Raw genomic sequence first — 71,542 nt, 5'->3', positions numbered from 1 at the left:
TAGATCTATACTAGTCTCCCTTTATTTATTTATCAGCATAAATATAACAAATGTAACAAAAAAGGCAACAGTAAAAAATATTGGGTTTCTGTCTGGATGGTCTCTTGTGACGAGCCTAATGACAGAGAGTGGAAGTGTGACCTTCCTCCCATACTTGGGCATACCAGGGGTTGTGACTTTAAGTATATACCTCCCACCCTGGCTGGCTGATAAAGGGGTCGTTCTCTGTAGCTCAAATGGTTAACTCCCTGCCTGGGAGGCAATAGAGCACAGGTTCGATTCCCAAAACTTGGGTATGGCTAGCTGATGAGAGCTAAATAGCTTGAAATAGATCTATACTAGTCTCCCTTTATTTATTTATCAGCATAAATATAACAAATGTAACAAAAAAGGCAACAGTAAAAAATATTGGGTTTCTGTCTGGATGGTCTCTTGTGACGAGCCTAATGACAGAGAGTGGAAGTGTGACCTTCCTCCCATACTTGGGCATACCAGGGGTTGTGACTTTAAGTATATACCTCCCACCCTGGCTGGCTGATAAAGGAGTCGTTCTCTGTAGCTCAAATGGTTAACTCCCTGCCTGGGAGGCAATAGAGCACAGGTTCGATTCCCAAAACTTGGGTATGGCTAGCTGATGAGAGCTAAATAGCTTGAAATAGATCTATACTAGTCTCCCTTTATTTATTTATCAGCATAAATATAACAAATGTAACAAAAAAGGCAACAGTAAAAAATATTGGGTTTCTGTCTGGATGGTCTCTTGTGACGAGCCTAATGACAGAGAGTGGAAGTGTGACCTTCCTCCCATACTTGGGCATACCAGGGGTTGTGACTTTAAGTATATACCTCCCACCCTGGCTGGCTGATAAAGGAGTCGTTCTCTGTAGCTCAAATGGTTAACTCCCTGCCTGGGAGGCAATAGAGCACAGGTTCGATTCCCAAAACTTGGGTATGGCTAGCTGATGAGAGCTAAATAGCTTGAAATAGATCTATACTAGTCTCCCTTTATTTATTTATCAGCATAAATATAACATATATATATATATATATATATATATATATATATATATGTATATGTATATGTATATGTATATGTATATGTATATGTATATGTATATGTATATGTATATGTATATGTATATGTATATGTATATGTATATGTATATGTATATGTATATGTATATGTATATGTATATGTATATGTATATATATATATATATATTACAGTTAGTTGAGTTAATTAGTAGTTTTCATCTTCTGTTTTACCTTATACTATTTTATTATATTTTATTTGCAGTTATTTTATCCCACTACACTGGATTTTATCTCATTTTATTGTATTTTATTGTGCCTGATAGTCTTGTTTCATATGGTCAATTGACTAATCAATCAGGTATATCCTATCCTATCCTATATCCTATCCTATCCTATCCTATCCTATCCTAGCCTAGCCTAGCCTAGCCTACGCATAGCATAGCATAGCATAGCATAGCATAGCATAGCATAGCATGGCTTACTTGAGGGAACGGCCTCTATGAGGCCATTCCATGTGGATGGCAGGTAAATATGGGGGCCCCTTTCCCCCCAGGAAACGGTTGGGGAACGGTTGGGGAACGGTTGTGCATGTGTTTAAATATTTTAGGAGAGGGCTTATTATCCGGGGAGGTCTTATTTTCAGGGAAATGTGGTATCTGTGTGCACACAATCAATCTGTACAACTTTAACCTAAACCTTAATGGGGTTTAGTCCTTCATGTCTATTACCTCACTAAACTGCAAAACCCATATTTGTTTGCATATCAGACACAATAGGATTCTCTTTATTTCCATTCAACAGTAGTTCTGCTACATCTATTCTGAAGGTTCCCTTGAAGATTGCAAAATGCTCGTTTTTCTTTCCTTTCCTATCCTATCCTATCCTATCCTAGCCTAGCCTAGCCTAGCCTAGCCTAGCCTAGCCTAGCCTAGCCTAGCCTAGCCTAGCCTAGCCTAGCCTAGCATAGCATAGCATAGCATAGCATAGCATAGCATAGCATGGCTTACTTGATGCATATTGTAATAAGGCTTACTACCTACTTGGCTGAACCGGTCTGAACTGGTAGGCACCCACCTCTGGACCATTTCCCCAAACTGGTTCCCTGGTGTTTTTTAGTAATTTTTTCATGCTCAGCGCATGCGCAGAACAATTTATAGTCAACTGCAAATGCGCATGTGGCAGCAACCCAGCCTTGGACATAATATATAGGTATCATGAGTAGGAGCTACTGATATTTTTACAGTATGCTATACTGCACAACCCTGTTACTAGTTAGATCACCCTTTGAAAAAAACCTGGTGTAGTCTGATATGGGTCGCATGGCGGCTCAGCAGTTAAGACACTGAGCTTGCCAACCGCCCAGGTTTGAGATCCAAGCACCACACAACAGGATGAAATCCTGTCCTCACTCCAGCTCATGCTCCAGTGGCTTGAAAGCATGCAAATCAGTGGTGGGTTCCAGATCCCATTGCAACCAGTATGGTGCAACGGGGCCAGACGTCCACCACATGCACACACGCAGCACATGTGTGGCACACGCACAGTGTATGCATGTGTACTTACCGCCTGTGACACTCCACAATTGCTCCATGACGCTCCAGCTGCATGGCGGAGCATTGCATAGGCGCCATACGCACCGTACACGTAAGCCCCGATCGGCTCAAATATAGGCAAGGATGGCGGGCGGGCAGGTGGCCCGTCTGGAACACCATACCAGAATGGTACCTGATGCTCCCAGCAAGCACCGGTAGGCTCGTACCGGGGCATACCGGTCGTATCCCACCACTGAGGCAAATGCAAGTAGATAAATAGGTACCACTATATTTAGTCTGATATGACCAAAATGAGCATTAAATTTTAAGCTGACCATATTCCTTAGTTGTCATACAGAGGGAGGAGGGGGAAGGAGGATGAAATATGTTGCTAGACAAAATACAGAACTTTCTCATGGGAACCAAATTCATCTCGGTTGCTCGGTTTCGGTCGGATTTGGACTCCACCTTTGCAGATCCAGCCGAGGCACAGGGGGATAAATTGGCAGACCATCTCTGGGTTGAGTTTCAGGATGTTGCCCCTGGGGATGTGGACAAGGCCATAAGAGCTGTGAGTGCCTCCACTTGTGTACTGGACCCGTGTCCCTCCTGGCTGGTTGCCAACAGCAGTGAGGTGACACGAGGCTGGATCCAGGCGGTCGTTACCGCCTCCCTTCGGGAGGGGCACTTCCCCGCCGCACTGAAAGCGGCGGTGGTGAGACTCCTCCTGAAGAAACCATCTTTGGATCCAGCCGTTCTTAACAATTACTGTCCAGTCTCCAACCTCCCCTTTGTTGGGAAGGTTGTTGAGAAGGTGGTGGCCTTCCAGCTTCAACGGTCCTTGGAGGAAGCTAGTTACCTTGACCCTTTCCAGTCCGGCTTCAGACCTGGTTGCAGCAAGGAAACCGCTTTGGTCGCATTGACCGATGATCTCTGGAGAGCCAGGGATGGAGGCCATGCATCCATCCTGGTTCTCCTTGACCTCTCGGCGGCTTTCGATACCATCGACCATGGTATCCTTCTGCGACGACTGCGGGAGGTGGGGGTGGGAGGCACTGTTTTGCAGTAGTTCTCCTCCTACCTCTCGGACAGGTCGCAGTCAGTGTTGGTTGGGGGGCAGAGATCGACCCCTAGGCCCCTAACATATGGGGTGCCGCAGAGTTCGGTCTTATCCCCCCTACTATTTAACATCTACATGAAACCGCTGGGCGAGATCATTCGGAGGCACGGGATAAGATACCACCAATACGCGGACGATACTCAGCTGTATCTGTCTGCCCCGTGCCAACTCAATGAAGCGGTGGACGTGATGAACCGGGGTCTCGAAGCCGTTAGGGACTGGATGAGAGCTAACAAACTGGTACTCAACCCGGACAAGACCGAGTGGCTGTTGTGTTTCCCTCCCAATAATTTGGCTAGTGTTCCATCACTCAGGCTGGGGGGCCAAACTTTATACCCCTCAGACAGGGTTCGCAACTTGGGAGTCCTCCTGGACCCACAGCTGACCTTTGACCACCACCTGTCGGCTGTGACCAGGGGGGCATTTGCCCAGGTTCGCCTGGTGCACCAGTTGCGACCCTACCTGAACCGGGAGGCTCTCACAGCGGTCACTCGGGCCCTTGTGACCTCTAGGCTGGAATACTGCAACGTGCTCTACATGGGGCTGCCCTTGAAGAGCATCCGGCGACTTCAGCTAGTCCAGAATGCGGCCGCGCGAGTGATTGTGGGCGCACCGCGGTTCGCCCACATAACACCTATCCTCCGCGAGCTGCGCTGGCTACCTGTTGATCTCCGGGTGCGCTTCAAGGTGCTACTTACCACCCATAAAGCCCTCCATGGTAGTGGATCTGAGTACTTGAGAGACCGCCTCCTGCAAATTACCTCCCTACGACCTATTAGATCACACAGATTAGGCCTCCTCCGAGTTCCATCCGCCAGTCAGTGTCGACTGGCAACTACGCGGAGGAGAGCCTTTTCAGTAGTAGCTCCGACCCTTTGGAACGAACTCCCCGTGGAGATTCGCACCCTCACCACCGTCCAGACCTTCCGCACAGCCCTCAAGACCTGGCTATCCCGTCAGGCCTGGGGATAAAGATTCTAATCCGTCCCCACCCGAATGATGAATGAATGTTGTGTTTTATTTTTACTTATGTATTGTCTCATGTCTTGTCTTGTATTCCCCTCCCCACAAATTGTAAGCCGCCCTGAGTCCCCTCAGGGAAAAGGGCGGCCTATAAATAATAAACAAACAATAAACAAACAAACAATCTCTATAGAGACGGGGGATGAGTGCCTGAAGAGCCCTTAAATTAACCTAATTGGTCAACATGACTTGTGACTTTAGGGGAAGGTGTTATTTCCTATTTTAATTATTCTGAAACCACAGGAAACATTTAGAGCTGTTTTTCCATTTGATTGTGCCGGTATGATGTAACCCATAAATAAGTTCTTAAAGGAAGACCTGAGCCTCAGAGTTCTGATTTGCTTGGGTTCGTTAGTCGGGATCATGACATGTAGTGGCAAACGAACTTCAATAATAAATCTATATTTACCTACCTAAACAAATAAACACAATGAACATGAGCAGGCAAAAGAAAAAAAACAACAACAGGGAGAATGGGAGAAAAGTCCAATTTCCTGCTGGGTTGCCCAATGACTTTACTTGTAGAAAGGTATGTAATGGAAGATATGACTGACCTTGGAGAAAAGGGGAAAGAGATGCTGTCTAGGAAACAATCAGGCAGGAGAAGGGAAGAGCCTGCAGTTACTTAACCATCAGAGAAAGAAACTTTAACTCAAGCAGTTAAAAATGGAGGTGGGACGTTTTTGCTTTCAGACTTGCAAAATTATTTTAACATAGCTTGACAATAAAGTAGAATTAGTTCATCTTGTTGTGTTGGTTGTCTGGGATACTGGGTGGGTGAAGAAACTGGTAGGGAATTACTATTAATTCCCTACTATTGATTGGCTGACAGATTAAGTTTTTATTCCGTGTAAATAACACCTACCGGTAGTTCTATCTACCCCAGTCGTCATAATATAAAAGCACAGTTAGAAATCATAATAATAATAATTAATTATTATTATTTATTGTCAGTGCACAACATATGTACAATGAGATTGGTTGAGCTCCTTCAGTGCACACCCCAACACAATAAATTCACAGTGAAGACCAAAAAAAATATCGCTAACCCAATAAATCATATTAACAAACATCCAGTCCCATTACACCAGTGTGAACCTGTTACACATTGCACCAGCCCTGCAAGTCCATCGTACTACTTAGTTATGATGTTATTTCGCATTCTGGACTCTGACAGCCCACGGATAAAAACTATTCTCCAGCCTGTTTGTGTGGCTGGTTATGCTTCTATATCTCCTTCCTGAAGTTAGGAGGGTAAAGAAGTGCTAACCAGGGTGTGAATCGTCCCTGAGGATTTTCCTCCCTGTTCTAAGATCATGCAAAAAACTAGCCTCAGTTTCAGGCAATCCAACTGGATGCAGGAGTTCTATAGTTAGACAAGAGAGCCAACACCAAGTTCTAACAAAACAAAAAAATGATTTAGAAATTATTCCAGTATAAACCTTTGGATTCTAGCAATAGGCAATTCTGGTCATTTGTGTGACTAGAACTATCAACTCTTCAAAAGTCCTATTCTTCTGCTGGGGGTGCCCCCAAAGTGTTTTGTCAAACTCTGGTTTCATCATGCATGCATCCTATGGTCAAGTGGACATTGGAATCATGAAATATGATTTTGGAGAATGCATTTCTAGCGATGGCTCAGTAGTTAAAGATGCTGAGCTTGTCAGCTGGACATCTGACAGTCCAGGTTTGAGATCTGGGTGCCGCACAATGGAGTGAGTTCCCTTTCCTTGCCCCAGCTCCTGCCCATCTAGCAGTTTGAAAGTATACAAATGCAAGTAGATAAATAGTACCACTTTGGTGGGAAGGTAACAGTGTTCTGTGTGCCTTTGGCCTATAGCCATACCTGCCACATCACCACAGATAAAGTCTTTGGACAATGCTGGCTCCTTCACTTAAGAAATGAAGAAGGGCACCATGCCCTGGAGTTAGACATGACTGGACTGGGAAACCTTTACCTCCAGTTTAAGACTTGATGAAGCCAACTGCTCTCCTAAAACATTTAAGTCAACATACAGTAGGATGGTGAGATTTAAGTTATCTTCTGAGGACAACCTCCACCATAAAAACCTATCCGCTTAGAAGCATCTATATCATCCATTTAGAATAGCAATAGCAATAGCAGTTAGACTTATATAGCGCTTCATAGGGCTTTCAGCCCTCTCTAAGGGGTTTACAGAGTCAGCATATCGCCCCCACAGTCTGGGTCCTCATTTCACCCACCTCGGAAGGATGGAAGACTGAGTCAACCTTGAGCCGGTGAGATTAGAACCGCTGAACTGCAGATAACAGTCAGCTGAAGTGGCCTGCACCCTAACCCTAACCACTGCGCCACTTCGGAAACATCCATACCAAGCAAAACAAAATAAAACCCTCTATCAGCCTTTTCCTAATCATTCAAAAGTATAAATAGTTAGATCCTGTGCCCCGTTCGGGTCTGAATTTTATCATTATTATGTTTTTAGTTCTTCATTGGTTCTTCAATAATATTTTAGATTTCTCCAAAATAGCCTTATAATGTTTACAGTGCAAGCCTATAAATAAGTATAGGAATGTTACAGGGGAATTTTAACCTCTGCGGATTTATTCATAAACCACTCTAATTATGTCCAACAAAACTTATTGAAAGCTTAAGTTCCCTTAAACTGCTGTCATATAGACATGCTTCTCTAGAATTAAGTCCTAGTGATCTCTATGATTTTTTAAATATTTGTAAAAGACTAGAACATACCTCTTTTAACTCACATTTCAAAGGTTTCTGCAATCAAACTCCCCCTGAATTTACCTTTGCAAGTGTGCCGAATCCAAAGTTTCTATCCATAGTTGTAAGAGATACCACTTCCTGAATCATCATCAGTCATCAAAGCAGGACAGCTGAGTTTTGCAAGAAGTTTGAGGTCAGAAGTGTTTTGAGAAAAAGGATCTGAAATCATATCCCTCTAAAGGCGTCCTGGTTGGGGGAATTTCTATCTCTTTCAGCTAAGTTGAATATCATCAATGCATAACGATCAGAACAGAGGCGGGAGTCTAATTTTAAAATGACTTGAATTCTCATGACTGATTGCAGCTTTACTTCAAATAACCACACACAGGAAAAAAAACTTTTTTTTTTTGCTTTGCTTCATCTTCCTGTAGTTCCTATTTTAGACAAGTAGGAAGGACCGTAAGGCTTGCTAGCTGTAAACATATTGCAAGAAGCGGTTTGCTTGCTTTAATAGTGGGAATGTTTACCACCGGGATGAAATGTCATTGATAGTTCCAATCGGCTCTGAAATTATCCAAAGAAGCATTAAAACTCAAAAGTTGGAGTGTAAAATTTCATGCTCTGGATTTAAAGAGGGTTGTTAAAGGCAGAGGATTAGGGTGTGTGTACAATGTAACACCACCATCATGATTATGTCTACGCACAAGGAAATCCTAGTGCAATTTAGTGAGATGGCTAGTCTAGTGAAGAGAAGGACCAGGGGAGACATGATAGCAGTGTTCCAATATTTGAGGGGCTGCCACAGAGAGAAGGGGGTCAAGCTATTTTCCAAAGCATCTGAAGGCCAGACAAGAAATAATGGATTGAAAGTGGTCAAGGAGAGATTCAACCTAGAAATAAGGAGAAATTTTCTGACAGTGAGAACAATCAACCAATGGAAGAGCTTTACCTTCGGAAGTGGTGGGAGATTCATCACTTGAGACTTTCAAGAAGAAACTGGACTGCCATTTGCCAGAAATAGTGTATGAATCTCCTGCTTGAGTGGGGGGATTTGGATTAGATGACCTATAAGGTCCCTTCCAACTCTGTTAATCTGTTAAATCTGAATTGATTTTCTAGGGGAAAAGGCATCTGTCTTACCAAACTTTTCATTTCAAAAATGCCTACGTACCCTTCAAAACAAAACATTCACTGAGGGCATAAAATAAAGTAAAAAATTAAAAACATAACAGATAAATATATACACCGATAAAAGAAAAGCTTCCCCCCCCCAAAAAAATACCATGCATGTAAAATATTAACAGAATGGTGGAAAGAACCATTTTGTTCTGGAAAGACAATAAAGTCTGTGCCAGACATACCCCGCTTCAGATGTAGGGATAACCATTCAGGAAACCTCAGCAGTGGAAGCTGCTTAGAGCATGTCTCTGAGATCTTCAGGAAATATGTAAGAATGCACCGTATTGAAAGAGACATTCCTTCAGATCCTTTAGACCAGAGTTTTTCCACACTTGTCAACTTGAAGATGTGTGGGCTTCAATTTCCCCATGCTGGGTGGGGAATTCAGAGGTGAAGTCCACAGGTATTGAAAGTTGCCATGTTTGGCAAAAGCTTTCGATAGTAAGACTGAAATTGTACACGTAAAAAGTTCACCGAAGACCTAATTCCAGTTAAAGAGCCTGTGTGGTGCAATGCTTAAGGAGTTGGGCAAGGATGGAAGAGGCACAGGTTCAAGTCCGTGCTCAGCCATGATAACTCATTGGGTGACTTTGGCTCAGTCCAAACTACTCTGCAGGTTTGTTATAGGGATGAAGTGAAGGTCCCATGCAGTGGTGGGATTCAAATAATTTAACAACCGGTTCTCTGCCCCAATGACCAGCAGGGTAGGTGGGGCTTGGTGGTCATGTTACTGGGTGGGCATGGCCAACTCAACGCTCACGTTGATGGGCGCTTCACCTTAGCTGTTACAATGTAATAAGGGTTAACCAGAGAGGCAGTTTCTGTAAGCAGGGCAATAAAGATTAGGCTAGAAACAACACCAGAAAGTTTCCTTCCTGCCTTCCTTATAAGATTAGCCCTGCAAAGTGGAAAAAAAACAAAATGAGATTTCTTCCAACAACCGGTTCTCTGAATTGCTTAGAAAGTTACCAACCGGTTCTCCTGAATAGGTGCGAACTGGCTGAATCCCACCACTGGTCCCATGTAATTAGCTTCAATAAACAGAGTTTCTCGAACTCAGCAGCTTGAAGATGTTTGCATCTCAACTTCCAAAATTGAATGAGGAACTGGTTGTAAAATTCTGGAAGCTGAAGTTGACACATCTTAATGCTGTTGAATGAAAATGTAGTGCAGTGGTAGTCAACCTGGTCCCTACCGCCCACTAGTGGGCGTTCCAGCTTTCATGGTGGGCAGTGGGGGTTTGCTATAACTCTGCTTTATAAATTTTATAAAGTAAAGTTATATCCCTACTTTATAAATCACCATTTCTGTGGAACTGGTGGGTGGTCAGAAAATTTTACTACTAACAGAGATACAAAAGTGGGTGGTAGGTATAAAAAGGTTGACTACCCCTGATGTAGTGTGTAAAGAAAATGACCTTCATGGAGATATGTAAGATTGAGGAGAAGGGAGTAAAGCTTACTTTAAGTACATAATGACAGATAATATTTGGAAAGGGATTAGACAAACAGTTCACTAATTTACTGAACCAGAAGATGTACAATACTATAAGAAGGTAATTTATGAAACTATGTATAAGTAGGACACAGACTTAAAAGATTCTGTTACTATAGCCTAGGGGTGTCAAACATAAGGCCCACGGGCCACATCCAGCCTGTGATGTGGTAAGATCCAGTCCGTGGGGCTGTCCTGGAAAATGTAAGAGGCTGGCCCACATCACTTCAGGCTAGTCTACCCAGTGCAAAGAGGAAATATGCCAGCAGTTTGGGGAGTGGCATCAAGCTGGCCATGCCCACCCAGTCAGCCATACCCACCCAGTCAGCCATGCCCAGTGAGTGGCATCAAGATGGCCACACCCACCCAGTTAGCCATGCCTCCCCAGCCCCCTGAAGTCAACCATAGCCCTGATGCGGCCCTCAATGAAATTGAGTTTGACACCCCTGCAATAGCCCATCTCAATAAAAGTAGTTTTAGTCTTCCTGTGGAGTTGATTTCTTGCGTTACTCTACCTGGACAGAAATGCAGGTATAAATCTAGCAAATAAAAATATATGTTTCCTTTTGTATTTTATAATAACTGAAGCTGTTGAATTGTCATTAAAGGCAACCCCATGCAGAATGCATTGCAGTAATTTAAGTGGTACATTACCAGATCCTGTGAAGGTATTTTTTTAAGTAGGACTGCTTGTAAAAAAACTTAATTGTATCAGAAAACACATGTGTTTTAATGACAGAGATAAAATTACAGAGTAACGAAGATGGAAGAGAACTTGAAAGTCTTATAGTCCAAGTCACTGCTGTGAAGTTCCCACAAGATGACCTAATTAATTTATGAGACTTGAGACAAAGTTCAAAAGAAATCCATTCATTTATTAGGATCAACATTCTGGCATGTACTCCTATGGAGCCAAAACTGGCTTCTGCTTAATTGCGTTTCAATTTTACCCCTCCATCTCCTCCCTTCTATCATGCGTCATAAATTATATTCACAAAATAGGTTGTAGAAATGCATGGGATCTTCCCTCGAATGCCAACCTGATAATAGTCAAGGCAACACTTTAAAAGTTGACATCCGGCTCCCCTCACTTTCCGAAAGCGACCTGTGTGACACAAAGACAATTTGATTGCAGGTATATTATGTAGGGATCCGTTCCTCCCCCAGGCTTGCCTGGATTTTCTGCATAGAATTTTGCTATAAGGTGATCAGCCTGGATGTTCCTACTTTTTACCCAAGATGCCTCTGATAAGGGGTAGCCCTTGATTAAGTATTGGAGTTGTCTTCTGTGCCACCTCGAATCAAGGACTCATTGAACTTCATAATGGGTTTGGCCCCCTATGACCACAGGGCCCGGGGGCTCCTGGGGTAGTGGTCTCAGAGTGGATATGATCGTGGGTTTTGAGGGCCTGCTGTGGTGCTGTGGTTCCCCACCGGCTGGGTGGTTTCTGGTCAGGTTGACCTCTCTCTTTTGTGTCTGGTTGCTTTCTCATGTCGTTGGGTAGAGGTGCCCATAGCATTCTAAGTGGATATCAGCTGAATCAAGGAATAGAGTCTCTGTCAAACTTTCCCCTGAATTCTGGGTGGGTTTACAGCCCTACTCCTCCAACCTCCTGTCGGCCGCTGTATGCTTGTGCCTGATATGGCTGGTCATCTTCTTCACCCCTAGTTCGGAGAGAGGGAGGGGATTGCCTGCTCTTGGCGGCTTGCCTGCTGTGTGGGAGAGGCACTGGTTGCTGTTTTGGGTTCCTTCTCCTTGTATCGAGTGGGGGAGGGGGGCTGCGCTCCAGTCTGCATCTCCTCCCTTTAACAGGATCAGATGTCCCTCCCCTCTCTTTTGGGCAGCATGATGGCTCCTCATCATGAAGGATGGCCCGGTCAAAATCCTCCCTCAGTTGCTCTATTGCACTCCCCAGAGATTCCATCTGGGGCTTTGGGAGCCTTGTTTCCAGTCCCACCTCTAGTCCATCCTTGCCAGCTTGCTTGAGACCCTCCCCTGTATCTGGGAATTGGGGTAAGGGAACTCTACTTCAGCTGCTTTAGGGTCTAATTTCCACCAGTACTCATCCTTTCTTGCTTCTGCTGCTGGGAAAGATATCGCTGCGTGGAAGTTCCTCCAAGCATAATGTGACCAGATTTTCAGATTGGTAAAGAGGGACTCCTTTGACCGGTGTGTGTGTGTGTGTGTGATTAAAAATTTTATATGGAGCAACAAAAATTTTCATACAATGCAAAAATAGTATTGTAATATTTTTTTAATTTCAACATAACTACAATTTACAAATATAAATTGTAACTATTGGCAAACATCAAAAATTTTGGTCACGTGACCATGAGGATGCTGCAACGGTCGCTAAGTGTGAAAATGGCCGCTAAGTGTGAAAAATGGTTATCAGTCACTTTTTTCAATGCCATTGTAACTTTGGTCACTATACCACCTTTCTTGCCACAGTTCTTAAGTGAGTAACTGCAGCTGATAAGTTAGTAACATAAGTGAATCTGGTTTCCCCATTTGACTTTGTCAAAAGGTCAGAAAAAGCAATTACATGACCCCAGGACACTGAAACCATCATAAATACAAATCTGTTGCCAAATATCAAAATTTTGATCGCGTGGCCATGAGGATGCTGCAACAGTCGCTAAGTGTGAAAAATGGTCATCAGTCACTTTTTTCAATGCCATTGTAACTTTGGTCACTAAATGAACTGTTTGAAAGCTAAGGCTAGCTTGCATTATAATGCCTTATGCTAGCTTACATTTTCAAGAGAGAGAAGCTAAACTCCTTATTAGAATTGAAATAGAAATGAGCAGAGCAGAGCAGAGCAGAATAGAATGGAATAGAATAGAATAGTTTATTAGCCAAGTGTGATTGGACACACAAGGAATTTGTCTTTGGTGCATAGGCTCTCAGTGTACATAAAAGAAAAAAAATACATTCATCAAGAATCATAAGCTACAACACTTAGTGATAGTCATAGGTTACTAATAAGCAATCAAATTATACTAGGAAACAAATTATTGGATTTTTAAATTATTGGATTTTTTTTCAAAGAAACTCAGTATGTGCTTCCTGATTATTAAAAGTGCAAATTCAGTGTCAATGACTCCTGACTATTTAAAATATAATCTAAGACAATTTAAAAAAGAATCCACACAGAATAAAACTATTTAAAAAAATCCTATGCACAATAAATAAAATATTATTTTAAAATACATTAAAAAAATAAAAGAAAAAAACCCGGCTCACTCCAAGTCAATCCAGAATGATATAGATGTTATTATCTGCGGACCATCAAAATTTTCTCACAGACCGCCAGTGGTCCACCACGGACCACTGGTTGGGGACCACTGCTTTAAAGCAGAATCTGCAGAGTGGAAGCAGGGAGACGGTTCCTAAATAAAACGCCCCTTTTTAAAAAAGTAAGTTTTTTTTAAAATGACTCAATGCAGCCAAGTTCATTATATGGCATCATGCAAGCCTTGTCACATCTTATTATGCTATCATCGCTAAATCTCTTTAGAAAGTCTACATGAATATAGTTTGTAAATCCCCCTATATTGCTCCTTTCCCATGACTCCTGGCAGGTAGACTGCCCTTGCCCACAGAAGCTCAAGAGGAGAAAATTGGATAAAGCACACCTTAGTCATGCTGGATGAAAATTTAAATTTCTAACTTTCCTCTTTTTTGGGGGGGAGGGGGGGCGTCGGCTGCCCAGGAAGACCAGCAGAATAATAATTTTTTTTTTTAAAGGTAGACTTAATACAATAAATAGAGAAATGTGTAGAGAAATGTAAAGAATGAAGAGGGATGGATGAGTTTTTAAGAGTCTGGGGCTGCAAAATGGGGTTTATTAATCTCTCTCTGTGTGTGTGTGTGTGTGTATTTTTGTGTGTGTGTGTGTGCAGCCTTCATTCCTGCTCACTTCACACTGGATGCACAAAAAGAGCAGTCAAAATGTGTGTGTGTGTGTGTGTGTGTGTGTACGATTTTTACCAGCAACAAAAGGGGAATTGCTAGTAGAGTCTTTTATTTGCAGCTGTTAAGTGAGAGATCACAAGGTAGGAAAGGGATAGATTAAAAAAAATAAGAGGGGATCGTACGCCCCCACCCACGCACTCCCAACCCCATCCGACAGAAGGAGACAAGAGAAGAGCAGCGGAGAGAAGGAAATCTCCTCCATTCCCCCCGCCTCTTCCAAATTATACACATAGATACTGCCCTCCCCATCCCGCAGCCGCAATTCCAGCCGCACCAATTCAAGCTCCCAGATCTCTCTTTTTTTCTCCACTCATCCCGCCCCCTCAACCAAACAAACGAGCAAAGGAAATACAAGAAAAGCAACTTTTTAAATAAATAAATAAATGAATGAAATCCAAGGCATGGGAGGAAAACCCCCCTTTCCCCTAATTCCCACTCCCCTCCCCCATCCCACCTCCCGATCCATTTGGGGTGGATTTCTTTATTTGCAATAAATCCTGGTTTTTTTCCCCCCTTTTTTTTAAAGGAAGGAAAATGACAGATCTTCTCCCCCCCCCCACCAAAAGGAGACTGGAGAAAAACAACCAGATCGAAAGGAAGGGAGATTGATCGTGTTTGGAGCTGGAGGGGAGGGAGGGCTGCGAGCAAGCCGAGCGGAGGGAGGGAAACCACTGCCCTCTAAAGGCCACATCGAGAACGGCACTTCAGAGAAATAAAAATATTTTTTTTAACGGCGTCCTTTTTAAATCGGGACTTTTTGAACATGCAGCGGGATATGGGACAAATTTTGAAAAATCGCGACTGTCCTGCCAAAAGCGGGACGTCTGGTCACCTTATCCAAGCACCTCAAATATTGGGAAGTGACTGGAGAGCTTGGGATTCAGGAAGCCTGGAAATCTTGATAGATTTTAAAAGTAAGTTTTGGCTCTCTGTGAAGTTCCCAGAAGTTCCCAGAAGAGCCGAGGTGGCACAGTGGTTAGGGTGCAGTACTGCAGGCCACTTCAGCTGACTGTGATCTGCAGTTCAGCGGTTCAAATCTCACCGGCTCAAGGTCAACTCAGCCTTCCATCCTTCCGAGGTGGGTGAAATGAGGACCCAGACTGTGGGGGCAAGTTGCTGACTCAATTTGCTAAAAAATCTGTAAACTGCTTAGAGAGGGCTGAAAGCCCTATGAAGCGGTATATAAGTCTAATAAATAAATAAATAAATAAAGATGACCTGATTAATTTACGAGCCTCAAGACAAAGTTCAAAAGAAATCCATCCATTTATTAGGATCAATATTCTGGCGTGTACTCCTAGGGAGCCAAAACTGGCTTCCGCTTAATTGTGTTTGAACTTTACCTTTCTATCTCCTCCCTTCTGTCATGCGTCATAAATCATATTCATGAACTAGGTTGTAGAAATATGAGATCCAACTCTGGCCAAAGGAACACATGTAATCCTCCCTCGAATGCCAACCTGATAATAGTCATGGCAACGCTTTACAAGCTGACAACTGCTTTAGCAGGAGACTCTATACCAGGGGTGTCAAACTCGATTTCATTGAGGGTCGCATCAGGGTTTTGTTTCACCTTAAGTGGTTGGGGTGGGCATGGCCAGCTTGATGTCACTAGTGTGGCGGCCCAAGCACTCTGCTAGGAAACAGGGGTTCCCCAGCTCTGTTTTCGGCTGCGATGGCTTCCTGCAACTCTCTGCCAGTAAAAACAACTCGGGAGGGCTGCACATAGCCCTCCTGAACTCTGTTTTTGCTGGCAGAGACACCGTGGGCCAGTCCTTTGCTGTTTCCAGGGCAGCCCCATGGGCCAGATCTAAGCACCCCATGGGCCGGATCTGGCCCCTGGGCCTTGAGTTTGACATCCCTGCCCTATACCAACCTAAACAAATGGTTGTCCAATCTCTTTTTGAAAACCTCCAATAATAAAGCACCCACAACTTGCAGAGGCAAGCTGTTCCACTGGCAAGAAATTTCTCCTTAATTCTAGGTTGGATCCCTCTGTAATAATTTTCCACCCATTACGTCTTGTCCTGCTCTCAAATGCTTTGGAGAATAGATCGACCCCCCTCTTCTCTATGACAGTCCCTCAAGAATTTGAAGACTGCTATCATGTGTGTCCCCCCCCAGTCCTTCTCTTCACTCTACTAGATATACCTAGTCCAGTCCCTGAACATCTTTGTTGTTCTTCTCTGTACTCTTTCTAGAGTCTCGACATCTTTTTTGCATCGTGATGACCGGAACTGGACACAGTATTGTAAGTGTGGTCTTATTAGTGTATTATAAAAGCAGTACTAGTCTTAACCTTTTAGAACAGGGGTGTCAAACTTGCGGCTCATAGGCTAGATGCGTCACACTAGTGGTGGGATTGAAACATTTTTACTACTGGTTCTGTGGGCATGGCTTTGTGAGTGTGGTGTGGCTTTGTGGGTGTGGCTTTATGGGTGTGGCAGGGGAAGGATACTGCAAAATCTCTATTCCCCCCCACTCCTGGGGGGAAGGATACTACAAAATCTTCATTCCCTCCCCTCCCCTCCCCTGGGGGGAAGGATACTACAAAATCTCCATTCTCTCCCCTTTCCTGGGGGGCGGGGGGGGAAAGGATACTGCAAAATCTCCATTCCCTCCCATCTCCTGGGGGGAAGGATACTACAAAATCCCCATTCCCTCCCCTCTCTTGGGATGGGGGGAAGGAGACTGCAAAATCTCCATTCCCTCCCCTCTCCTGGGGGAAAGGATACTACAAAATCATTCCCTCCCCACTCCTGGGGGGAAGGATACTACAAAATCTCCATTCCCTCCCCTCTCCTGGGGGGCAGGGGGAAAGGATACTGCAAAATCTCCATTCCTTCCCATCTCCTGGGGGGAAGGATACTACAAAATCCCCATTCCCTCCCCTCTCCTGGGGGGGGGGGGGAAAGGAGACTGCAAAATCTCCATTCCCTCCCCTCTCCTGGGGGGAGGGATACTACAAAACCATTCCCTCCCCACTCCTGGGGGGAAGGATACTACAAAATCTCCATTCCCTCCCCTCTCCTGGGGGACAGGGGGAAAGGATACTGCAAAATCTCCATTCCTTCCCATCTCCTGGGAGGAGGGATACTACAAAATCCCCATTCCCTCCCCTCTCCTGGGGGGGGGAAAGGAGACTGCAAAATCTCCATTCCCTCCCCTCTCCTGGGGGGAGGGATACTACAAAATCTCCATTCCCTCCCCACTCCTGAGGGAAGGATACAGCAAAATCTCCATTCCCTCCCCTCTCTTGGGGTGAGAGATACTACAAAATCTCCATTCCCTCCCCACTCCTGAGGGGAAGGATACTACAAAATCTCCATTCCCTCACCTCTCCTGGGGGGGGGGGAAGGAGACTGCAAAATCTCCATTCCCTCCCCTCTCCTGGGGGGAGGGATACTACAAAATCTCCATTCCCTCCCCACTCCTGAGGGGAAGGATACAGCAAAATCTCCATTCCCTCCCCTCTCTTGGGGTGAGAGATACTACAAAATCTCCATTCCCTCCCCACTCCTGAGGGGAAGGATACTACAAAATCTCCATTCCCTCCCCACTCCTGGGTGGAAGGATACTACAAAATCTCCATTCCCACCTAACTCTGGGGCCAACCAGAGGCACGCCGGTTCTCCGAACTATTCAAAATTTCCACTATCGGTTCTCCAGAATACCACCTCTGCGTCACACTCTGGCCATGTCCACCCCTGGTTTAGCGAAGGGGGAAAAAGTCACAATACATCAACTCGACACCGTGAGTTTGACATCCCTGTTTTAGAATGAATGCAACCTTTTCCAAGGACAGAATGATCACTTATCTAATCTGATAAACCATCTATTAATACTTCCTTCCCCCCCCCTCAACTATGCTTCAATTCTATGACATAGGAACTCAGCCATATTATAACAGGCTATCTCTGTGTGGTTTTCTCAACAGACATTGTCAGTAAATCCATGAATTCCATCCAAATGTGCCCAGGACTGCAGCACTTGGCAATTGTTCTTGCATTACTCACCTGAGACTACAAAGTCATCCTCTAACCACCAGGCCATTCTCATCGAGGCAAGGCCAAGAGTGGGTGATCAATCAAGAAGAGCTTCAAGCCAATTCCCACCGGCTCCATCAAATCTTTCCCCTTCTGGCCAGTTCCCCTCCAAATATTCTATAAAGCTCACAGTTCTCCCAGAGCAGCTGATCCTCCTCTCTCTCATACACTTGGGCTTGAACGGTGGAAATGGAGGGTGTGATTGTATATCACATTTGTTTAATTATTAATCGAATTTTTAACTTTGCCCACCTCCTTAGCTCAATCTGTGGCTTATTTTTCCCTAGGCTTCCCCCCCTCTCTCTGCCTCCACATCTGCTGAGTAGACACTGAAAATAAGAGGGAGAAGGTAAAGGGAAAGCAAATCAGCTGCAGATGGTCCCCTCCTCATCTTTAATTTATATCCAACAGGGGCACTTAGAGCTCTCATCTAGAGCAGTTGTAAAGGGGCTTTTTAGACATGACTTCTAATCCATGCATTTGTCTCTTTTGCTTTACTCACTTTCTTGGTAGTAAATGATTTAAATATTATTTCCTGATTGTTACTCACTGAGTTGCTTAGTCAGATTTCTGGGAGTAGCCAGTTCCAGGCCATGTGGCCCTTGAATACAATATCCTTAAAAGGGCCTGTCTGCCTACTATTGCCATTGCTCAATCCCTTGTTTCCACTATGTCCAATTTTCATACATTAAATTTATTCTTGGTTTACTCAAAGATGATTAGGAGACTGGAGGCTAAAACATATGAAGAACGGTTGCAGGAACTGGGTATGTCTAGTTTAATGAAAAGAAGGACTAGGGGAGACATGATAGCAGTGTTCCAATATCTCAGGGGTTGCCACAAAGAAGAGGGAGTCAAACTATTCTCCAAGGCACCTGAGGGCAGGGCAAGAGCAATCAAGACAACTAATCAAGGAGAGACGCAACTTAGAACTGAGGAGAAATTTGCTGACAGAACAATTAATCAATGGAACAACTTGCCTCCAGAAGTTGTGAATGCTCCAACACTGGACATTCTTAAGATGTTGGATATCCATTTGTCTGGTGTAGGGTTTCCTGCCCAAGCAGTGGCTTGGACTAGAAGACCTTCAAAGTCCCTTCCAACTGTTATTCTAAATACAAATTAACCACACGTTTGAACAGCCCACTAAGTTAAAATGTGGCTGGTTTGTGCTTCCGATGTCACAAAAACACAACCATCTGAGGGTAAACAACCAGGTCCATCAACTCCTCTTAGAACTAGCCAGCAGTCAATGTCAGGCCTGGAAGCCATCTTTTGCATTGGGCCTTCAGGCTTGCCACATTTAACGCTGTGGGGAATTGGGAGGGGGGAATTATATGGAGTATGGGAGATATATAGTCATAACAACATTCCTTTCTCAGAGTCAAGGACATCTTGCCCTGCACCTGGAGAGGTATCACTGGGAGGCATCTCTAGTTGGGAGGGTGCCTGATTGGGCAATGTGACAGACATGTGGGTGCTGGGCAAGGACTTGGACTTTCATTTGAGTGGGGAAAACCTGGAAACTTTCACATTCGGATTTTCCCAGATGTGCCAATATGACATCTCTAATAAAATTGAACTTTGAGGAACTTCAAGCCTCGGAATCTTCTTCCGTTGGAAGTGTTACTTGGAACCCTGACAATTAAAATGAGACAGTTCTAACCCCAAGTATCCATAGGTCTGACAGTCCCTTCCTCTTTTTGAATTTTTTACACAACATTCAACGGGTTTACTTCCTGTTAGAAATTAAGTCTATTTTAGTGCTTCCCGGGAATAAAATGACTTTTGTCAAGACAGTTTTAAAAGCAAGTTGAGATGAATATTGGTGGTTTCATTATCCATTTTAAAATTTGCTATTTTGTACTAAACCAACAGTATTATTTAGCACATTGTGTGAACTTAGCCATTGTAGTTCATGTGTTCATTGTTCAAATCTAACTACCTGCACCTTACTAAACTGTTATTGAACAAAATTTCATCCCATACAAACATTATTTCTCAATGGGTATAACGAAATGCTTTGACTCTAAATGTTCCGATATGAAAATTCAGTACCTCAAAAATAAAGTATTTATGTTGACTGAATATTTATCTGAACAGCTTATCTATAAATGGAGAGGAAGATCAACTTGTTTTAATATGTTTTTAATTATCTATATTGTTTTTCTTAGCATATTATTCATTTCAAGTTTTAGAAGAGATTAAATTCCAATTTTCAGTATGTCTAATATGTATAGTTTAGTGATGAAATTTCACCTTCAAACCAATCTTAGCCCAGAGAAGGCACGTCATTAACCAGAACTTCCTAGATGTTTTTTATAGTCATATTATGTTTTTCTTATTTGGGATTATGATGTAGAAACAGGAATTGGTTAATTCTGAAGAAACAAAGGCACACTGTTGTAAGAATCAGTTTTAATAAGAGAACTATAGGCTAGCAGATGTAAATCATCTAAAGAATAACAAAACATTGAAGTATAGTACAAAATTGCAAGTCGGGGCTAGGCAATTCAATGTATATCCAAGGAAATAAAGATTATTAAATGTTCTGTTAAAAACACAAAAACAAAGGGCCAACTTTTTAGTAGTAAAAAAGGTCAGACTTGTACACTTTAAAAAAAATTAAGCTTATGGGTTCTTTTTTTAAAAAAAAAATAAGATCACAACTTTTAAAAATACCCTTAAGGTAGGGCTTGTTTCTTACAGATGATTCATTTTCAAACTTCTGAAATAAATCATAATAAAAACAGACTGATCTGTAAAAGAAAATCGAATAAAATCTGAGTGAGCATTTAGGAGCTGCTGTTTTAATCTGTGGTTGATCTTCGGTACCAAAACCGAGCTCGATAGTCATCACTGCAAGTCATGAACCCAGGATTTGTAGGCGAATGGACAATGCAGCGAACGATGCTATTATGCCCCAAGGAAAGAAGATTTCTTCGCTCCGCCGTTCGTGAATCCCAGCAGCAAAGGCTAATGGTCCTTTCATCGGGAAGGAGCACATAGTCTTCCGTGTGATTAAAAACAGCCTGTGTCCTATGAACCTGCCGTCCACTCAGGCCAGCTCCTGCAGGTTTAACAGCATATGGTATACAATTAATTATATGGTATCCACGTATGCCATCCTTTGACGAATGGGTCCAATACTTTTTAAGTATTAAAGCCCAACAATAAGAACGTAAAATCTCCTAAAATAGGCAACAACATATTCATTAGTAATGTCAGCAAGAATATTAGCAGAAAAGAAAATCCTCAGTGTTTCCCCGAAGTCCGGACTAGTTCATATTGTTTGGGGTAGTGTATATGCTCCTTCAAATTAATAGTACTTGGTAATAGGACTTCATTTCTCACATGACCATCACTGAATCCAGAAGCTAAACAGGATCAGGCCTGGATGGTACCTGATTGGAAGACTTTATTAAATACGAAAGCTGTAGGCTAGACTGGGTGATTGACAGAATAATTCAGAAAGCAATGGTAAGCCGCTTATCTATTGCTGCCATGAAAACTACCTTGACATACCCATGAAGGCATCAGCAGTCAAGCTCAACTTAATCTTTCAAACCTTCTCCTGAGTGTAAAACAATGTAAATTTTCTCTATTATAAACATTTATCACAAACAATGGAGAATTGCTATAATGCCAAGCCAGCTGTTATTTCTAGAGTACAATGAAACTCAGCCATTGGAGCAATAGCTTAACTCCCAAAAGAAGAGAATACAAGAGGAATATCATATTGACTTAGCTTTTCAAAAATAGCCAGAATTTGGGTTTTGCTTTTACTGATTAAGGAAATTGGTATTGTTAAGGGAAGACTATATGCTATCTTTCATTTAAATCTGACTTTTTAAAACAGAAAAGAGAAAAAACCCGGATTGCTATCTGTACAAAAAACCCTCTGAAATCCATGAATATACAATGTAAGAGGGGAAAGAAGACAGTGTATATTTCCCAAACTTCTAGTATTGTAAGACATATATAAAAATATTAGTACCCTATCTATAGACTATGTTGCTGTAATTCCTCCCCTCCAGGATTCTTAATGCAATAGTTTAAAATATAAGTATTCAATAATCTAGTTTATATCAGTAAAAGAGTGAACATATAATTTTATCATTCATCTGTAATCCATGTTTAACTAAATAAGGCTTATTTTATTGAATTAGAACTAAGAGCAGGATTAGATTTAAATGAGCTAGTTATGAAAAATGGAGAGACAATACACAACGTAGATATAGTTTTCAGTTTACTCAGTGTTCAACTTCATTACAATAGAATATGGCATCAATCCTTAAATTTCCACTGACAACTTTCAATATTTCAGAGAACTAAAAGAGCCAAAATATGCTTCTTAGAATTTAAACAATCTATGTTGCACATATAAGAGTTACATTTATCAATTACAAGTCTAGATAAAACTAATCACTATATATGAAACCTATAGATTTTTAGAATATAATACATTAGATATATTATGTTCTAATTACTAATGCTTACAAATAAATTTTCTGGGTTGAGGCACAGTGGTTCTACTCAATTCATACCAATATGTACTGGGGTGGCCTTAGTGAGTTCAGTTCACTCTCACTCAGTTTAGCCCTAGTAAGAGTGGGTTTAGAATGGGGTAGTGTAGTGTTTGTTTTGCATCTTGTGTTAGGCAGCTGGTTTGTCTGGATCTGTTGTAATTACAATATGTGTAGTAAAAGAAAGTTCTCCAGTTTTATTGCTTAAAAAAAGTAAAGTAACACCCAACGATTCAGCATGTCAAGTCTTGCCTGCACCCTGCTGGCTTAATGTATTATAAAGTGAAATTTGAAATAGTAATCTAATTCCGGAAGATAGATCTGTTTAAATGACTTCTGATTATTCTTTTAGGATATTTACACTGTTTAAAAAACATTTCACACTGAAGGTGAAAAAGGCTTTGAGCAGAGAAATGCCAAGCTTACATTTTGTGTTGCATTTGATGACAAACGTATGAAGAAGCAACCTCATTTTAATACCAAGTATTATTTGAAACGTGTGTTAATGCATGAACCAGGACTTTTTCTCTCTAGGAAATAGCAATTCAGAAGTACAAAGTACGGTCCTGAGAGGTTTGCAAATTATACTCTGTATACTCCGAATTTCTCCTTATCTCCTAATTAAGTTATAGTTTACTTAACTATACTATTGTGCATTGTTAAAATCCAGGTATGTTCATGAATACACATTGCTTAACACAACTACTTATAGAATTCACTACAAAAACTAAACCAGGGTGAGTCAGATTATATTGTTCAGATTAGTTTTCACCTACCTGTATATTTGACTAGTGTCCTTCCTGTTGATATCTCCCATAGTTTAGCCACAGAATCCTTTCCACTTGAAAGTATGTACTTGGAGTTCTTAGAGAAAATGGCGGAACAGACTTCAGCACCATCATGTGCCTTCTCAAAAGTGGTGATACAGCGATTTGAAACTCCATCCCACAATTTGATGCATCCATCTTTGCTGCCTGTTACATACATGTTAGCACTTGCATTGTAATTAACTGAGCATATAGCATCTGTATGTTGATCTTGAGGATTGCAAGATACAAAGCACTGGAAGGTATTCACATCATAGAGCCGCAGGGTAGGATGCTGTGTCCCAACAAGTATGAAATCCCCAGAAGGATGGAAGGATATAGAGCGTAGCATTTCTGCTTCCTGTTTAATTGGAAATTCAACAATTAACACTAGAGTGCACTATCCTATAACTGTAACATATCTAAATATCAACCACTATGCTAATAAATATATCAAATATAAAATGAATTCCTATCCATTGCTATCTGAACAAGTCAGACAGATTATAAGACAGATTGTGAACAAGTATACGTTTGATAGAGATTTGGAAAAAAAAGAGGGGGAAAGAATCTTATTTTTCTTCTTAAAAATGCATGACTATTATTTAAAAATATTTTTTCAAGTTTTAAAAAAGGGATATTGATTATAGAATACAGATATTTTCCCACCAAGCAACTTGGAATAGTAATGATTAGCTTTCAATAGAAAAAAAAAGGTTTGAGAGAAAAACATTAGCACAGTCTTTTCCAACTATATTGTTGTTTTGTGCTCATTATTTTTTGATGTATATGTAATACTTTGTAATACTTTCTTCCACGTATTAAACTACAGAAAAAGAACTTATGATGCTTGAGCCATAATTTAAGAACTAAAAAATTCTCTGAAAAGCTATATCAAGTATAATTTATGTCCTTATACCTAAAAATTATATTCAGTAACATCAGCAAGACAAATCTTTTCTAAGTTTCTTATGATGCTATTTCTTGGAAATGTATGATTAGAGAACCTGACCTGAATATATTTGAAAGCTCTCTTGGCAGATGGTTTTGAGTAGTCAAACAATTTAAGAGTATAGTCTCTTGATCCAGATGCAAGGATTTGTTCATTTGGATGAAAGGCTAAACAGGTGACCTCGTCTACATGATCGTAAAGGGTCCTAATAACTGGATGGTTTTCCATGTTCTGCTGAGCTGTTTCATTCATCATAACCTGTAAATATTACAAGTACAGCATTTAAATAGAGTCTTTTCAATATATAAAATAAAATGCATGTAAATACACAACTAATTTCCTTTGCAGAGAGTTTAAAGAATAAATAGCACCTCTTCACAATTGTTAATTCTCTTTCATACAGAGCCTAACAATTATTTAAAGTAAGCTAATGCAAAGCTGTTACAGGAAAAGAAATTGAAACATACATTTAAACTCTCACATGGTAGATTGTGGCCATGTGAGCATTTTTCAAAATCTTGGCAATCCACCTACTATAATGTACAACTGATTTATATGGTAAATAATATAAAATATGATTATTTCACATATTAAGAAATCTACCATATTTTTCGGAGTATAAGACTCACCGGAGTATAAGGGGCAGCAAGGTTTTGAAGAGGCAAATTAAAAAAAGTAGGTAGGTAGATAGAAGGAGAGAAAGAGAGAAATACAGTAGATAGGTAGGGAGAGAGAGAGTCATTAGGTAGGTAAATAAAGGGATAGAGAGAGAGAGAGAGAAATAAAGATATAGAGAAATACAGTAGGTAGGTGGGGGAGAGAGAGTGAGTGTAGGTAGGTAAGTAGGTAGAGGGATGGAGAGAGAGAGAGAAATAGAAAGAGATAGAAATACAGTAGATAGGTAGGGAGAGAGAGAGAGTAGGTAGGTAGGTAGGTAGGTAGAGAGAAATAGAGTAGATAGAAGGGCGAGAGAGAGTAGGCAGGTCTGTAAGTCGATAAAGGGGAGGAGAGAGAAATACAGTAGGTAGGTAGGGAGAGAGTAGGTAGGTAGGTAGATAGAGGGATAGAGAGAAATAGAAATATAATAGATAGGTATGGAGAGAGAAAGTAGACAGGTACGTAGGTAGATAGAGGGGGAGAGAGAAATACAGTAGATAGTTAGGGAGGGCGAGAGTAGGTAGGTAGGTAGAGAGAGGGATAGAGAAATACAGTAGGTAGGTAGGGAGAGAGAGAGTAGTTAGGTAGGTAGATAAAGGGATAGAGAGAAAGAAATAGAGACAGAGAAATACAGTGGGTAGGTGGGGGAGAGAGCGAGAGTGTAGGTAGGTAGGTAAGTAGATAGAGAGATGGAGAGAGAGAAATAGAGAGAGAAATACAGTAGATAGATAGGGAGAGAGAGTAGGTAGTTAGAGGGATATATAGAGAGAAATACAGTAGATAGATAGGGAGAGAGAGATAGATAGAGGGGAGAGAGAGAAACACAATAGATAGGTAGGGAGAGAGTAGGTAGGTAGACAAATAGAGGGATAGAGAAAGAGTGAGAAATACAGTAGGTAGGTAGGGAAAGAGAGAGTAGGTAGGTAGGTAGATGTTTCCAGGTGTATTTATCCATGTGCTGGAGAAGGAAATTGCTGACAATCTGCAGCACCCAAGACTTTGTTTCTGCTGGCACAGCACTTGATCAATGTAATTCTCATCAATCAGTTAAAGAGCTTTCCAAAAGAAAAAAAAAGTTTTTGCACTTTGCAAACCTCCCCAAAATGGCTCATTTTTTGCAAAAACACCCCCCTCCCTTTTAAAAAGGCATGAATAACCTTCGGGGGACTTGCAGAGTGCTTCTGGGTGTGTTTTGATGAAAAACAGGCCCGTTTTTCATCAAAAAATTGCATGCATAGCTTTATGGAGGCTTATAGAGTGATGCTGGGGGGTGGGGGAACGGCCCTTCTGCACAGCCTTTTCAGTGAAGGGGCGGGGCTTCAGGAGGCAAAAAATGCTGTATTTAGTGTATAAGACACACCCAGATTTTCAGCCTCTTTTTTGAGGAAAAAAGGTGCGTCTTATACTCGAAAAATATGGTAATGATCTAAAATACATTACAATATACATTGCCACGATGGCACAGTGGTTAGAATGCAGTACTGCAGTCTACTTCTGCTGACTGCCAGCAATTTGGCAGTTTGAATCTCACCAGGCTCAAGGTTGACTCAGCCTTCCAACCTTCCCTGGTCAGTAAAATGAGGACCCAGATTGTTTGGGATAATATGCTAACTCTGTAAACCACTTAGAGGGCTGTAAAGCACCGTGAAGCAGTATATAAGTCTAAGTGCTATTGCTATTGATTCCCCCTCCCCCACAAAAGAAATTAGTTTTGGGGAAATTTTCTGTTATTCCCAGAGCATAAGCTATAATGTTCATCAAATTAATCTTGACACATCCATTCAGATTTTTTGACAATGTTGTTGAGGCATTTTACTATTGCCTTCTTTCAGAGTATCTTTCAATTTTCCAGTCAAGCTAAGAGTCCCGGAATTCCCAGATATAAATACCATTGTGGCCAATTCTGCCTAGATTCTGAAATCAGTCAAAAGCTTATTAGATGCTAGTATTTGGTAAGTTCAGAGCACATTTTAACTAATTTGAAAACAAGCTTTGTAAATCAAAATTCTCCCCCCCAAAATTGTACAATGAATTTTCTGTGAAGAACAAAACTGGATGGCAATAAGGTGAAAGAAACAAGGGAATGGATAAGAAATAAAACTCTGTTTAGACATTATCAAAAAGAATTAACATTACCAAAAAGAATTAAAATTACCAAAAAGAATTAAAATTCAAAAAGTAAGTAACAGAGGTTTGAGCTCAATTCTTCCCACATGCCCAGCAAAAGTGACTCTCCAAAGACAATCCACAATCACATCCGCAATTATTTGTGATAGTTTTTTATATAAATTTATAGACTTTCAAAGAAATCTAAGGCAAATGGGTATTTTTAAATTAAATAACTAGACCCTGAATTCTAAAGGTCGCCGAACAGTCTGCCCATGTAGAATTCAGTAGCTCTTTATGAGAACTGCAGATGATCAAAAAAGAGCTGAAGCAACTCTTCAATATTTAGTCTTTCAATGTTTACCTCAATGGGCATAGCACTTTTTGCTAACATTCTTTCGGTATCAAGTATTTTTATTGATGCATCAGCTGATCCCGTAGCAATTAACTGTCCGTCTCTGCTGTATGTGGCTACACGACATGGTCCTTTGTGAGATGTGACATAACATGTCTCATATTCAGACGCTTCTGGGGACATAGTCTGTACATCTGCATCAAACTCCAAGTCAATTCCTGTTCCAGGAGCTACTGTGTCAGAGCGTCCAATTGCATACTGAACTGCACTATCGTCATTTTCCATTCCTGGAGGAGAGAATGCACCAAATTTTTATTTTAAAAAAATATAAACCGAAGTTGATTCAATAATGTGCCATGTGGCTGTACAAGAAGCAAATGCATCAAAATAAATTTAGATTACAAATTACAGGAAGCTTATAAAATATATAGTAAGTATAAAGTTAATACATGGAATTTTAATATCTATACAAAGGTAAAGGTTCCCCTGCACATGCATGCTAGTTGTTTCCGGCTCTAGGGGGCGGTGCTCATCTCCATTTCAAAGCCGAAGAGCCAGTGCTGTCCGAAGACATTTCTGTGGTCATGTGGCTGGCATGACTAAATGGTCCCTATTTTTCTACTTGCATTTTTTCACACTTTTGAACTGCTAGGTTGACAGAAGCTGTGACAAGTAACAGGAGCTCACTTCATTACGCAGCGTTAGGGATTTGAACCAGTGGTGGGATTCAAATTTTTTTTACTACCGGTTCTGTAAGCATGGTGTAGCTTGGTGGAGGTGGCTTGGTGGGCATGGCAGGGGAAGGATACTGCAAAATCCCCATTTCCTCCTGGTCAACTGGGACTTGGGAGGCAGAGAATAGATGGGGTGGGGCCAGTCAAAGGTGGTATTTACCGGTTCTCCGAACTACTTGAGCCGAGGTGGCGCAGTGGTTAAATGCAGCACTGCAGGCTACTTCAACTGACTGCAGTTCAGCAGTTTGGCTGTTCAAATCTCACCGGCTCAGGGTTAATTCAGCCTTCCATCTTTCCGAGGTGGGTAAAATGAGGACCTGGATTGTTGGGGGCAATATGCTGACTCTGTAAACCGCTTAGAGAGGGCTGAAAGCCCTATGAAGCGATATATAAGTCTAACTGCTACTCAAAATTTCTGCTACTGATTCTCCAGAGTTGGTCAGAACCTGCTGAATGCCACCTGATTCGAACCACCGACCTTTCTGATCGACACATCTTAGCCACATTTTTGTTTGCTGATGTTTCAACTTACCTAGTTTAATAAGATGCAACAGTTGTTCAGAGGGTGCACAGACAGACTGTGGCTTTACTTCATTTATCAGACCATTAGCAATATTGATATATCCATCATATAAGAGCTGACTAATAATAAGCCTGTAAAGTTGTTGCCGGTCTTTAAGGCTTACTTTTGGTCTATACATTGTGAACAAGGGTTGCCTTCCAGGTATCTACAACAAAAATAAAATAAAACAAAAATACATTTGTGACAAAATTGGGCGGGAGGGGGGGAAACGACATGTTACTTTTCTATTTTTCAGAATAAAAATTCCCAAACAGGATAATAAAATATTGATAAAAATGAACTAGGTGACAAGAAGAACCATGTCAGAAAAAATATATGAACAAATATAAAATATATAGTGTAGTGACAGAATATTATAAAGGAATAGGAAAGATTGATTTTTCTAATCAGAGAGAAGTCAAGACTGCAACCACAGAGAAACCTCCCCCCCCCTTTTTTCCCCACACATCAGGTACTGAAGACAAGGCAGATTTCCATAAATGATTCAAGCAGGGGATCTTACCTACAGTAGGAAATGCACTAGGCCTTTAGATAACCTTACCTGCAAGCTATTTGCACTCAAGTCTAATAATAAACTGTTTTTTTTTTAAACTGGACACAGTGGCAGGAAAAAGATGCTTGGATGTATGAATTATATTAGTAAGAATTATTTAAAAATAATTTAAATAATAAAAACTATCTACCAGCAGCTAGTTTAGAATATTTAGAAACCTCTTTGAAAGTTAAATAAAGAAAAATGATGGAGAAGGAATTATTTGTAAAACATACCATTAATGTTCCAAAGGTGCTTTTTTTCTTTTCTTCAAGAGGCAACTGGACTTTCTGGTTTTCCTTTGAAGACATTTCTCTTCTCATCCAAGAAGCTTCTTCAGCTCTGACTGGATGGTGGTGAATGGAAAGATTTATACTCTTTGCCGACAGCTGGACATTTGCATTCTTTTATCAGGGTCCTTAAGGTCACTTTAAGGTTTATCTGTGTCATCAGATTCACCTGAGTGGTGCAAATTGGCATGGAACCTTCTTGGAACTGTTGTAGATTGGAGACAGATGATGTCTTATCCCTGCCCATCTGTTGAGAGAGGGCTGGTTCAGTTTTGACGTAGATGGGCTCTTTAACCACTTTCAAGCCAGCGATCCTCTGTCCAAAATATGGACTTTGTTGTCCACAAAAGAGTGGCCTGTCTTTTAAATGCAGATAGACTGCTGAATCTAGTCCTGATGTGTTTGTTCTCCATATTGTGACGTGTTTATGAAGTGGTTGTTTTGTTTCCCCAATGTACAGATCTGCACATGCCCTACTGCATTATACTGCATATATCATTTTACTCACTTTCTGTCTTGAGTGTTTTATCCTTGAGATGGACAAGCTTCTGCCTCAGTGTATTCTTGGGTTTGAAGTGTGCATGTATGTTATGTTAGGTGAAGATCCTCCTGAGCTTTTCCAATATGCCTGCAATGTAGGGAATGACAGTGTTGCTTCGTTATTGTTCTCGTCATTGTGTGTTACAGAGGAGCTCCTGTAGAGTCTTTTTTGAGATTTGATGAAGGCCCACTTGGGATAGCCACATGTTCTGAAGGTTTCTTTGAATGTGTTTGCATTATTTTTCTTTCCCATCTTTGCTGGTAGGCAGGCTTTCAACTCAGTGATGTAAGGTTCTGATGACTCACATTTCGTACTGCAGTGGGTGGTGGGAACCAAAATGTAAATATTGATCTGTGTTTGTGGGTTTTCTGTAAACTTCAATGTTAAGGCTTCTGTCTTCCTTAATGTGTACTGTGCAGTCCAGGAAGAATAGACTATTTTCCTTAACATCTTCCCATGTGAATTTGATGTATCTGTCCATAGAGTTGATGTGTTTGGTAAATGCTTCCAATTCCTGTGTTTTGATCTTGATCCAAGTATCGTCCACATACCTATACCAGTGAGTATGTGGAATTCCTGTGAAGGAGTCTAGGAGTCTTCCATGTAGAGATTGGCTACAAAGTAGGTGAACCCATGGCACAGCCATGTTTTTGTCTGTAGAAACTTTCATTTTATTTAAAATAGGTAGTGGTCAAGAAGTCCAGCATGGCACATATCTGTTCTGGGCTGACGTTGGTTCTGTCAGCAACTTATTAGCTCCTTTAGTTGGCAACACCACCCATCACATCAACAATTCACAGGACTTCGCCAGCAAGGTTTCGAAATTAAAATTGGACCCGGATGAGACCATGGTTTCCTATGATTTGACTTCTCTCTTCAACTTCATTCCAACTACTGAAGTTGTCATGGTAGTGAAAAAAAAACACGACTGCTACAAGACAGAATGTTGCTGGACCACTGCTTGACCACTATCTATTTTAAATACAATGAAGAAACTGAGCAACGTGGTATATGCAGTACAATGCAGTGAGCCATGTGCAGATCTGTACATTGGGGAAATGAAACAACAACTTCATAAATGCATGGCACAACATAGGAGAACAAAGGCATCAGGACTAGATTCAGCAGTTAAAAGACACAGGCCACTTTTTTGAAGACAACAAAGTCCACATTTTTGACAGAGAGGACCGCTGGTTTGAAAGAGGGGTTAAAGAGGCCATCTATGTCAAAATTGAACAACCCTTTCTCAACAGAGGGAGAGGGATACTATCTATCTCCAATCTACAACAGTCCTTTCAACAGTTCCAAGAAGGCTCCATACCAATTTGCACCACTCAGGTGTCCCTGATAACACAGATAAACCTCCAGGTGACCTTAAAAGTCCCACTAAAAGAATGCAAATGTCCAGCTGTCTGCAAGGAGTATAAATCCTTCTATTCCCCACCATCCAGTCAGATATGAAGAAGCTTCATGGATGAGAAGTGAAATGCCTTCAAAGAAAAACCAGAAAGTCCAATTGCCTCTTGGAAAAAAGTACCTTTTGGACAGCCATGACCTGGATGACTGGGAATCTCCATAGACATATACCATTAATGTAAACAGCAGGAAGGAGATTCTATGTATTGTCTAAAAACAAGGCAATATATTTATACAATTCCTTGTCTAAGATGTAATAAGATGTTAAAATCTGGCTGTTCCGGCAGGCCTGGGGCTATTGACCTTATTATGTAGGGTCCAGCCCCGATCAGAACGTATGCATGTTGGGGAATTTTTAAATTATTTTTTATTTTTATTGTTTTTTTTCTTGTTCTTTGTAAGCCGCCCGGAGTCCTCCAGGATTGGGCGGCCTATAAATCTAATAAATTGAATTGAAATTGAATTGAATAATGCTAGTAGTACTAATTACTTTTTAAAATAGATTCTAACAATTGAACAAACAACCCACAACAGCTATATGGAAAGTTCAGAGATGGAATATCTCAGTTTACAGCTTGTTAGACTAAATTATAGTTATTGAATTTGTGGTTTGGTTACTGTATTATTATAATATGCTAAATCTGTATAGCTTTTTGGAGGGTTACTATGCTATGATAATCCAGGCAGTGGATTGTTGTTAATTTCTGATTCAGTGTGCTGTGTGAACAGTCAAGATTAAGTCTATAATCAATATTTAATAAACTATGGGGTTAGGATGTTGTGCAAATACATTTTATGACAGCACTCACACAATCTTAACTTTGGTTGTGGAATTTTTTCCAAAGAAAGGAGCACAATGTGGAGAAGCAAATTTCCAAACTTTATTCAACAATCGATCACTGGGTGTCTGATTTGCAAGAAAACAATAGAATGACACAGATTCTTATACATTTTGGGATTCAATGGCGAGAAATCTATGAAATTTTATTGGGAGGAATGTTTTTGAGGGAGTAAGATACAACAGGTGTTAGGGGAAAAGTTTTTCTATTGTAAAACAAAAGTCACACTTCTGTGACACGTGGAATTTGAGATAGTCAGGTGCTCATGCTTGATTGTAATATATTACAATTATTGATGAACCTTTTCAGGACAAATGAGAGGTTTCTTTTCAAATATAAGTGAGGTAAACAGGAATAACAGAGAGAAAGACTTTGCAACAGGAGAGGCAGAGGGGGGGACAGAAAGGAAAAAAGGTCCCAGGGAAAGCCTGGAAAAGACCTTGCAATTTTATTATTTTTCTGCCACTTTGTACAACCTGCAAAAGCAGCCATTACTTTATAATTTAGCGTGCTTTGTAAATCTGAGGAATTCAATTATTTCAGAACACTAAGATGAACATTAAGATATTTCAGAACATACTGGTTGCACAAAGGCTGCACAGAGTTCTCGAGAATTGTACAGGTAGTCCTCAACTTAGGACCACAAATGAACCCAAAATTTCTGTTATTAAGTGAGGCATTTTATTAAGTGAGTTTTGCCCCATTTTACGACGTTTCTTACCACAGTTGTTAAGCAAATGGCCGCTGTTGATAAGTTAGTAACATGGTTGTTAAAGTGAATTTGGCTTCCCCATTGATTAAGCTATAGTGGCACAGTGGTTAAAATGCAGCTTTGCAGGCTAATACTGCTGACTCCTGATTGCCAGCATTTTGGCAGTTTGATTCTCACTGGCTCAGGGTTGACTCAGTCTTCCAATCCCTTTGAGGTAAGTAAAATGTGGACCCAGATTATTTGGGGCAATATGCGACTATGTAAACTGCTTATAGAGAGGGCTGCAAAGCACTGTAAAGCGTCTATGAGTCTAAGAGCTATTGCTATTTTGCTTGTCAAAAGGTTGCAAAAGTGGTTCACATTACTTTAGGACATAGCAACCGTCGTAAGTATGAGTCAGTTGCCAAGCATCTAAATGAAACTGCTCCAAACTTGACTGCAGAATATATGACTTCTGCAACAGAGTGGTCAATGCCTGGAATGCAGTATCTGACTCTGTAATTTCTTTCCCAAACCCCCAAAACTTTAACCTTAGACTGTCAACCTCACCCCATTCCTAAGAGGTCTGTAAGGGGCATGCATAAGCGCACCAAAGTGCCTACCGTCCCTGTCCTAATATTCCCTTGTATTCGTATTCATTTCATGTATTTATAATCATGTTTATACATATATTTGATATCTAATTCATGCTTGATGAATTAAACAAATAAAAATAAATTTTGATCACAGGGATGTGACGAAGGTCGTAAGTATGAAAAACGGCCGTCACATTTTGTACCTTTGAATGGCACTGAATGAATGAACTGTTGCAAGTTGAGGGTTTACCTGTTTAACGTAATCTATACACTGCCTAGTAATTAAATCCTGGCCTAGATAAATAACATACGCGAGGGTGGATGGAGTTCACTACCGGAGATCTTTCGATCCGAATCTTTTTTCGTCTTTTGTTATTTTAGGCCAGAGGTCTTCAAACTTGGCCGCTTTAAGACTGGCGGACTTCAACTCCCAGAATTCTCCAGCCAGCTCTGCTGGCTGCAGTATTCTGGGAATTGAAGTCCGCCAGTCTTAAAGTTGCCAAGTTTGGAAACCCCTTTATTTAAGCTCCCCGCCTTATCGCAGCAACCAAACTACAAATCCCCCCACTCCTTCTCGGTCCTATGGCGCTCCACCTCCCTCCCGAGCGGCGGCTTTCCCACCCACGGGGATAGGACAAGAGGCTTCTCCGTCACAGGAAAAGGCACCACCTCCTCCCGCCTTCCATGTGCGAGAAAACGAATGGCTGAACGCGGGAACGAGCGGATCCTACACTTACGAGCCCGTCCTTCGTCCGCGATCGATCTCCGCTCAGAACGGCTGCGGGACCCCCCACGGCGTCAAGGGCCGACTGGGCTGGCAGGTGAAGTGGGGAGGGCGGCGGCGGCGGCAGGGCGGGCGGCGGTTGTGGTGGCGGCGGCGGCGGTATTAGCAGTCTGGCCCGAGGACCGCTCCGTCGAACAGGCTGCTGCATGGAGCCCCCGCACATCGATTGAAGCCGCGGCTGGAAGAAGGCAAAAGCAATCAATCCAGGAGCCAGAGATAGCTTTACGTAAAATACGCAACGCTCCGATTCTTGAAATCCAAAGAGGCCGGAAAAATCCAACTTGGGGTTTCTTATTTGAAACGGAGCCCGGGATCCAAGAAGGGAAGGAAGCAAACTTCCTAATAGTCGGTCGAAAATGATACCCTCCCGAAGAGGAAATTTAAGAGTGTTATTATAAATATAGAACCGGGCTTGCTCGAACGCCATCCCGAAAATACTTCAGACTGAAGGGGAAAATATGAAAACACAACAATGGAAAGAGGGAAGGGAGAGAGGAGAGGGAAGAGGACAGAAGAGAGGAAAAGAAGAAAGGGTAAAGGAGAGGAAGAAAGGGAAGGGCAGTAAGAGTAGGAGACAGGGTAAAAAGGGGAGGAGTAGGAAAGAAAGGAAAGGAGGAGGAAAGAAGAAAGTAGAGAAGAAGGGAGGGTAGGAGAAAAGAGGGAAGAAGTAGGGTTATTGTAATGTAAGATGGATGTACGGGATGGCAGGAAAGCAATCTTGATTATATTATGCTTTCGGGAAGAATGGAATCAAATGTTAAAGAGTAAACATAATACTAACAATATGAGAAATGTATATTTGTGAAAGTATGTATGAGAAACAAAAATAAACATTCTTTAAAAAATGATACCCTCCCCTTTGCTCTGGCTTTTTATTTTTATTAAGGGCAACTGGGGCGGTGATAACTGTTTTAACTGGCAAAAACCTTGACGTTTCCGCATCGCTTCCTTGCGCCTGGAAAAAACCTTTAAATTTCTGTTCCGGATTTGACAAAAAAAAACCCAACCAACCAAAAAACCTAGCAATCCTGTTAAATAAAATATTGAGGATCAGCATCCAAAAAAAGTAAAAAAAAGTTGGATCTACAGTAGTATTTTTACCTGGATTCAGTTCAATGCACATGACTGCACAACACTTTAGGCATCACCAAGTCCAAATTGTCAAGGTTTGAGGTAGATTTCATATTTTTAAAAAATCATGGTATATGCCTGGACAACCTGTTCCCTTGCAAAAGGTTATGTCAAACAATTATTTCCTTTTCCAGATTTTTAATTCAGGATATAAGCTTGAAATATAATACAATAAAATATGACATGCAGAGTTCTGTATTTTGCTAAGTTGAGTTTGTATGCCAAAAGCCAGAGTCTTGTTTCTTGAATGGGGCAGCTACATAAGTTATATAAATACCATTGTAAAGGTCCTTAAGCCAATGATATGTATTGTATACACTGGGGTTTTTATTTCTAGCTGGACTGCTGGGAATTGTCTGCTCAATTCATCTAATAGGCACCAGCTTTGGACTTCCTGTACTTTATGAAATGCTATGATTCTGTGTAATATTTATAATGTACAAGGAAAAGTAAAAGGTGAGGAATAAGTTCCATCCTCTTAAGTAAGGGACTAATTTAAGTAAGAATTCCTTCTAGAAATTCATACTCAGCAGCAGAATCCAATCAGTTTAATCTGTATTTGAGAGAAAAATGAAAAAGTCTTAACTGTGAATCTCCAATTCTCTATTTAAATGTAGATAAATTCAAGCAAGTCACTCCAGAGGTTTGCAATCTTGGAAAATTTTAGGGATGCATATGCATTAGGTTTTATATTCATTATATGGCCTCTGTTAAACAGCACACCTTTCAGTATTTGCTGAAAAAGAGAAGATCCTATTAGAAACATGACTTGCTTAAATATTTTCAAAGGTATCTGTAGAATAACAATAATGAAATATCATCCTTTGGTTTGACCATTGACCTTGTCTGGTGGCCATTTTTTATGCATCATTTTTCCAGAGGTACAGTTAGACCCCACCCTGTTGGTTTTATGAAAAGTCATTTAAAAAAACCATGATTTTTCAGCAGATTTGGGGATCATGAATGGAGACAGTGGATCAAGTAGCTGATTTGATTATGTTGCTGCCATGGAATTTTTTTTTAAATGGGCATTTATTATATGATGGATTTTTAGAATTGTGTAAGCTTCCTGGAGCTGCCTATGTATGAACTGGGTTCATACATAGGCAATTATATACATTAGTTTTAGAAATAAATAGCAGGCTTTTTTCTTACATTCAGTCTTCAGAATCTTATTGGATATTTATGGTATTTACACATCAGCATGCCCCATTTACACTAATCCAAAAGAACAATGCTACTTACATCAGCTTCAAGAAATGGTAATCGCATTGGCCGCAGTTCACCAGTGGGTGAGCCCATGCCAGTCATGCTCCATGGAAGCTGCCGCCTGTCACATGGCGGAGTGATACGACGACTTGACATTCTTTCTGAGAGAATAATATATCACACAATATTCACACTTCTGAAATCTGTTCCTTACTGTCCTCACTAACGAGTACATCAATCTACACTTTCAATATGTTGCCTTTACGGAGCATAAGGACCGAAGAATCTTTTTTTTTTGTCAAGTTTATGGGTACTTCTTTTAGAAATTGTTTGACTACAGTCAAAAACTGCTAACTTGATATGACAAAACAATGGCAATAGTCACTGTACTGGAGGTTCTGGTTTTGGAAACTCCAACGTAGTTCTATTTTCCCTCTCTTTTTGCTTTCGGAGGGAAAGTTCCTCGGCAGCAAAGTGTCTCTTGCTTGACTCAGAAATTATACAATCTCATTGTGTGCTACTGTTCAAATAAACAGGGAAAAATTCTTCATGCATACCCTTCTTATTCCTTAACTTGTAAGGCTGGCCTTAGCATTAGTGGCAAAGCATAAAATTGCAGTCTTTTAGCCCACCGCCTTTTTGTATTGTTCCTGTTGAGGCATATAGAGGGAAAAAAACACATTAGGATTATAAAATGCAGGACAATCACAAGTATCCTTTTTTAAAAAAAAATAATGCAGTGTGTTATAAAATGTTACACTGCACCCTTCTGCCTTTATTCTTGCTGCATTTTGGGGAGATCACACATAGTGAGCACAAATGGTCTCTAACAATTGCAAAACTGGTGACAAATTCCAAAATAGACCTGATCTCATCCATGACTTGTTTGGCTCTCCTTGTGCTCTAAGATAGCCCATTTTTATTAAGTAAGTAAGAAATAAGGCGAAACTGCGGCTTTACTCCCTATAATTAAAACACTGCACCAGACTGATATGGATCCATCATATACATTCAACCTGTCCTAATCATGGCTGTGTCAATGGCTGATATGCAACCCGTGGCAGCTCTCAGGGGTGTCCACTCATGTAAAGGAACTGCCTCATTCAAACTTTGCGGCAGGGGCTTTCGTCTAAAAGTATGTCCGAGAGTGGGAAGGTAAGCAGCCTTCACCCCGCAATCCCTTCAGTCCTGCTCTGACTACTGCTGCTGCAAATGCGCCGCCGTTAGAAGCCGGCTGCCGTTGCTTGAGAAATTACGCAATTTGCGTTGAGGAAAAGCGAGGCCGAACGCCCCCCAATAGCGGCGGAGCGATGACAGACTAACTCATGCGCCTGTTTCGGTAATCAGCGCAGTGTACGCCTTTAACGTAAAAATGCCCGATACGTTTACGCTCCTTCTCGCCCCGCCTTTCTAAGCGACGGCGAGCTTGCTTGGAATGGGAACCGGTGCTCTCACTCAGCCGAAACGGTTAGGAAGAGGCGGGTGTTGTCTATGGAGGTAGCCAATGAACGGTCGAGAGTCTTGGAGTGAAGGGGAAAGACTCGCCAATCCGAACGCGCAGGCGGTTTAAAGGGCGTTGAAGGTAGGCGGGAGGACATTTGAATTCAAACGGCGGTGGAGCCTGCCACATCGACTGCAGAGGTGAGCGGCCCTCCAAAGAAGGGCGGCTGGTGGGTGGCGGGGCTGTCGGGAGTGCCTTGTAAATGCTGGCGGGGAGAAGCTTTTTTTCTAAAACGCTGGCGCCCGCCCGTTTGGTGGCTTCCTTGAGCGTTATTATAGAATAGGTGTGATGGCCGGTGGGGATGGTAGTTGTAGTCTAACCACTATAGGGACTAGTGAACATCGTGGGACTGTAGCCGTTTCGTTATTAAACCCTCACAAGGTGAAAAGTATGGCGAGGACTGGGTGATGCTCTAAATCTGCCTTATAGAATGACTTTATAAAAATTTCCTTCCGTTGGAATAACTCTTCAATTCCTTTAGATGCTACACGAGACTTGGTTTTCTTTTTTGCCTGCCCTTTAGTCTTTTTTCTGCTGTCTAACCTTTTAACCCTAAAGGCAGGGGCTCAAATCCTTAATTAAACTTCCCTGCGAGTTGGTTATTTTTTTTAAAAAAGAAACCAGCACCATAAAGGAGGGGATAATAAGGAAATAAGCAGCGAATGAATGTTTTTATATAAATAAAAATAGAAGAACTCTTTGGAAAAACAATGGATTCTAATGCCTAGGTTTCTCTGATGAGCACTGCATTTAATGCAACAGACTCTTCAGACAAACTATGTTTTATCAAAGCATTAGAGAACAAGGTGCTATACAGTGTGTATTGAAATGGAGTGAGATATCCCTCATTCATTCTTCCATATAAATAGGTGTGTCCATTTAGTAAGTGGGACATATCAACAATAAAAAATACAGCAAACAGCTTAAGTGATTGTGGATAAAAGTTGCATTAAGACTGGGAGAAAACTGTATTAAGACTGTTTGGTTCTAGGTGGCTTTAGCTACTTGTTGAGGAAAATTGGCCTCTATGACCATTTGTGTAATAGCTAATACTTAGAAAACAGGAAATAAAGTAGTTTGTCATACGTACTTTCACAAAATGGTTCTCATGGAGGATGGAAAATTACAGGACTCTTATTTGCCAGAAAGAAAACTAGTAGCATTCCTTATTGCATTTTGTACCACAATAGTTTCCCAAACACCTTTGTTTCTGAGCAGATGGGCATACTTCCACACACAAAAAAACTGGACTGCAGTTATCCACCATATTAATTTTATAAGAATGCCTCTGAAGTCTTTGTGGAACCTGGAAGAAACCTTAAGGGAAAATGGGGTTTTATTTTGCAGCAAGTTTCCTTTTAACAAATGCTGAGTTCCAACTGAGAGATAATCAGTCCATTGGTACCATATTGTAGTTCCATGATTTAAAATATCTGTGAGTCAAACAAGATGTCTTTTCTGAAAAGTATATATTTAATAAAAGTTATGTAACTCTTCAACCAGACAAACCAACATGACCTTAGGCTTGTGTTTTTCAAATCTTTGGTACTTTGATGTCTCTTAATCTCCTTGTTCCAAATGAAAACCTAAAAATTAACTTGCATTACCATGAATGCCTTTGTAACTTCAGAGAGCACAATTATAAAGCCTTTTTAGCCAGTTTATGCTATTGAAATGCTTTCATAATTTAAGAAAGAAACTGCCTTTATTTGCCTATGTGATGTATATTGTATGGTGCATTACATAGATAAATTGATGTATACTTCCTTGAGGTCAGAATTCATGCAGTAGGATGACATAATTTTTCCAAGGGTTTACTAATATGAGTAGATTGAAGATATTGAAGTGATAGTTTCAAAACGTGACCCGTCAAAACCACGCTCGACTAAGCCGCGCCCGATTAAACCGCGTTGCTGACGTCATCAACAGGGCGACAACAGCCAGTGCGGAGAAAGAAGGGCGCTTTAAATAGCGCTTTGAAAGCAAGCCGATTCAACTTAAGGTAAGGGTTAGGTTTAGGTTTAGGTTTAGGGTTAGGTTAAGGGTTAGGTTTAGGGTTAGGTTAAGGGTTAGGTTTAGGGGGGTTAGGTTTAGGTTTAGGGGTTAATTTTAGGTTCAGGGTTTACAGCGTGCTTCTGTCTCCGTGCTGTTGTCGCCCTGTTGATGACGTCAGCGACGCGGTTTAGTCGAGCGCGGTTTTGTGGTGGAACCGTTTCAAATAGCATGATGGAATATGAGAGATAAAAAGTTTTAATTATTTTATGTTACCATGAACAAATATCTTGATTTTTTTTGTTCCTCAATATAGTAATGGACAAAGCGGGTAAAGAAAACCAGAGTGGACACTCACACAACAGCAAGGTAAAGTGACCCCTTGTGTTTATTGGGTAGTGTAATTCTTGCCTTTTTAGATTTCAATCTTGCGTTGCCCCTCACAGTCATGTGATCACAATGTGGCCGCTTGTCAAGGAGTTTGCATTTACAATCCATTGCAGCATACTGTGCTCACCTGATTGCCATTGGTTGTTGGTTTTGCACTTACGACCATATTATTCACTTAATGAGCACTTCATTTGCTTAATTACCCCAGAAGCTGGACTTACGACTTTCATTAAAATGGTTGTAAAATCTGGTCTGGTGATATAGTTTGACTCCAATGATTTATGACTGAAATTCTGTTCATAATTGTAGTTGTAAGTTGAAGACTACTTGTATTAAACTTTTGCTATTTTGAACTATGAACTTACAAAACTATAGAGCACCTGTGGTGCCCTAAAGTGGTTTTATGTTGAAAAAAACTCAATCCTGAGAAATTTTGCAACTTCTGTTTTTGCTTAGGTGCTTGAAACTTCAAAGTTGTGTTTTTTTAAAAAAATTAGGTAGTAGATGGTCCAAAGCGGATTCCTATGACTCAGAATCGGGCACTGAGGACTGGAATTCAATCACAGCGTGTTCCTTCTGCTTCAAATGTACCCCAGAGAGTGCCTATTAAGTCTCAGGCACAGAAACCTGCTGTTACCCATCCAAAATGTTCCAACTACACAAGTCAGCAGCGACCAACATCTGCAGTTCAACCAACATCTAGGAACTCTGGTCCAAATAAACCTGGTATAATCTCTCAGCAACCTTCTGCATCTGGTAAGTACTACTATTTCAGTTATTTCTAACTTTATAATAGTAAGCCTGTTTCAGCTATTTCTAATCATCATAGAAAAATCTATTGATGTTATGATATAGGTAGTCCTTGAGTTAAGACCACTAATTCGGTGACTGTTAGTAGCTGAATGAAGGGACTTGCAATTGGTCACTGAAATTACTGACATTACAATGCCCTCATGGTCACATGATCACTATGCAGTTGGTGACCTATTTCAACTTACAACTGGTTTCTAAGCACTCTACAATCATGGGATCTCCTTTGGAACCTTTCATGATGGCTTCCTTAGAAACCCAATGGGGAAGCCAACATGGAAGATCACAACTCAATGGAATAAGGCTCTGCCCATGCAGTTCAACAACTCTTCTGCACTTGTGCCATTCTGGCCACTGAAGCACTTCCTGAGCTGCATGATGCCTCTAGACACCTTGCATCCCCTTTCACTTCCCCACTTTCTTTATCACCTGACAGTAGCCACTTGCCTGCCAGACAGCCTGGGATTTTTAACTTCCTGATGGCTTTCCTAGTGACTGATTCAAGGAAGCAGGTAGGAGATTATCTCACCTAAAGTCTGTGGCACTCATTCAGTGACAGCAACTGAATCTTCAAGGATTTGCTTTGCTAACCAATGAGATTTTGCTTTACAACTATATCATTTAGCAATGAAAATTCCACTCCCAATTATTGTAAGTCAAGGACTAATGTGTTTCCCAAAAAACAAGACCGGGTCTTATATTATTTTTTGCTATAAAAGACACATTAGATCTCATTTTCCAGTTAGGTCTTATTTTCAGGGAAACTTGGTACTAAAATACGTTTGACAATCTTAACTGGGTCTTATTTTGGGAGGTAGGGCTTATATCATGCGCATCCAGAAAAAAGGTCATGGTAGGGCTTATTTTCTGGTTGGGTCTTGTTTTCAGGGAAACTTGTATCTATATATGACAATGAGCAAAAATTGGGAAGCTTTAAAACCGTATTGGAAAATACAGTGAGTTGAAATTCAAATGAAAATCATCTGCAAAAATTTGGTCAGTATGGGTTGGTACAGGTAGTCCTCAATGTACCATTTTGTTTAGTGAACTTTTCAAGTTACAGCGTTGCTGAAAAATGTCTGATCCTTGCACTTAAAACGGTTGCAGTGCCCCTGTTGTCATGCTATCAAAATTTGGGGACTTGGTAAGCAGCCTGTATTTACAATGGTTGCAATATCCAGGGTTCATTTGATCAACATTTGCAACTCTTCCATCTGGCTTTCAACAAAGTCAATGGGAAAAGTTGTAATTGTTTGATGGCCATGTGATTCACTTAACAAACATAGTACAGGTAGTCCTTGCCTTACAACAGTTCACTTAGTGACTGTTCAAAGTTACAACGACAATGAAAAAAGTGAGGTGACCATTTTTCAGACTTATGACTTGCAGCATCCCAATGATCATGTGATTTACATTCAGATGCTTGACAACTGACTCAGATTTATGAGAGTTTCCAGTGTACCGGGAAATGTGATCACCTTTTGCAACCTTTTGCAAAGTCAATGGGGAAACCAGATTCCCTTAACTGTGTTACTAATTTAACAACTGCTTTGATTCACTTAACAACTGTGGCAAGAAAGGTTGTAAAGTGAGGCAAAATCTACCACATTTTTTGGAGTATAAGACACACTTTTTCCCCCCCAAAAGGGGAAAATCTGGCTGCCTTATACTCCGAATGTAGCTTCACCACCTGCTCCGCGCATTGCATTTTTGGGTGGTTCCATGTGGCGGGATCCTCACTTTCACATGGGGCCTGAGTCCAGAAACAGCCCGGGGAATTGCGTTGAAAGCATTTTCAATGAAAGCGGTTTTGGGCTGTGGTGCCATGATCCCCTCCCCGATTCCAAAAGGTGTGTGCAGAGGCTAAAAACGTGCATCGTGTTTCAGGTGGCAGGCAGTTCCAGCACGCGCCGCCACCTGAAAATGCTTTCCTTCCCAGTTCCCCCATGCACAATGAAGAGCCACATGCCCTCCTCCTCTATAGACTCACCTTTTTTCTTCTGGCCAGCATTGTCATCCAGGAGAGGCAGGGAGAAAAGTGAGAGGGCAGCGCGGTCGGGCGAGGGCGCAGGAGCCGGGCGCGGACACAGGGCCAGCAGATCAGAGGCAGCCAGCTGATTGCTGGCTTGCCGGCTCAGCTGCTGGCAACCCGGAGTGCGCAGGCATCAAAGGAAACCCGTGCGTGGCCTCCGCTGCCTCCTACCTACATGCAATGAGGAGGCCGAGCAGCAGCGAGGAGAGCACAGACCTGAGCTGCGGGAAGCGGCTGCCAGCGATGCTTTCAGGGTGAAGAAATTGTGAGCAGGGAGGGCTTGCCCCCCTCAGGAGCTGCCAAGCATTCGCTGCCCCTCTGACACCTGTCAAGCCTCCTCCCACTGCGGACTTGCATTCTCTTTTCAGCTGGCTAGATCTACCGCCTGAAACGGATCTGACTAGCTGAAAAGAGAATGCGAGTTTGCAGAGGATGAAAGAGCTGTGCGCCCTTCTCCTTTCTACTCTTTAAGGGAGTCTGTGGGCAGAGATCAAGTGGGGGCAGCCAAAGTATCCCAGCTTGGTTTTCCGGGATTACCCAAGGTGCGGAGAGATGGCCTGGAGACCAGGGACTTCTCCCAAAGACCTTGCCGCATGGGTCTTTCAGGTACTTCCTCTGCTCTGATCCCCGGAGACAGCAGCAATGCCGGCGTGGGCGCTGTTCCAGCTAGCAAGCCCCAAGCCCGACTCTCCTCCCTGAAAGGCCATGGTCACCTGGGAGGACTCGCTAACTTGGCCTGCCATTCAGGCACTGCAGGCCTGAAGTGAGCTCAGCAGCACGCGGCCCGGGTGCTGGTCCTGCCTGCCGGGGATGAGGCACAGTGGAACTTGGCCATCAATATGGGGCTGGGAGGGTCCTAGACAGCCACTTCTTGGAGCCCACTGCCCACTAAGTGTCGCTGCCCCCTCTCCTGGATAACAGCTGACAGGAGAGCAGAGACAAGCGCGCTAGGCAAAATTTCTCCTGCTGGGTCCCAGGTCTAGAAGGTGCCTTCACCACCACCGTTCCAACAAGGGAGGAGAGGGGAGAGTCCAGCAGGACCCAGGGTACTTCTTCGGCGCTGGCAGGGATGCTGGGCCCCCATCCCCTGCCCCACCTGCCACCCCCAAATTGTGCCTCACCATGAAATGCTCATCTTAATAGTCTACATCTCTCGGCCGGTCTTTGCAGTGAAAATTTTACGCAGTAAAGAAAAACTTCATGAGACCTGTATTTCTCTCTCTCTCTCTCTTTTCTCTCTCTCTATCCTTCTACCTACCTACACTCTCTCTCTCTACCTACCTACTGTATTTCTCTCTCTCTATTCCTTTATCTACTTACCTATCTATTCACTCTTTCTCCCGACCTATCTACTGTATTTGTCTCTCTCTCTATTTCTCTTTCTCTATCCCTCTACCTACCAACCTACCCACTCTCTCTCTCCCTACCTATCTACTGTATTTCTCTCTCTATTTCTCTCTCCCGCTACCTACCTACACTCTCTCTAGCCCTTTACCTACCTACTTACCTACCTACTTAACTACTCTCTCTCTTTCTCCCTACCTATCTACTGTATTTATCTCTTTCTATTTGTCTCCCTCTACCTACCTATACTCTCTCTATTTCTCTCTCTCTATCCCTTTACCTATACCTAACTACTCTGTCCCTCCCTCCCTACTGTATTTCTATCCCTTTCTATCCCTCTATCTACCTACCTACTTTTTTTAAAAAAAATTGCCTCTTCAAAACCTTGGTGCGTCTTATACTCCAAAAAATATGGGTAAATACTGAAAGGGGAACAACTTATTTAGAAAAAGTAAGACATCTCAAGTACATCCATATGTAATACAATTCTATCAATTCTTTCTCACCCAAGGGTAGCCCTTGGACACACATAGATGATCCATACTTGATTTAATGCAAGATGCTATCTTCTAAATATAGAGTACTTCCTTCATATATCTAGAGCAGATGGAATATCTTAAATATGACGGGCGGGCTAACAAGAAACCTTTAATTACTTAGAAGCCATGAGTCATATTTAAAATATTCCATCTGCTCTAGATATTCACCCAGAGCTATTGTGATTATGATGCTACATATTTTCTAAATATAAGTAGAATAGAGAGGCAATTGCCAGCAAGAGTTAATTTTAAAAGTGTTCATCCTTACATAAAGTGTGTGTGTGTGTGTGCACATGCGTGCGTGCGTGTGTGTGAGATAGCAACATCCAGCAATTTTCAATATCTTCTTGGTCACAAGATTTGCTTAGCAAGTATATTTCTAGAATGGATTGCTGTGACTAAACACAAAGAAATCATACATCTTTAATTTCTGCATCATCTATGAAGTATGCACTCCAAACCTGCCACGGAGAAGAACAATTAAAACAATCTGCTGAACTTTTTAACTTCAGAGCTTGCTTTAGAAAATTTAACTTTCCTATGCCCAGGAAAAAAGCCTGAAACTGAAGATATATCAGCTGTAACAACTGAGGCAAAAGGAGCTTCCGATTCAAAAAGTGAGAGCAAAGGGGCATCAAAAAGTGAAACTAAAAGGTAAGTTCTTATTTTGGTTTTGTGGGTGGATATATTCAAAGGTGTGTACACTTCTTATGGGGAAATTCAGATGACTCCAAGTCTGTAAGCCTTCTGTAAAGGATTGAAGACTTGGCTGTTTCCCTAGACCTGCGATGGTGAACCTATGGCACGCGTGCCAGAGGTGGCACCCAGAGCCCTCTATGCTGGCACGGGCACCATTGTCGCAGGTCAGATCTCTGTTGCGTTTCTTTTGTGAGCTTTGGTTTCCCCATACCGACGAAATAGAAGCTCGTGGAAGAAAAAGATCTTACTCTTGCCAGCTGCCGGTGTTGGGATGCCCTGCCTCCCACTAGCCAGCTGGTCTTCGGGTGTCTGCTATGCATGCGCGCATGTATTCATGTGTGCATGTTTGCGCATGAATGCATTTGTGCACATACACCTTTCAGTTTGGGCATGGACGCATGCAATTTGGGCAGTCGGTGGATAAAACGTTGACCATCACTGCCCAAAGCGTTTGAGTCAGCTGGTTCAATGAGCTCTGCTCTTACTAATGTGTATGTATAATTTTTTTCCCTTGTCAGTGGGGTTCGTATCCTTGGGCACCTGTGATTTTATGTAGTGGGTTTTATTGTATTATTTTTCAAATCAGATTATTTGCACACCCATAGAAATTTATGTAAATTGAGTCTTACCGAAATTTTTCTTCTATATTCCTTAGGAAACAAAGTTCTTTTAGCTATCCCCCTGTGCCTCTAAGCTATCCCCAGAAAAAGTTTGTTCTTTATAAGGATTTCCTATACAAATTGCAAGTTTTGAGGAGCGAGCAAAGTGTTCTTATTTCATATTTTAATGTTTTATTTCTTTAAAAAATAGAAAACAGTGGTTCCTGGAAGACTTTGAAATTGGCCGTCCTTTGGGAAAAGGAAAATTTGGAAATGTGTACCTGGCTCGAGAGAAACGGAGCAAATTTATCTTGGCACTGAAGGTCTTGTTTAAAGCACAATTGGAAAAAGCAGGTGTAGAACATCAGCTGCGGCGAGAAGTAGAAATACAGTCTCATCTTCGGTACGGTTGAATAAAAATACAGAGTGGTAACCTGGAGACCATATACAGCAAACAAGGCTTACACTGCCAAAATAGGACAGTAAAAGAGTAAACATTCAGTAGTACAACTATTGTTCCAAATAATAGGTAAAAGTCAGAAGTGGAGATCTCTGGGAAAGGATTCTAATTCTTCGCTTTCTCTTACCCACATAGAGATGGCTTTGGAGGGTCGTCTTTGATATATTTATCAGGTTTTGAAAGTAGGAATAAAAAGTAAAAGCCTTTAGGAGGCCAGCTGCTTTCATTCCTAGATCATCTCAAAGGCTCTAAGTTACCCTGAAAAGTGGCCATTTTTGACCACTGGAGAAGGTGAATAGAATATCTAGTTTTCCAGAGGTTTTTTTTATCTTGTTAAAACCTTTTCAAATAGTTGGAAAAAAGCTTGATCCAATTTTTTCTAGTAACATATTGAACAGCTTGCTTGGCTTCAGCCTCTCAATATTGTTTATCACTTGTATATAATAAGGAGGGAGTTATAGATGTGTTTAGCTGATTAATAGTAACAGTCTTGTTTAAAAATCCATATGCCTCCTTTTGTAGACATCCCAATATTCTCCGGCTGTATGGTTACTTCCATGATGCAACAAGAGTGTACTTAATTTTGGAACATGCACCTCGTGGAGAAGTGTATAAAGAACTTCAGAAGCTTAAAAAGTTTGATGAGCAACGAACAGCTACTGTACGGTTTGCAAATGGCAATGCATGCTTTTTGTATGAAATACTAAGGCTATCCCCGCCTTTTTGGGTTGGGAGGGAAATGGGTGGTCTACTATGGTTATTCCTCTAGTAATTTGAATCTGAGAATACTGAATAGCTTTGCTTTAAGAGAGGTTTTTTTTTTTTAAGTCATTTTGAATTTTTCAAATAGGTAGTAAAGTTCATAGCTTCTACCTCTGAAGCAGATCACCACTAAGAGGCCAAGTGGGAGAACTTCACTGAAGCTGTTTTGCAAATAAAGGGAAATATAAGTTTCTCAGGATAATGTTGCAGGGTCCAATCTGAATCGGTCACTGGGACCAGGATTTATTCTTCCAATTGTTTGGACTCATTGCTGGAGCCCATTCTCTCTCAGCAGAATGTGTGCCTGTTTTGTTTAAAACTTCTGAAATTAACAGGGAAAACATAACTAATTTAAAGGTGCTCAGTTTTCATAAAAGAGAATGGAAGTTCAAAACAAAATGGCTATTCATTGTATTTAAATTATGGTGAATTGATCTGGTACCCTGTAAAATGTTTTGGGTTAGAAGTTGAAGTGCCAATAGCTGTTGATTCAAGATTTTTGAGCCATTTTGTATTTTTTCCCCCCCCCGGCTTTGATATTTGGGCAACTTTTCAGGCTCATTCTCTGCATTTGCAATTAATTGGCAATCCTATTGCTGTTTTCAATGTAAACCTCATTATTTTCATGTAATGATGGGAATACTACTGTATGATTTTGTTGCAACTGTTTCCATTGATCATTGATTTGTATATATGAAAAGGGAGGATTGCTTTTCTTGTCCTTTTATGGCATAGTTAAGAGATTTTTTCTCAGTGAGAAAAAATGGGTTTCTAAAAATGTATTTGTTTTTAAAATGCTCTTTAGGCTTTGGAACATTGAAAATGAAAATACAATTTTGGAAACTTGGTATTTTTTGAAAGTCTCTTAAAAATTAGCGAAAGAAAAAAACAGGCAACCTGTCTACAAAGAACTTGAGTTAATGGGCTGTTCCCACCCACCATGTGAAAGTAGCAATGACTGGAGGAGTGGAATAATACTAACTTGTTGACCCATTTTCAGTACTTTAAGAGAACAGATATTACTCTTTCAGAAACTGCTTGTCTGTCAAAGATTCTAGAAGTGCATTCCAGGCGTACATGTATCCTAGTCATTGATAGAACATTCAATATCGCAGAAGTCTTCAATGTACTTCTATGGTCTCGTCAAATTTTGTTTAATGTGCTAACACATGTTTGCCAGAAAAATGCAAAATAAGTATATCAATTTATTTTTATTTTTTGGGGACAAAGTTATAAAACTTTTGGCCAATGATTAAGCATGAGAAACCACAGTAATTTTTGGAGCAGGTTTGCTTTGCATTAAAGCAAACTTCTGTAATTAAGCTAATACAGGCTAGTGACATTTTAGGTATCTGACTACTTAGAGGATAATGAGATCCATAATGACTAAGGGAAACTTTACATTTCATAGTAGAGACTTGCTGTTTAGCCCAATAATGCAGTAGTTTTTCCTGTTCTTTTTCATAGTTTTTTTAAATCATTTTCTTTTTTTTAATCATTGTGGCTATAATAGTATAACATGAATAAATGCTCATATCTGCTTAAATTGCATTATTTGACATTGTTAAGCCTTATTTGCAAATGTTGGTTTCTTCTACAGTATATGACTGAACTCGCAGATGCATTGTTATATTGTCATTCAAAAAGAGTAATTCATAGGGACATCAAACCTGAAAACTTGTTGCTGGGATCAAATGGAGAGCTCAAGATTGCTGACTTTGGATGGTCAGTGCATGCCCCATCTTCTAGGTAGGAGACTCTCTAATACTCAAGTTTGAGAGTATAATTGGCTTAGAATTATTTGAACATACAATGTACTTTTCCAGAAGTAGTAAAATTTACAAAAAATGGTTAAATAACTGATTCTTTCTGGTGAGGATAGAACACTTAATTGAAAATCTGTTTAAAGTAGGGTTCGCACTATAATACTGGCAACCATGTTTTCCAGGTGAATACCAAAGTAAATTGGCAAGAGTCTGTTTGGTGTGGTGGTTAAGGCATCAGGGTAGAAATCTATTCAGTGGCTTTAGAATTTCAGAGTTGTTACTGTGAGGAGCAGCTCAGAATATATATATTTGAAATATTGAGTATAACCATCTAAAGAAAATCATGTAATGAATATATAAGAAAATGGAACATTTTAACTCAGAATTCAAACCAAAATATCACACCAACAATTCTAGCTGGTTATGAATGATAAATCAGCAGCAAGATAGTTATGAATGCAATAAACAAGATAATACTGATAAGATCCTAGAATCCACAAAGAAGGTAGATGGGAAATGAGATCCAATAAAAAGGAAGTAAGGATGATATGTAGAGAAGTGTGAGTAGTGGAGGGCTTCATGTTCTACAAAGCAACTTTGAGTTTGAGAAAGGAATGCTTCTTGTGACATCCAAAAATGTCAAGTACTTTGTAATAGAGACAGCAGAAAGATTTAGGATTAGGTAATATTCATAAATAAAATGTCTTAAAACATAGTGTTAATAAGCAGTGCAGCTTATTATTTATTAGTATTAGTATCTATTGTGGTTTTTAGATAAATAACACGATTTGCTGACTGCTCTATACTTTGCTATCCTAGGAGGTCAACAATATGTGGCACCCTTGATTACTTACCACCTGAAATGATTGAAGGGAGGACACATGATGAAACAGTGGACCTGTGGAGTCTTGGTGTCTTATGTTATGAATTTTTGGTAGGAAAGCCTCCTTTTGAAGCAGAAACTTATCAGGATACATATAGAGCCATTTCAAGGGTAAGTTGAATTTATTTGGCTTGATGTATCCTATATTTTTGTTTTCTTGTAATCCATGACTCACACTATAGGAGTAACCTTTCAGATTTTGAGAAGCCTAAAACTGCCTTAAACTATCCCCTGATGTTATTCATAGATTAGAATTTTTAAGCATATTAGTACCTTTTTGTCAGCTGGCAAATTCGGGTTTGGTTCCTGCACTAGTAACAATTATTTGGATAGTGTCTTACATTGATATGCTACTGCCAAACTAATTGTTATTTTCCACCTGGACTCTACAATGGGAAGAAGTGAATGCAGTGCTTTGTGTGTAACTATAATTTTTTTTTGTTTAAAGGTGGAGTACAGATTTCCTCCTTTTGTAACAGAGGGAGCTCAGGATCTGATTTCAAAGCTCTTGAAGCATGACCCAAAGCAGAGATTACTACTGGAAAGTGTGCTTAAACATCCATGGGTTACATCAAACTCTACTAAACCTCCCAAGCATAACATGGTGGAAACCACTGTTGCTAATAAAACTCAGTCATAGCATAATAAGCATTGCTGACTGCATTTCCCAAGTAGCAGGGATGGCAACAAATTATAAGACACTTGATACAGGAAGCATAGAATTGGTTTCAAAAAAGAAGTCAACGTTTCCTGCACAACGAATCTCTATGAACACGATGAAGTCTGAGCTGCAGTTTTCACAGGCATGCTGCAATGCTTGTAGTTCCATTCAAAGCAGTTTGTGGATATCTGGAACACATACTTGAACACTTTGTGCATGTGATTCAAAGCTGCTGGGGCTCATCTTGTTCAGGACTTTCTCAGATACATAGCTCCTATTCGGTTGATCCTCCTTGCTGCTTGATAGCCACATGAAATTGTTGGAACGGTGCAATAACATCAAGGTTAACCTGTGCAGTGATGTGACATGGACGGCATCTGCTTCTGTAAATATGAGCTACTTGTGCAGTCATTGTCCTGTCTTCAGTTAGGAAATTCTTTGAAGTCTAAAGACTTTATAAGTAATAACCCAATGCTTTCAGACTTGTTGTTTTTGGATAATACCTAACTACTTTATTTAGTGGTCAGAGATAGCCTACTTCCTAGGATATCCTTGATAGTAATTGGTCAATGTAAGTTCTTATAAGAAAAACGGCATAAACTACTTTTGATCATCAATTTTTAAATAATGTATTTGTTTAAGCACTAGTAAAACTTTATCACAAAATCCTGATGGTTCTGCAGCACTTATACTTGCATCTAATGGTACTTCACTTTTAGAATTTACATTTATCCAAGTGTATTTCAAGCTACCTGTGTCAACCCTGAAAGGGTGTATTACTTCTGAGAACCTGTACAGTTCAGATAAACTGAAGTATGTTGGATCCTGAAAATACAAGCCCTCTTTTGGCATGTAGTGATTCCAGGCAATTCTCAGAGTTATCCTGGGGTTATGATGAAAATTGGTACCAGGATTGCTGAAGCTGACGAAAGCGGGCCTAAAAGTGTAATTTTGTGTGACAGCATCGTTTTGTGAGGGCAATTCCAGTACACCCTGACTGTGTGGGTTATTAAGCAGGGAGATGTGGGAGTGTGTGGTTTTTGTAGCCTCTGGAAGCTTCTGACTACAATGGTTACAAATCAACAGCAGCCATTTTGCAGTAGGAAATATAAACACTATAAATTGGCACAATACCATTTAAAGAACCAAACAAAGAAACATTCCATATCAAACCATACCAAAGAAAAATTGTGAATTCTAGCTTCTAATTGCCCTCTCCCATATTCTCAAATTGGCTACCTGCCCTATTATGTATGCTAATACTATTATCCACTGTCATTAAATTACTTAACCATTTCACTGTTTGGAAATCCCCCCCCCCCCCCAAATGCCTGTAAACAATTAGCCAGTGTCCGATACAGGTACTCCTTGACTGGTTGTTTACTGAGTGAAGTAACTATAAACCCTGAAAAAGGGACTTAAGACTCAGTTTTAAAGTTCTGACCACCCCCCCCCCCCCAGTCACATAAGAATGTTTTCAGCACTCAGCAACTGGTCTACATTTACTACTGTTCACAGCACCTTGCAGCAATATAACTGATTTATGGTCCCCCCCCCCCCCGAAAACAAGCATTTCTAGTTTCAAGAAAAACACCCCAAAAGAAAAATGAGTTCATTTAACAATTGCAGCATTTGCTTAATGAAGACTTTTTTAAAAGGTTGATAAATCAAGTTCAGTCACGTGACGACTTGCTTTAGAACCATCACCAACAACATAACCAAAATTGTAGACTCAGTTATGGTGGAAAAATCAAGGCCTACCTGTAGTTCATACAAACTAAAAACTAGTTGCTACAATGCTATCCTTGGGAATTCAAGAAATATAACTCCTTAGAATTGAGTACCCTACTTACTCATGGACATATTTGTTTCTAATCTCGTTTAAAATTGCTTTAACTTTTACAAAATCCCTGCGTGAAAGGAAACAAGATTTAGTAATCTGCATCCTAAATTCAATATGCTTATTTAAAAGATGAGTTTGCAGAGAATGTGGAAGGCTTAGAATCAGAACTGAAAAGACCATTCAGTCTATATAATTTACAGTTTTATTCAGTTCAGAAATCAAAATATGCTTGAAAGCATCCCTGAAAAAGGAAATCCCAAATTTGGTTTCATTGTCAAATTGTTCGTAGGAAGTGTTTTTAGTCCTCAACTTGAACCTGCCTTCTGGTCATTTATGCCTGTTCTTCAACATCCTCCACCATCCTGAATAGGCCCATTGTTTAAAAAGTCTTCCTACTCCATAGAGATAACATGTTTTAGTGGTGTAATCTGACATCTTTATCAGTGTACCAAATCCGTAATTCTTCAGGGCCTCAGTAAGCATGTAGCTGAGCAACATAGACAGCAGTCTTTTCGAAGTAGTTTCTAATTTCAGACAAAGCACATTCCCATCCTTTTGGGGAGTTTGCAAACAGAAAAGCCAGAGTGCATGAGCTATCGAAAGTTTCTAGGAAGAAAAGATGGAGCGGCCTTTTTAATTCCAGGGAATAATTTCAAGGGTTTGGAGCCGGAGGCTTGAAAAATCCTATCTTGCGAAAATAGCGAACAAGAAAGGGCACCGAAACAACGGTGATGCTGATCCGGACCGGAGCAAACAGTTTGTGAATAGCGTAGGCCAATACAAAAGTGCTTGTTCCAGCAGCTAGCTTGGATCGCACAAGGGCTTCATCAAATCCCAGCTTGAAGAGAATAGTGGTCATGTCTACTCCGCTAAAAGGGAGAAGAGAAGAGAAACAGACGATACATTAATAGCGTGAAAGTGAATGATTTTGATAGTTTTTTCTTTTACAAAAGAACTTTGTACAGGTACTCTTCAACCTAACTGTTTCGTTAGTGATTGTCCAAAGTTTACAATGAAATTTGAAAAAACTGATAAGTTGTAATGCACTTATGACTGCAACCCATGGTCCTATAATTAAAATTTGGATACTTGGCAACAAGGCATGTACCATGTTTCCCTGAAAATAAGACAGGGTCTTATTTTCTTTTGACCTTCGAAATAAGCGCTTGGCCTTGTTTTCGGGGAGGTCTTATTTTTGAGGTGCAGGAGGCAGTGAGTGTGATCACCTCATGGCTGCTGCTATGTTGCAATATTTTCTGGGAGGCCTTATTTTGTGGGGAGGGATTATTTTAGTGCATGCGTTGAAAAGCCTGATTGGGCTTATTGTCCAGAGAGGTTTAATTTTCAGGCAGTGTATTTATAAAGGTTGCAGCATTCTGGGATCATGTGATCACTATTTACAACCTTCCTGGCTGGCTTTGACCAGCAAAGTCAATGGATTCACTTAATGACTCTGTTTCACTTAACAACTGGAGTAAATCATCTACCAACCATGGCAAAAAAAGATCATAAAATCAGGCATGACTCGCTGTATAACCACTTTGCTTAGCAACAAAAATTCTAGTCTCAATTGTGGTTGTAAAGGAAATCTTGGCTCTGTTCATGTTCATCCAATCGGAAACAAGCACTTTGTAGGTATGGGAGAAAACTATAGAAGTATCCGGTGCATCCCTCAGGCCTGGATTCCATGGTTCACATGACTACAGGTAAGCTAGAGTGAGTCTCATCTTTATTTTTCTATACCTACTTGGAGAAATAGGTGAGATAAGTCTGTTCTGTGATTGAATTGTGGGACTTGGTGTCTTGGTTTGTTAAATAACCTGATTGAGAAGAAAACTGGTGCTGTGGAGTAGTGTGCCACGTTTCAAAGAACTGAACTCAGCCACTCAATCTAACTAGAAGTCTTTTTCAGTCTCAGCAACTGAGGCATTCTGGGAATTGTAGTCCACACATTTTATCTTAGGGGCTGCCATAAAGAAAAGGGAGTCAAACTATTCTCCAAAGCACCTGAGGGTAGAACAAGAAGCATTGGGTGGAAACTAATCAAGGAGAGAAGCAACCTAGAACTGAGGAGAAATCTCCTGACAGTTAGAACAATTAATCTGTTTGAACACTTAATCACTGGAACAACTGGCCTCCAGGAGTTGTGAATGCTCCAACACTGGACATTTTTAAGAAGAGGTTGGATAACCATTTGTCTGAAATGGTGTAGGGTTTCCTGCCTAAGCAGGGGGTTGGACTAGAAGACCTCCAAGGTCCCTTCCAACTCATTCTATTCTATTGTAAAGTTTCTGAGATTGGAAAATATTCCTCTAGAGCCTTCTGTGAGTCACCTACAAGACCAAGGCCAGGGCTGCAGAGATAAGTATTATGTTTGTAGTCGTTATTATCATTACTAATTTGAATTTATTAGCTACCCAACTCCAATGGTCCTTACCAAAGGCAGAAGTTAAATGATTTTAGTCTGAGTTACTACTGTAAAGGGGTGGACAAAACTGGCTTTGGTTAAAAATCCTTCCAATTAGCTGGTTCTGGCTTGTGCTACAGGCTATACAAAGGCTGTCCAATCTGGTAGCAGTTGTGGATGGAAGAGAAAACAGGATTCTCAATAGCCGGAAGTAATTTCCAGAAGTAATTTGGAGTTGCCCAAAGTTCAATGTTTAAGATTATTGGAAGCAAGCTCACTGAATCTTTTGGCATGGCCTAACTTTAAGAGATGGTATGGAGAAAAATCAAAGTGTATGTGGCACCTTCATAAAGATAGTCCTTAACTTACAAAAGTTCATTTAGTGACTGTTCAAAGTTAAAACAGCACTTTAAAAAAAGGTGACATGACCATTTTTCACAGTTACAACTTTTGTAGCATCCCCATGGTCATGTGATCAAAATTCAGGTGTTTGATTCATATTTATGATAGTTGCTGTGTCCTGGGGTCATGTGATCACCTTTTGTGACCTGATAAGCAAAGTCAATCGGATAATCTGATTCACAAAACAACTGGGTTACTAACTTAACAACTGCAGTGATTCGCTTAAGAACTGTGGCAAGAAATGTAAGATGGGGCAAAACTCACTTAACAAATGTGTTGCTTAACAACAGAAATTTTGGGCTCAGTTGTGGTCATAAGTTGAGAACGACCTGTATACTGAAGATAAAATTCAGCTTAACAGTTTTTAAATGAAAACAAGATCTCTCATTTTCTCTTTGTAAATGCGGGAAGATCAGAAAGGGAGAACACCTAAACCTGATTTGCAGTATAGTGATCAAACTTCCAGCGCACCAATAACAGCAACAATAATAATGCTTACCTTGACACAATGAGATAAAACATTCCCAGAGATACCAAAGAAATCCCAATATGAAACGTTACTCCAACAGCTCCGTATTCCTTAAAAATTTTCTTCAACTGATGTGATTTATTTGGTTTCTTCCCGTTTTCCTGGCTGGGATCTGTGGGATTTTCTGGAGATGTACCTGTAGTCTGAATATTGGGGGTAAGGGAGAGAGATTGTTATTACCATACAAATAAGCCATTTTGTTTCTAGAGTAAAACTTATTTTGAAACATGTTTATTTCATCATTTGGATCCTGTAATTTATGGTGCCGTTTATGCAAACATCATATTACAAACCGGTGGTATGTAACAGTTGGTCCCTTTACCCTGTCTATAGCATTCCTGTTTGTCATAAACCGGCTGTTAAAACTGAGTTGACATAAATGGTCATTATTAGCTCCTATTGGCAAATATCAATCAGCATTATAAATGGTCCTCATTTATAAGAGCCAAGGTGGCGCAGTGGTTAAATGCAGCACTGCAGGCTACTGCTAGATCAGCAGGTCAGCGGTTCAAATCTCACCGGCTCAGGGTTGACTCAGCCTTCCATCCTTCCGAGGTGGGTAAAATGAGGACCCAGATTGTTGGGGGCAATATGCTGACTCTCTGTAAACCGCTTAGAGAGGCCTGAAAGGCCTATGAAGCGGTATATAAGTCTACTGCTATTGCTATTGCTAGTGACTACCTTGTTTAGCAACTCTTTTGAGTTACAATGGTTATGAAAAACTAACGACAACCAGTCCTTCCACGTACAACATTTGCAGGTCTATGAAGCAAAAGAAAAACTGAAGGAAGATCACAAGCACAGTTGTGGATCACTTAGCAATTATTTTGGTTACTGACCAAGTTGCCAGTCCCTATTATGGTCACTAAATGAGAATCTAACTATTTGGAATCTGCCTGAAAGCATGGTTGCAGGGTGGGGATATATTTCTAGTATTTCTTCTCCTTGGTTAAGGATTCTCTTTTTTCTCTTTGGGGTTTTCCTTCATTTTTGTATAAAATCTATTTGAGAGTTAGCACTTCAACATGATAGGAAAACTACACCAATTGGGTGGCAATGACCTTCAGAAAGATTGCTGTGAAAGGATACAAGTAGAGATTTAAGGTCATAGAAAGCAATATTTTGCCTAATCCAACTGAGGTTTTTAAGGAGTTGTTGGTGTTCACTTCCCAAACTCATTGATTGCCAGTTTAACTCATTTTTGTGTTGATTTGAGAAGTTAATTTGCTTTATTCTATTTTTATAATTTTGTAACTCATCCGCAAAAGCTTGGCTTCTATAGGAAGTCCTTGACTTATGATCACAATGAAGCCCAAAATGTATGTTCCTAAGTGAAACGTTTGTGAAGTTTGCCGCATTTTATACAAAGGTACACACTATGTACCTTTGTAAATGTATTCCCTCTGCATGTACTCTGCATGTACTAGGTCTAGATCAAGGTTGTCATAAACTCGATTTCATTGAGGGCCCCATTAGGGTTGTGTTTGACTTTGGAGGACCAGGTGTTTTTTGGGGGGGCATGGCCAGGGTAGGCATGGCTTGAATGGGCGTGGCCATGGTGGGCATGACAAAGGACTGCACCTCCACACATGGTTTTAGACAATTATAAAAATAGAGAGGCATACATTTGTGTTTTTGTTTTTTTAAAGTATATTTGATCTACTTGATCACCCTATGAAAGAGATCAGATCAAGAAACTGACCCCATAAGGAAGACTGGAACTATAAATTATTGACATAGGCTATATTAGCAGAATCCTGCAAGCATGAAAGGTAAAATATTTTAACTTCCTCCCTTTTATAACCTTCTAAGTCAAGGATAGTCTCCTGCAGCACTCTGGTAGCCAAATGGGTGGGCCATGCGCAGTCCCACCACACCCCGTTTTGGCTGCCAGAGTGTTGCAGGAAGCTGTCCAGGCCCAGAACAGGGCGCAAACCCCATTTTCAGCAGCAGGCACTGCAGGCCGATCCTTTGCTATTTCCAGGTCGGCCCTCTGGGCCAAATCTAAGCACCCCGCGGACCGGATCCAACCCATGGGCCTTGAGTTTGACATGCCTGAACTAGATCAAAACAATGTTTTTTTCCAAAGATTCTGCAAATCCTGGGAGAAGAAAGAGACTTCTGTACTGCTGCAGGCCATGCGCACAGTAACGCTTGTCACCGCTTAGAGGATGCTGATATAAAATAACTCCTCTGGGAACAAAGCTTTGGCTTTCCTGCTCCTGCTGTGTAATGCAATATGTGTGCTTGTAACAAAACATGTTAGATTGCGGAAAGGAAATTGGTTGGCGATGGCTTGCAGACAACACTCTTTGCTAGGCAGCTGAAGAAATAAAATGTTGCATGAGTTTCGCTGGGGTCAGAGACAGCAACGATAGCATTCATCCTAGCTTTTTAATGAAAAGTTTGCAAATCACCCAAGCTGCTCTTTTAACATTAACACTGAGGCAAGTGCTCTGGGAGCCTACTAATTTGAATAAATTTCTCCAAAGGTCATGGCTACATTGTGCAATCAATTAAATTATCTCAAAAGTAAAGTCTGTTATGTTAAGAAACAGGAGAGTCATTGAAGAGCCAAGAGGAAACTGGAAAAAACAGGAAATTTAGCAAAACCTGATATATATTGTCCCCCGATAGTTCTTCCATAGGTTTCAATTTCTTTTTTAAAAGCTTAGGAGAGAGATTTGAGCCATTATCATGGATAGTAAGGAAAGATGCTTTAAAGAAATATTTTAAATGTGTTACATAGCAGGTTTATTTTTGTTTTAGAAAATTTATACTGGCGCCTACTGGGCCATGGCGACTCAAGGTGGCTTACGCAATATCAATAGATTGAAAACTATTGTTTTGCATTACTTACTTTAATACTGTATTTTTAATTATGTCTTAAATCCTGTTATTCATATGCTATAAAACTTGATGTTCATTTATTTTAAAAAAATGGTTGCATAGTCATATACACCTCAGCCTTTCTTATCTTCCATCACAACTGAAGCTTCACAAATTCCCCAGCTATAGCAGCCAAGCATCACGCTGGCTGGAAACGTGAAAATGAGAGTCTCACACATATGGAGGGCAGTGAATTGGAAAAAGCTGTTAGACCTGCTTGATTGGCACAACTTACGATCCATAAAATAAGTCAGCTAAGCAGAGGAAGTGATAGGCATAATTCTCTTTTAATGATGCGTAAAGACAGGTCCCCCTCTGTGCTACCTAAGTGGCTGCGGATAACCTGAGATCCTCTGCTTTGGTATACAGAAAGCAATTGAATGTGGACTTTTCTTTGACAAAAAAATTCACTGTTGTGCTGCAGGAAATAGTAACATAAACAATGACACTAGTACATTTCTAATTAAGATCAGCACAGATCTCTAATTCATCTTCCACTTCACAATAGATTTTAAGTGTAACTTTAGTGCATTTTATTTTGTTAAATTTTTATCCTGCCTTTATTACTTTATTTGTAACACAAGGCGGTGAACGTATCTAATACTCCTTCCTCCTCTTATTTTCCCACAATAACCAGCCTGTAAGGTGGGTTGAACTGAGAGAGAGTAACTGGCCCAAAGTCACCCAGCTGGCTTTTATGCCTGGACCCACAGCTGACTTTTGACCATCATTTGTCGGCTGTGACCAGGGGGGCATTTGCCCAGGTTCGCCTGGTCCGCCAGTTGCGACCCTACCTGAATCGGGAGGCCCTCGCAACAGTCACTCGAGCCCTTGTGATCTCTAGGCTGGAATACTGCAATGTGCTCTACATGGGGCTGCCTTTGAAGTGCATCCGGCGACTGCAGTTAGTCCAGAATGCAGCCGCGCGAGTGATAGTGGGCGCACCGCGGTTCGCCCACATAACACCCATCCTCCGCGAGCTGCACTGGCTACCTGTGGATTTCCGGGTGCGCTTCAGGGTATTACTTACCACCTTTAAAGCCCTCCATGGTGGTGGATCTGGGTACTTGAGAGACCGCCTCCTGCCGATTACCTCCCTCCGACCAATTAGATCACACAGATTGGGCCTCCTCCGAATCCCATCCGCCAGTCAATGCCGACTGGCGACTACGCGGAGGAGAGCCTTTTCAGTAGCAGCTCCGACCCTGTGGAACGACCTCCCCGTTGAGATTCGCACCCTCACCACCGTCCAGACCTTCCGCACAGCCCTCAAGACCTGGCTATCCCGTCAGGCCTGGGGATAAGTTTCTAATTCACCCCACCCGAGTGTTGAATGCTGAATGAAAGTTGTGTTTTTTATTGTTTATTTTAGTCACATATTGTTTTTGTTTCATATTGCACTCCCCCTTTCCCTACGAATGTATGCCGCCCTGAGTCCCCTCAGGGAAAAGGGCGGCCTATAAATCCCAATAAATACTAAATACTAATAAATGCCTAAGGCAGGACTAGAACTCGCAGTCTCCCAGTTTCTAGACTAGCACCTTAACCACTATACCAAAATAGCTCTTATTTTGCTATTATCCCAGGTTCAGGCATGGTGTCATAGGCCTCCGAACATCACTTTTTATTCTTTTATTCAGTTCATAGGCTGCCAGATTCCCAATGACCCTGGGCACCTTACAATTACAAATAAATAATATAATAACCTTCCCCCCCCAAAAAAAAAACCATAAACAAGGAGAACCTATTCAACAGTGGTTCAAACATCACTCTACCCCCACACTGGGAAAATAGATACCGGTAGCTTCTGAAAGTTTTCAGAATGGAAGCCATCAAGAACCAGAAATTAATACACACCCAGGAGAGAGAAGCAAGTTTGTGAGAAGAGCATATTTAAAATGTTCAGAAGCTATGACTTGAACACCCATAGAATGGCTTGCTGTGGCAGAGTTGCAAATTCATTTTAAAAAGCTGTAGATTTTGATATAGAACAATATTATCCTCTAAATCATCTGTCAATTGACTACATAACGAGAAGCATTTCTGGTCTCCTAAATTCTCCTGTGTAATGTAATCTAATTTGTAAAATAGGACAACTGATGAGAACTAAACTGCACTTTTATCACTACTGAAGATGTTAAGTATAGTCACCAGAAACTTATTGATTTGCTGACTAGATTTAAGGCAATGGAGAGCATTGGGCTTGATCTTGAAAAAGCAAGAGTTTTCTCAAAAAAGATTGCCCTACAATGCTCAACATTCAGCAGAATGTACGAAATGTATGAAAATGGTGTGAGACAGAAGGAGCAAGGAAGGCTTGACTGATAATGTCTTAGCAGGATATGATTTTTCTCCAATCATTCTCCCTTCAATAAGCTGAAATCAAAATGTTATTAAAGGATATAATTAATTTAGCTTTATTGTTTCTTGCTGTCAAGTTGATGTTGACTCATGGTAACCCTGTGGATAATTGGTCTGACCTCTGCTCCATCTTCAGTTGGGTGGCTAAAGTGGCATCCGTAGCTACTTCTTCCATTGCATTGACTCTTTTCCTCTTTAATCCTTTGTTCAATAGATTTGCTTTTCTTTTTTCTTTTGCATGACATAACCCCAATACAAAAGTTGAGATTTTAAAATAATGAAAGCTCGGGCTTGATTTTCTTCCAAAATTGATTGATTTGTTCATCAGGCAAACTAGGGTACCCACAATAGCTTTTGTCAGTATCACAATTCAAAGGTATCCATTATCTTCCTGTCATATTTCTTTATTGTCAAACTTTCACATACATTGAGTGATTATTTGCCATCCAGTTGCTATAAACTCTTAGCAGCTACATAGATTGTCTCCAGAATGCTGAGAACAGGGACAGAGCCATGATAGAGTTAGTCTTCTTGAATTTTCTCAAGATCTTCGATGACTTCAATTTTCTGCATTATTATCAGACAGTGGAAAGACAATTGTCCAGCTGGAGATATGCTTGCTACTTTGGGGTGAATGTTTTTCAAAAGTACATATTACTCATTGTAACAGCTTTGCATAAACCTTCCCCCCCCCCCCCACTATTTGCTTCCAGATTAGATCCTGAGGATTCTTCAGACAAGACCATCCTTTAGGTATTTGAAGGTCCTTGTTCTTAAACCAGTCACTTCCCTAACACAAGTCCAGAACAGGAAAGGTCAGAGCAAGGCAAAGAGCCTGTGACATTGCTAGCCACAAAGCAGCTCTGTGCTTTGGGGAAGAGTTTCTAATTCAGTGGCAGAGAATATCTAGATTTTCTACAGCAGTGATGGCGAACCTATATATGACATTTTGGATAACAAGCCAGTGTTTATCAATACCCAACAATTATTCCAGAAAATCTGCCTTGTTCGTGTACATCTGTCCCAAAGGTGCTTTTTCAAGACTTTCTGGTTTTTCTTTGAAGATGTTTCGCTTCTCATCCATGAAGCTTCTCCAGCTCTGGAGAATCTGGCTGGATAGAGGGAAATGAAAAAGCACCTTTGGGACAACCATGATCTGGATGGCTGAGAATCTCCATAGACATTATTCTTGCACAATTTTCAAAGTCTCTAGAGGCCGCATGAAAATGGACATGCTCTCCTGTGGCTTCTGGAAGTTGCACAAGAACGGGGCATGCTTTCGTATGGTTTTTGGAGGCTACAGAGGCCATGGGAGAGTATTCTCCCAAGACCTTGTGTGACCCAGAGCAGCCTCAAGTAGGCTGCAGGGGCCTGTCAACAGAGAGAACATTATTTGAAGGTAAGCAGTGTGCGGCAGATCTTGGGGAGTGCCGAATTGCAAGGGCAATCACCCCATTCCCCAAGACTAGCATGCCTTGGGGAATGACGTGAGGCGGCCATTTTTGAAGAGCAGTGGTGGTGTAGAGCCGAGGTTGAGCTTTGGGCCTCTACTACAGGCCCAGCCTCAGTGCCTCCATCTGTTCAGGGTGGCTTAGATGGGGTGTGTGAGTAGATGATTGTTTCTCTTTTGTTTAGGTTGTCTATGTGCATGTGTCATTCTAGCAGAGTCAAGTTAGGGCACTTTCTGAATTTTTGATAACGTCAGGCCAAAAGGTTTGCTACCACTGTTATAGAGCCAAAACTTAAGGAATTGCACAGCAATTTCTCCTCCAATTTAACCAGTGACTGGGCTCCGTGCGCTTCAATGGCTGAGAATTGTTTTGAACTGCGTCTCTGCCATCCTAGGCCTGAGCTACTACAGCATACTGTACTGCCTCTCTGTTGGGATACACAAGATCTCGGGTTCAAGAGGTGGTTTCTAGAGCTGAAAGGATAAGAAAATGGTGCTGAGGGTAACCTTGTCCCAAAAAGGCAAAAGCGAAGAAAGTTCCTTTCTATAAGTTCACACTTACAGCCAACATTACAAGAGAAACCAAACAGCTTAAAAAAAACCCTCCTTCATTTAAAATAGATCTCTGACCAACTTTATTAAACGAATCCCTGGGCATCTCCAACAGGTAAATACCAGCCCTGTTTCTTCCACTGCCCCTTATGCACAAAGGAATTTCAATTAATTAAATTGAATCTGACCTTTTCATAACAAATAGTGCTCAGAAAGGCCATTTAGATTTCAGCATTAGCTGTAAAAGCCTATCTGTATAAAACCATTTTCCTCCAAGCTTTGGTGCTGCTTTATTATTTTTGCTTTATTGTCTATTGTAAATCACCTTGGATATCATTTCAACAGAAAAGCAGGTGCTTTAAAAAAAAATCAAACAGTGGTTGCATCCCACAGTATTCTTAACCTGTGGAATGCAACCTGGTTTCTGAATTACTCTATCATCTGTGTTTACGCAATCCAATGAATCGTAAATTCAGTGGGTTGATTGGTATGTACAGCATGTTTCCAAAAATGCAAATCAAAGTTACCATCCAACTAGCTTATCATGTTACTTCAAATTACTCTTCAAAGTCTTTATCCGATTGCTTAAACATGTTGCGATTGCTTAAACATGTTGTGCGTAAAGTAAGACAGAAGGAATTTGTCGTTCTTTCTGGAACATTAGATATTGTAAGATGACTGTGAAAAATAAGCAAACAAACACAAAAGTCTTACAGTGCAGCACTTTTGACAACCTTACCCCACACTGATAATTGTGGCCTATAAACCGAAATACAAAAAATAATGATGGAATTGCAATTCTATCTCTTTCTAGCAGGCACCAGATAATAGAAAACTGGTGTAAACTGTGAGTTCAAAGCAGATAAGTGACAACTGCCCCCTCCCCCCCAGTCTCACCCTTTTATCTGTAGCATGCACACAAGACAAACCTCTCCCAAAGGATAAGTGAGCAGACCAGGGAGATACAACAGAATTCTCCAGTTCAAACCTGCTAAAATATTATTAAAGAGAAGGGGGGTTAAGTGCTAAAGCACCTTTTACATGTGTGCAAATGATGTGCATAAGCGCATCAGCCCTACTGTCCCCATTTATTTCTCCCCATTTCCTGTGTACCCATTCATGTTATCTTGTACATGAGTGACAAACTAACTAAATAAAAATAAATAAATACATAAACATTGAAAAAAAGTTGTTTAGAAACCTGCTCTCCACTATTTTCTGAAGGTGCTCAGAAAAAATCTTCCTGTTTCACCTTCCGGGCAATTTTCAATGGAGGGAAATAAATTGTGTGTTCTTGTTTCTTTAATAGGCCCTTATTATTATTATTGTGACTGAACTCACAAAGCAATTGTTGACACTTCCGCATTAAGCCAGCCCAAGTTCTCGAGGGATAGACAAGCCCAATCCCGAACTACACAGGCCATGTAGGCACCACTCTAAGGCCGTGGCCGCTTCACTCGTACCGGGCGAAGGCAGCCTCGTGGGTCACCCTGATCTCCAGTCCTAAAGCCCCCACCGGGACCCCTTTATGCCAATGCAAGCGCGCATTCCCACGCACACGCGCGGCCCGTCATTCACCCACTTGGGGAGGTGCGAGGTTGCCGCGGGATCCCCCGCTGCGGCTCTCCTGCCCGCCGGCAAAGAAGTCGTCCTTCGCTGCATGCCAGGTTCTCTCGGGGTGCAGCCGGTTGGGATCCCCCGCCGGCGTTTCCAGGTGGCGACGCAGCGCCTCGGTTCCACCGGCCGCCGCCGGGAGCGCAAAGCGAGCGGGTTGCACCACCAGCAGCAGTCCCGATTCCCGCAAGAGGCGACGCAAGAGCCGGAGACCGCTTTGCTGGTGCCCTCGGCTGGGAACCGGACTCCCGACCGCCCAGCTGAGCTGTGCCTGGCCCGGCAGGAACCCCGGCGCAGCGCCGCCGGCCCCAAGTAGCCCTGATCGGAGGCTGCCGGCCGTGCCAGCTGCTTGGTCCAAAGCAAGGCGCCCGCCGATGGCCTGGAAAGCTCCCCTGGGCAAAAACGGAGCCAGGGCGCAAGGCTGGCCTAGCCACCGCATGGCAGCCGGAGGTGGTGACCCGGCGCAGAACCTCCCAGCCCGCGGCTTCTGGAGCGAGGAAGGCGGCACCGCGGCACCGAGAGAGAAGAGGGAAAAAACAGCCACCCACCGCCCTCTCTCCTTAAAGGGCCAGCGGCTTCCCAGCCGAATTTCGCCTCCCAAAGCAATCCACCAAGGCTTTCTGGCTGGTTCTTGCACTTTTCTCCGCTGTTTGCCGGCTGCGTTCACACCTGATGGGGTTCTTTACCCGAAAGGGGTCAGCTCGGTTTTGCTTGGACGAACTGGGTGAACGCAGCTAATTGGTTGAGGCTTCTGCGTTTTGCTATCCCAGTCCATCTGCCTTCGGTATTGATTACCAACTCTATTAAGCAAATCCTGGCTAATCATAATAAGTGGACAAACGTGTTCCTTTTATTCCCATTGAAAGGGCCGGTCGGTGTCCCAGTTCAAGAGAGAGCCTTGTGCATTGGGGGACCCTGAGAAATTCCAGGGTCAACACAACCCTGGAGCAACTGACAAGTTTTCTGCTAATTACACTTCACTATTCATCTGTTTTATGAACACCCAAAACCATAAATATTCCCAAGAAGTTAATCATAATTGACCAGGAATAGTGTTTCATTTCTTACAGGGTATCTGACATCTGATAATGTTTACAGCAACTGACCAGTTGAAAAGAGTTGATAGATTTCTCTTTATTTCAAGGCCCTTCCTTCCTTCCTATCTACCTACCAACCGACCGACCAACCTATTTACCTTTGATGTTGTGTGGGAATAGCAATAGCAATAGCAGTTAGACTTATATACCGCTTCATAGGGCTTTCAGCCCTCTCTAAGCGGTTTACAGAGTCAGCATATTGCCCCCAACAACAATCCGGGTCCTCATTTTACCCGCCTCGGAAGGATGGAAGGCTGAGTCAACCCTGAGCCGGTGAGATTTGAACAGCCGAACTGCTGAACTGCAGTCAGCCTGCAGTGCTACATTTAACCACTGCGCCACCTCGGCTCATCCAGTTATCATCCAGCCCTCTCCCAGAAAAATGAACTATCCTAGGAAATATTGAAAAGGCAGAATATTTCTCTGGATATGAAAAGAAAGAAACATGTTTTAAAAGACAGAATAGTTGCCTGTAGCTTCCTGCCTATCCCCACTGTTAATGGGCCATTGAGAAGGCCAGGCTAGTCCCTTTTACATAATAAAGACTTCTCCACTGCAGCCCCAGGGGGTGGGTGGGAGTAAAGGCATGATAATATTGGCCCTTTACTCAACTGACCACATGGCATCTGAGAACTCATCCATGCCTGGATTCAAAACACAGCCTAGAGAATAGCCCCTGCATGGCCCCATGGCAGTCTGACAACCAATCAGAATACATTTCTTACACAGGAACAGGAAACAGAGAGGTGGGACTGAACAGATTATAAAAAGCCTAGCAAGCCCCTCCCTCAGCCCTTCTCTTCTTCTCCACCAACATTGAAGCATGTGATCACCTTTTCTGTTCAGGGCTCAACCCATGTGGCCCTGTCCAACAATAAACCATCTTTCCAAGTAGCTTCCATGTCTCCAGTGTCTTCTTCCCCACTTGGAGCTGAACCCAGAAGGACATTTCTTTCATCAGTTGTTAGTTGCAAAGTTGTATCCGACCCATCGCAACCCCATGGACAACGTTCCTCCAGACCTTCCTGTCCTCTGTCATCCTCTGGAGTTCATTTAATCTCAGGGCGACTGCTTCGGTGACTCCATCCAGCCACCTCATTCTCTGTCGTCCCCTTCTTCTTTTGCTCTCAGTTGTTCCCAGCATGAGGCTCTTCTCCAGTGAGTCCTTCTTTCTCTTTAGGTGGCCAAAGGATTTGAGTTTCATCTTCAGGATCTGGCCTTCTAAAGAGCAGTCGGGGTTGATCGCCTCTAGGACTGACCGGTTTGATCGCCTTGCAGTTCTACCTACCTACCTACCTGGTGTGAATTCACATGCTGGCCAGCTGTCTTCGGGTTTCCAGTGCTCCAACATGCGTGAAGGCCAGCTAGCCGGTGCACATGCACTTGCTGGAAACCAGAAGAGCAGCAGGCGATGGTGCACGTGCCCACAGAGAAGGCTCTGTGTGCCTCTTCTGGCACACGCGCCATAGGTTTGTCCTCACGGCTATATTGGCTTTCGATGTACTTATATAGTTAGATAACACACAGAATTATACACATAGATAAATGTATATCCATGTGCATATATCTGTGTCTGTGTTTGAATGTATATAAAGAGAAAGAAAGGGTCAGTCAGGGCAGGGGTGGTATACACTTCCCTTCCCTACTGGTTTGCAAATGTGAGTGCATGCACCGCCTCTGCGCATGCACACAGTCTTCAGCACATGCGCTTTTGGCAAAAAAGGGGCTAAGTGGGATGCCATAGAACTGGTTGAGGGTGGGCAGGGCCACTGGTGATTTCTGCTACCGGTACAGCCAAACTGGACCGAACCAATAGAATTCCACCTCTGATTCAGAGACACTGCAACCAGCATAAAAACTTGTTGGTTGCCAAGTGCCTGAATTTTTATCATGTGACTCCAGGACAGTTGTAAGTATGAGGATGGATCACAAGTCACCTTATTCAGTACTATTGTTACTATGGATGGTTGCTAAATGAATGTTCATAAGTTGACTACGTGTGTCATGTTTTGGAGCAAAGAGAGGGAGATGACATCAATAAAATTTCCGTTTTTCATCATAAAGCTGACCTTAAGTGTTGGAGCATCAAGAAATTCCACTGCCTTGCTGCTTAACAACAGCAGTTCCAGTTGTGCTCATAACTTGAGAACTACCTGTATGCTTAATGTCTATGGAGATTCTCAGTCATCTAGATCATTGTTGTCCCCAAAGTGCTTTTTCAAGGGATAACTGGACTTCCTTGAAAACTTTGAAGACGTTTTGGTTCTCATCCAAGAAGCTTCTTCAATTCTTCTCAAGCAGCTTCTTGGATGAGAAGCGAAACGTCTTCAAAGAAAAACAAGAAAGTGTAGTTGCCGCTTGAAAAAGCACCTTTGGGACTACCTGTATGCTTATTCAAAGAACAGAATAGCAGAGTTGGAAGGGACCTTAAAGGTCTTCTAGTCCAACCTGCTACTTAGGCAGGAAACTCTACACCACTTCAGACAAATGGATATCCAACATCTTTTTAAAAACTTCTGGAGGCAAGTTGTTCCACTGATAAATTGTTCTAACTCAGGAAATTTCTCCTTAGTTCCAAGATGCTTCTCTCCTTGATTAGTTTTCACCCATTACTTCTTGTTCTACACTCAGAACTTTGGAGAACAGATTGACTCCCTCTTCTTTGTGGCAACCTCTGAGATATCGGTACACTGCTATTATGTCTTACCTAGCTTTTTATTAAACTAGATGTACCCAGTTCCAGCAACCGTTCTTCATATGTTTTAGCCTCCAGTCCACTAATCATCATTGTTACTCTTCTCGTACTCTTTCTAGAGTCTCCACATCTTTTTTACATCGTGGCAACCAAAACTGGATACAGTATATTTCAATTGTCGCCTTACCAAGGCATTATAAAGTAGTATTAGCACTTCACATTTCATGTGATCTTGATTCTATCCCTCTGTTTATGCAGCCTAGAACTGTGTTGGCTTTTTTGGCAGCTGCTGCACACTGCTGGCACATATTTAAATGTTTGTCCACTAGGACTCCAAGATCCCTTTCACAGTTACTACTATGGAGCAAGGAACTACATATACTGAACCTGTGCATCTTGTTTTTCTTGCCTTAATGTAGAACCTTATTTTTGACTTCTCTTTGAATTCCCTCAGCCTACCTGAAGAACATGGGCTTCTTAAAACCCATGGAAATCTTTCTATATCTACAGTATGTGATGGTATCATGAACTTCTTCTTATAATTCTACTCAAGTTATGTATGAATATATATGCTGCCCTATCATTTGGTCTCTGATTAGTTAATCTTTCTTAGACGTGTCTTATATACCAGGCGTCTTTACTAAAAGAAATAGTGTGTTAATCTACAAGGCTTCCCTACTGCTTTATAGTATAATAGCCTTACAGAGATCAGGACAGTCGTTTGTCCAGCCAATATGGAGAAACATATGATATCTCTGCGCGTTCGGTACATTAAGAGTATAAATGCATCCCGGAACAGAGATTTCCTGAAGAGGGGCTTCAAGGAAGCTTTATATTCATTAAGTGGGAAGTTGAGTGCACTGAATGAAGGCTTTGTGTTTTGGGTATAATTCCAGCTTTCAAAATCCAGATTCTTTATAAAGAACGTGGGAGAGTTCCAAATATGACTTCACTTGCTTGCATCCTTTACATTTTATTTGTTAAAAGGCTTCTCATTAATGCAGATTCCCCCAACTTAATGTCCCTCATTAATAAACATGATTTCACTAGTTTTCAAATTTAGAGCATTATGTAATACAGTTGTGACATTGGTTTTTTTTTCTTCGTTTACTAGAGGTTGATGGCGTTTTCCCTGGCTGTAGGAGATCTAAATTCCCTGCATTGTAACTAGTGAATGTGTGGTGAGATAACAAACATGATGAATGCATAAATCCTTCCAGCTTTAAATATTGCTGGTAAACGTGTATAAAACAAAGACATATCATTGCTGTGTATACAGTTGCAGAGGCTTAATATTGCAGATAAACGCAGCAAATGTTTAACCCAGCCACAAACGGAGCCATTCATAAAATGCATTATTTATGTGCATTAATAAGCTACATCTACGGCTGAGTTATATCTGAGTAGTCAGTCTCTTAATATCCCCTTAAGGCATTTGAAATCCATTGGGTAAAATGTTAGAATTGGGGTAGAGCTATAACACATTTACAGTAAACTCACATATCATGCCATAAGGTTATGTTTCATTTTGAAACAATGTGCGGTATGGAACCAGTTAGTGTAGTAATGATTTATGAGTTACTAGGAGATATAAACTTGCCAAAGAAGGATGAAACAAACCAGGTAAAGTACAATATGGGGGGGGGGACCTAGGCTAATGCAATGGTTTTTGGAAAAAAGTCTCCAATGACAGCAATAGCAATAGCATTTAGACTTATATGCCGCTTCACAGGGCTTTACAGCCCTCTCTAAGCAGTTTTATATAGTCAGCATATAACTCCCAACAATTTTGGTCCTCATTTTACCCACCTCGGAAGGATGGAAGGCTGAGTCAACCTTGATATAAATAACTTGCCTCTCACAGACAAAATACATGTAATCTTCAACTTAAAACCAGTTGCACAATAGACTCCCAAAAGGCTATTTGTGACTTGGATTTGAATTCCCAATAACTGGGAATCCCTACGTTCACATGACTGCATTTGAGATGCTTGGGAACCAGAATGTCAGCATTCTGAATAACGCATCGGCCAAAAGCAGAATTCCAGGGCAGGCAGATTCCTCAAAGAACATGTTTATCTGATATATCATATTGGCACAGCGAGGGACAACTCTAAAAGTTCATTCAGGTTTTTGCCTAATTAATAAGAAAAAAATGGTTCCCTCCCCAGATGTCACTGGTCACATTGTCCAATGTAAGTAACTAGTAAGCTGCTTGGTCACTCCGCTCTTTCCCCAACTTCCACCTGTTAGGATGACCTTGGTTCCCACAAGAAAACTTTTTTGTTTTGACTGTTCCCCCTCCCTTTTCCCTTTCAGAGTTCATGGCAACGATGAGGCTGCAAAAGATGGCTTCAGCCAGGTTCGCCTCAGAGTTGACACAGAATTTATGGTTGTTTTGCCTG

General features: G+C 41.3%; 3 protein-coding genes across 5 annotated transcripts; 1 reads left to right on the top strand and 2 right to left on the bottom strand.

Moving 5' to 3' along the window:
- Positions 1–20,523: 20,523 nt before the first annotated feature.
- CSTF1 (cleavage stimulation factor subunit 1) lies at positions 20,524–37,545 on the bottom strand. 2 transcript variants are annotated; one of them, XM_032219033.1, is made up of 8 exons: positions 37,418–37,545; positions 36,897–37,021; positions 34,474–34,698; positions 28,781–28,976; positions 27,524–27,801; positions 24,457–24,654; positions 23,415–23,805; positions 20,524–21,182 (listed from the first exon to the last, which is right to left on the bottom strand). In XM_032219033.1, exons 2-8 carry the CDS (start codon positions 37,014–37,016, stop codon positions 20,923–20,925), a joined length of 1,668 nt encoding a protein of 555 aa, XP_032074924.1. In that variant the 5' UTR covers positions 37,017–37,021; positions 37,418–37,545; the 3' UTR covers positions 20,524–20,922. The 2 variants fall into 2 exon arrangements, with proteins under 2 accessions (XP_032074924.1, XP_032074923.1); XM_032219032.1 differs by lacking the exons at positions 36,897–37,021; positions 37,418–37,545 and having other exon boundaries at positions 34,474–35,034.
- An 871-nt stretch (positions 37,546–38,416) lies between these two features.
- On the top strand, positions 38,417–51,966 carry AURKA (aurora kinase A). Of its 2 annotated transcripts, none has more exons than XM_032217236.1 (9): positions 38,417–38,501; positions 40,670–40,722; positions 41,241–41,499; positions 46,017–46,122; positions 46,978–47,169; positions 47,749–47,887; positions 49,589–49,737; positions 50,574–50,748; positions 51,086–51,966. In XM_032217236.1, exons 2-9 carry the CDS (start codon positions 40,672–40,674, stop codon positions 51,275–51,277), a joined length of 1,263 nt encoding a protein of 420 aa, XP_032073127.1. In that variant the 5' UTR covers positions 38,417–38,501; positions 40,670–40,671; the 3' UTR covers positions 51,278–51,966. The 2 variants fall into 2 exon arrangements, with proteins under 2 accessions (XP_032073127.1, XP_032073128.1); XM_032217237.1 differs by lacking the exon at positions 38,417–38,501 and adding an exon at positions 38,661–38,742.
- A 1,358-nt stretch (positions 51,967–53,324) lies between these two features.
- FAM210B (family with sequence similarity 210 member B) lies at positions 53,325–66,003 on the bottom strand. Its single transcript, XM_032218461.1, has 3 exons — positions 65,314–66,003; positions 56,450–56,622; positions 53,325–54,010 (listed from the first exon to the last, which is right to left on the bottom strand). Exons 1-3 carry the CDS (start codon positions 65,782–65,784, stop codon positions 53,794–53,796), a joined length of 861 nt encoding a protein of 286 aa, XP_032074352.1. The 5' UTR covers positions 65,785–66,003; the 3' UTR covers positions 53,325–53,793.
- Between the last annotated feature and the right edge of the window lie 5,539 nt (positions 66,004–71,542).

This window comes from Thamnophis elegans, chromosome 5 (assembly GCF_009769535.1).
Source record: "Thamnophis elegans isolate rThaEle1 chromosome 5, rThaEle1.pri, whole genome shotgun sequence".
In the NCBI taxonomy this organism is placed as follows: domain Eukaryota; kingdom Metazoa; phylum Chordata; class Lepidosauria; order Squamata; family Colubridae; genus Thamnophis; species Thamnophis elegans.
Note: the sequence above shows the minus strand (reverse complement) of the source record. Positions and strands in the feature narration are given on the sequence as shown.

Bases quoted from the DNA above. Each gene is read 5' to 3' on its own strand.
- FAM210B (XM_032218461.1), bottom strand. From the start codon at position 65,784: ATGCGGTGGCTAGGCCAGCCTTGCGCCCTGGCTCCGTTTTTGCCCAGG. The intron at 56,623-65,313 runs GTGGGTGAATGA...CCCAATATTCAG, and splicing joins GCAACCTCGCACCTCCCCAA to ACTACAGGTACATCTCCAGA. The intron at 54,011-56,449 runs GTAAGCATTATT...TCTCCCTTTTAG, and splicing joins TTTTATCTCATTGTGTCAAG to CGGAGTAGACATGACCACTA.
- CSTF1 (XM_032219032.1), bottom strand. From the start codon at position 34,947: ATGGCGTTCGAGCAAGCCCGGTTCTATATTTATAATAACACTCTTAAA. The intron at 24,655-27,523 runs GTAAACATTGAA...TAATATTTACAG, and splicing joins AAAGTGCTATGCCCATTGAG to GTTATGATGAATGAAACAGC. The intron at 21,183-23,414 runs GTAGGTGAAAAC...TTAAACCTGCAG, and splicing joins GACACTAGTCAAATATACAG to GAGCTGGCCTGAGTGGACGG.
- AURKA (XM_032217236.1), top strand. From the start codon at position 40,672: ATGGACAAAGCGGGTAAAGAAAACCAGAGTGGACACTCACACAACAGC. The intron at 40,723-41,240 runs GTAAAGTGACCC...TAAAAAAATTAG, and splicing joins GACACTCACACAACAGCAAG to GTAGTAGATGGTCCAAAGCG. The intron at 47,888-49,588 runs GTACGGTTTGCA...TTTCTTCTACAG, and splicing joins ATGAGCAACGAACAGCTACT to TATATGACTGAACTCGCAGA.